Below are 72,089 nucleotides of genomic sequence, written 5' to 3'. Positions count from 1 at the left end.
CCCAAGATATTTGACGATAAAATGCATGAAATGCTACAGGCGGGCATCATTCATGAATCAAGAAGTCCAGATCAGATTCAGTGATTATTATCAAGTAAAAATGCCGTACCCAGAGATTCAGTGTCTTTTCTTACCGCATGAACTCCGTCACAAAGAAGCATGGTGATCCTCTGCCACGAACTGATGTCACGCTTAGGCTGTCTCCTGTTGAGCATCCCATTTTTCGACTATTTATATACATCAGGCTCCTGAGCAATTTGTACGCACCCAATGAACAAAGAAAAGACGGCGTTCATAACCCCGCCGGGACTGTATGAAACCAACATGACGCCTTTTGGACTGTTTCGCACGCCTTAAAAATTTGAGATATTCATGGACACCACTCTGCTTGGCCTAAAGCAGAGGCTGGGGGTGCATGGGTGCAACCCCCAGTCTGTCTGACGTCCCCCTCCTTAAACGGTATCGTCAAAGGCGCGTGCGGGAAATATTCGAGGCATTTGCTATCTACCAAAGGGGCGAGCGATGTGTAAGCGTTTCGTCGCTTGATCTGTTCGAAAAATAAATCCGCTATTTGACGTGACGCACGTGACTAACTAATATTTTTTCATTCTTTCGTTTATCACTATATTCTTGGTTTCTTCAATGAAACTTTTAGTTGGCAGCCAGCGCCCCTTCTCGTGTCATCTTCTTTCGTCCTGTATTCGCGCTGTTTTTCCAACGTTTGAGTTATGTACTAACTAGCCCGCTTTTCGCGTGTCCTCCGATATGGAATCAAGCCCGACCCAAACGAGGCCGCGGCCGAGAAAGCTTTTGAACTCCTTTTGCTCCACGAAGGAGCTCCGTATCTTCTCAGGCCTCTGCTCTTATTTTCTGCAATTAATTGCAGCCTTAGCTGACATTGCCTTCCCTTTACCTGTCTTGTGCATCATGGTGGTAGTTCTGAATGGACACGTGATTGCGAGACTTCTTCAATCAACTGAAGTCCTTGCGCCAAAGCCAATCTTCCGGCACTTGGATCCTTCTGCGGAGGATAAAGTTCATAATGACGCAAGCGGCATCGGCATACGCGCAGCTCTAGTAGAGCGCTGCAATCAAAAGGAACACGTGATACCTTATGCGAGCCGCACTTTAAGTAAGCCGGACCTCAGTTCCACGGCGACTGAGCAAGGATCTCTGGCTCTCGTCTTCGCTGAGTAGTGATTCCGCTCATACCTGTGCGGTCGCCAATACAGAATGGTCAGGGATGATCATTCCCAGTGGTGGCTCATAAAACTCCCATATCAATCCGTCCGTTATGCACACTGGGCCCTCCCGTTGCAAGTGTGAGGCTTTACGGTGCTGTACAAGAGCGGCAGCAAACACACTGACGCAGATTACCTTCCGCGAACACCGCTTAACCCGACAGTTTGCGGACACCGACATAATTACTCATCTCATAGCATCACTGGCACCCCTCAACCTGGTTAAAGCCACCTTCGAAACTGAGCAGCGAAAGGACCGCAGCTTTGATGGGTTATTTACTGCCGCATGAGCGTGCACTCAGAAGGCCGTTTTTGTGTTCGTGATGGACTATTCTACAGGAAGACCTCCTACGCCGTAAGCACGCACTTTCTGGTGGTGGTTCCGGAGAAGCAACTGTTGCTCTGTTCTGTTCGGAGAGAGCAACTGTTGCTCTGTTCACATGTTCTATACAAAATGGATGATGACACCACTTTGGGTCATCAAGGAATGACGCGTACAGTTCATAGTACAAAGAAGTGCTTTTGCTACCCGCGCATGCGCCAGTCTGTTGAGCTCCAGGTGGCCAGTTGTACATCCGGTGCCAGGCGCAGTCTGTGACGCCACCAAATGCTCCACTTCAGCAAGTTGGCAGTGACCTCATGGGCACCTTTTTCGCGCTCGTCGAAAGGCAATTCCGATGGAGGGTAGTGTGTCTGCGGATCATCTCACTCGCCACTACGAGGCGGCCGCCTTGCCGCCTGCGACTGCTACCCAAGTGTGCTCATTCCTCGTGCATTCCATCATCCTGCGTCACGAACCTCCTCGCGTCATAAGTCAATGTGAACGTCAATTTACGGCAGACGTTGTCGGGAAATTCCTCCATATTTGTGGCTTGAATTCAGCACCCGCAGATGAATGCGGCCACCGAGCGCACAAATCGCACCCTGGCTAACATCTTTTCAATGCACGTTGCATCTAACGATAACAACTGTGACGACGACTTGCCGTTCATTGCATGCACCTTTAATGCTGCCCGACATTAGACCACCGGCTGCGCAGCTCTTTACTTCTGCTTTACGTTCGGTTGTCACATTATGTACTTGATACCATCTTTTCTTCTTGTGACCATGACGATATTTCTTTAGCGGAGGCTCTCTGTCTCGCCGGTGAAGCTCGCCGTCTTGCCAAATAGTATTCGCAAAGAGATCATAAGCACCACAATAAGAAACAGTAGCATCAGAAGACAGATTAAAAGTCCGTTACGATTGAAAGCACGGGAGACCGCTCCTATAATCCGGGAGACCTCCTGTGGTTATGGATGTTTTTGCGGAATCCTGGCTTTTGCCAACTACTATTCGCCCACTACACCGGTCCATTTGTTGCCCCAGATCAACTGAGCGGAGTAGGCTGTCAAGGAGCACGCCTCCCAGCTAGTAGGAAACGCTCTGCCATTACAAAGGTCCCGCATGTGGCTCGCCTGAAACCTTTCAATCGGCGAGACACTGCATGAAAAGCGTGGTGCGCTAAGTCGGTGAAAGGGTAAATTTTACGCGGGGTATGTACCTTACCAAGAAAGCGGAGACGAAGAGTGGAGAGTGAAAGGACAACTCTCAGTAGCTTTGTTCGGTGTGCAATCGTCATGTAAGCCCTCTATAAAGAAACCCCAAACCCCTAAAGTGAACGCAACAACATCCTGAAGGCACGTTATCTAGTCAGAAGGACCTTTGGTAAATCTCGTTGAACAGTATCCATAAACGACATATGCATAAACCGACTATGACGGAAAATCGCAAACATTGAAACTCAACATACGACAATGTGAATGATAGTGGCACATTACAACAATAATTATTATAAGGGCCTTGAAATTTAAGACCATGATGCTCCATATCAATTCGCGCTGACTCTATCTTTGCTATTTCAAGGCGATCTACAAGTTTCCACACCAAGCATGTGTAATCAACAGACTTTCTCGTGAACAAGCGACGCTGTTGTACCGCATAATAACTGGCTCCGCATACACCCCGGCTTGGTCATTCAAGACTGGGCGATACGCTTCCCCGTTTTGTGCCTTCTACGGTGACATCGGGGACATTGAACATTTTATTTGGCTTTACCCGCAGTTTGATGTGGAAAGAACAGCGATGGTCCGCACCTTGCAAAAAGGTTGTCATACGCACCGGACATTTGAAGATGTCATTTTTCCTGAAGGCCCGCGGCAGCGAGGAGGAGCGTGCAACGAATTTTGTTGGTCTTCCTGCGAGACACTGGGTTGTCCAATACTTGGTTACATGCCCGTACAATTCAGGAGATGCTCAGGCGGAACAATTGCTGGCCATGCAAGCCAGGCTAAGCCTGCCTGCTGCAACATCGCCACCACCACCACGGTTTTAGACGTTTCCAATGTGAACCAGTTTTTCTTTGTTATTATGAGGAAGAAAACCATCAAGTGCAATATGAGTAAGAGGCGTGCAAGCATTACACGAAATTTGATTAATCACGGTGAACCCCCAATTACGTTATTAGATATCGACATTATCACAGTGCAATCCACATTATCATTAGGCCCTACTAGCACGGATTCTTCTTTTTGTTCCGGACCAGATTGACTGCTTAAACATTTTCATATTCTCCCCTGCAGGTCCACTAAAACCCAAGATCCCGTCTCAAAATAAAATACCTCGAGGGACATCACATACGTTGAAAAAACAGGAAGCAAGAATACATTGAGGATAAGTTATAATAAATACTTCTTTTTTCCTGAGCTGTTGCTTGACTGTCTGTTTTTCTTTGCGTCATATTCCTTGCAGTAAAAAGTAGAGAGCGTAAGTTGTGCACATGCCCTTAATTTTGCAATAGAAGATTATGTCACTTCGTTACGTGTCTTAGTCGTAGCAGGGGTAAAGACATGGACAGTTGAACAGAAACATTACGTTGAGCATGAAAAAATTGCAGAGAGTTTCTAAGCTAAAAGTGGAAACAAAACGAACTGTAAAGGAAGTAAACACTACAATGAACTAGAATACAATGAAACTTCGCATAGGAGACACAACAAGTAACTAAAATAAAGGTCACTGCAGTCATTTGACGTGGTCAAATGATAGCTGGTTCGCACATCACTGCTCATTAATTAAGAGTTAAACACTCGTGAATATGTTTTAATACTCAGCTACACCAAGAACCTCCCCTCAAAGAGCTTTCGTCGTTAATCCCGAAACGCCGCTTGTCTATACCAGTTGATGAGAGAATGCATGTCCCGCGACATCGAGTCATGTGGACCGGCGTTCGCACTTAGCCAAAAGGTATGAATAGTTGCATGTGTGTTAAAAAAATTCGCTTCCACATGTAATGCGTGTTTTTGCATGAATTTTGTTGAAAGCTTACTAGAATACTTCACTTCACAATGATTTCTCGATGTGCGTTGAATATACGTATAGTTTTTTTTTTTCATCTGTAATCACCAGTGCCTCAAGGTACTTTTCAATCATTTCTATTTTTTCCAACATAGTGTCTCGTAGGCTACTACCTCCGGAATGCATTAGATCTTTTATTTCGAAAAATAATGGGAAATAATTAGCGTCGCGCCAGTGGTGCCAAACCTGACGAAACAGCTGAGCTAGGCTCCCTTCCTTCTTGCTTTTTATTATCAGCGGAGCTCTTTAAGCCGAGCACTGGTCCATCCCGCACGAACTCCGCGCAGTAATGACGTCACCCCACATTGCCCTAACAACCGTAGGCGCAACTTTGCATAGCTTCGCGCCTGCTTTGCTAGCGCAGACATGGCTCCGCCGAGCCCCTGCCACATGAGCACGACTGCGCATGCGCCGTGACATCAGAGCGGCACACCTTCGCTTGGCTTCGCCCACTTACCTCGACACTGCGTGTAACCGTTCTGCTCCGCCAGTCGTGAGGAGACGAAGAGCCGAACTTGCCGGGCCGCATTTCACGGAGTCGGGGAAGACGAGCTTACATTGTCTTTGCTCAATGTTGTCGGAGCAACGTTACCTTCCAGTGAGCTGGAGGTCGTGAAGGATTTGCTGGCGCAACACTCTTCTTGCTTTGCGCAATCAAGTACGGATGTTGGCTCCTGCAAAGTTGAGCGACACTGCATTCCAACTGGAAACGCAAAGCCAATATCCCAACGTCCTCGCAAACTGTCTTCAGCGCAGTGTGATCTCGTCAAGAGTATTATCAAGGACCTCAATGATGCCAGTATAGTGCGATTTTCTCGGAATCATATGGCGTCCCCGCTGGTCCTTGTAGGAAATAAAGACGGGAGGACGTGCATGTGCGCCGATTATCTACCCCTCAACGCAGTCACTGAAGACATCGTTTACCCTTTTCCAAGTATTGAAGATGCGCTGCAGCCACTCACAGGAAGCAAGTACTTCTCTGTCATTGACTTCTTGTCTGCTGTTTATCAGATCGCAATGAATCCAGATGACATAACGAAGACTGACTTTCCTACGCTGTGGGGTCTTTGTGAATTCCTCCAGATGCCATTTGGACTTAAAGATGCCCCATTCACTTGTCAGCGAGCCCTGGATGCAATCACCGACGGTATTAAATACTAATACCCTTGTCTGTATGAATGACTGCGCAATCATCAGTCGAACATTTGAAGAGCACGTCGCGCACCTTGAAATCATCTTTACAAGGTTCGAAAAAAGAGCCTTGTAGTTCAAACCACAGAAGTGTTTCTTCTTTTGTACTGCCATCAATTATCTTGGGCATGTTATTACAAAAGATTGCCGTATCTCCCGCTGAAGGGGGCCATGAGGCGATGCGAAGCCGGAGCACTTGCACGATCGCGTTGCGTTTCATTGGCTTTCGTTGCGCATGCTACCGACCTCGGTCAGATTGTTATCGAACCAAAGTCGGTCGCACACGATACAGCTGTGCCCCAAGCTCCGGTCGAGAAATTCGCGCTGGAACCGGGCGTCGGCACCGTCGAAGCCTGGGCGTTGACGTTGTCCAGTGAGGCGTTCTGCACCGGCGGGACTCACGTCGTCTGTCCGCAGCCGACGCGCTTGCTCGACGCTGACGCTTGGTTTCGACGTCGGCGTTGCGTACGGTGGGGTTTGCATACCGACGCTGCCGTTGCGTTTCGGCATGTTGAGCCCGCGTTTCATCCGTAGCAGTTTCCCGTCGACATTGGCGTTTGCGCTGGGCATGGCTCCACGCGCTGGGCATGGCCTCCGAGATTAGCCGGCGGCGCGCCGCCGGCTAATCTAGGAGGCCATGCGCTGGGCATAGACTTTCTTACAATAATACCTAGAGGGGATTCTGGCACTAGTGTCTACGCGGGCTCCTTGAGCGGCGCTTCAACCACCATGGGAATGATGGGAAGTACAGGCTTCGGATTTGCTTCGGATGGATTAGGTTCTTGAGATTCGCGACGCTTGTTTGCCGAGTGTAAAACAAAGCGATATGAAGTTATTCCCAATTAAAACTTGCTTCATTCTTTTGTACGTAAGGCTTATTACAAAAAGTTTGCGTGACCGTGAGATAGAAGTGAAACCTAGACAAATTCAACCACCAGGGTACGCATTGCTCTGCAATTGTGTTCTAGATTTGGCATCACATTATAATGAACAATTTTCGTTACACTTGAAACAAACGCGCTTGTATTTCCCTCGAAAGTGCGCATTATCTATTTATGGAAATAACAGTACCATATTGAGTGAGAAACACTTAACGTATCATCTGCTGCGACGCCAGGTGTGTCTGTCCAAGTGATCTGGCCCCAACGCATCTCTCGTTTTCTTGTGAAGTGAAGTCAGAGGAGCGTGACAGTGCGTCTACTTAGCTTCGCCGTCGTTTTTCAGTCGATTTGAAAGAGTTTTCACAAGTAGAGCTTATCGTAAAATGTGAACTCTATGCGATTTCCTGCACTGACATGGGACGATACATCTATGCGCAGCGGTGAGTGCACGACGCTTTGCTAAAACTGTCATATACAACCTGCAAAGCTGCAACATCGCAGCAAACCAAGAGATCTAGCGGTCTTCATCCTCTTTGAACAACAAAGGCACTGCTTGAGTGCTTTGCAACGCACCCAACTACCAGAGGGGAAGTGGAGAGGAGACGTGGGGAGAGGGTTTGCGCATGCGCAGTAAGGGTGGTCACGCCGCACACCGTTTGAGCTCCGCCATAAGATGCTTCGCATCTAAAAGATGATTTATCTCCCGACCCATCGAAACTGGGAGCTGTTCAGATGTTCCAGACTCCTCAAAGAGCGCATGAACTATAGTCATTCATCGGGCTTACCTCGCGCTTCAGAAAGTTTATCCAGGATTACAGTATTGTCACACCCCTTCGACCAATCTTAAAGAAATCTATTTATTCTTGGGAAGACGTTCAGTGAGTGGGCTTTGAGAAATTAAAACACGCCTTGTGTCAGTCATCTTTCTTCAATCTATTGTCCGAGAAGCTAGAATTTAGTGTCCAAGTACACACAGATGCCTCTCCGCTCGGCTTGGGAGCTCTGCTGCTGCAAGAGGATAAGGAGCGACGCTACCGTCTTGTACCATACCTCAGTAGGTCACTCAAAGGAGCAGAGCTGAATTATTTGTCGACGGAACTGGAAGAACTCGCAGTGAAATGGGCATTAGAAGAACGGCGACCATACATCTGACAGGCCGAAAATTTCAAGTTGTCAGCGATCAACGCGCACTTTGCTGGCTTTTGAGCTAGAAGGAAGGAAACCAACGTCTTCTCATTTGGTCGCTGATTTTGCAGGAGTTTCATTTTGACGTCATCTATAAACCAGGAACCCAGCACAGGGCACCGGATTGTCTTTCCAGGAACCCTCCCATCGCTGCTGATACAGACCAAATTCTTGCAGTATCATATCCCTCGCTGCGATCCTGTAACAACATGGGTGGTGAACAGCGTCAGGACGCATATTGCACTAATGCCCTGGATGCACTTAGGGGTGCGCTTGGGATAAGGAAACAACATAAACGGGCTTAAAAGAAGTTTGCTACGAACAATGAATTGTTGTGTAAAAAAGACCAAGGCCCAGTCAGCAATCGATTTCTCCTCTGCCTTCCTTCCCCGCGCGCAAGCTCAGGTACTTCGCGAAATGCGTGAAGGCCGATGCGGTGGCCACATGGGCATACGGCGAACATTTGATGCCCTAAGGTCTAAGTATTTCTGGCCGAAGCTCTATGCGGATATCAGATGGTACGCGCAGCGCAGTGACCTTTGTCAGAAGATGAAGATGTGAACATCAGTGCCTTACGGTCTACTATAGCCAACACAAGTCCACAGCCCCTTCCGTACAGTTGCGATCGACATAATATGAACCTTCAAGGCTTCAAGAGGTTGCAGTACCTCATCGTAGCCATTGATTACCTCACAAAGTTTGTTCAGGCAAAACCACTCAGGAACATAGAGGCTGTAGCTGTCGAGAAGTTTGACGAGCGACTAATCATCTTGAAGCACAAACGCCAAGCCACGATTATCACAGGCCGCGGTACTCAAATGATGTCGCGCTCTACTGACGCCGACTTTAAGTATCAGACATGCTGCCACAACCGCATATCACCCCGCAGCAAACGGCTTGTGCGAAGGGGCCAATAAGACAATCAAGCCGATGATTGCCATAACTACAGCCGGGCGAGACAAGGGGGCCGATGTTCGCCCATATATTGTATTCTGTCACAACACCGGGTACCAAGACAGGGTTCGCCAAACTACATTCTTCTTCGTGTACGATAGGAATTCAGTGCTACCACTAGAAGTTGTTTACAGCCGCCGCGAACATAAAGAACTCAAAAAGTCACGCTCTCTCGCGGTAGTACGTGATTGACTGCAATACGCCAAAGCGCTCGCTGCCACGTACAGACGGGTCCACTGTTAAAGGGAACACTTGTGTGCAGTGCATGTTTCGATTTCGCTCTCTTGCCAAAACATAGTGGCTTAGATTTGCATAAGACTACTGGTGGTTGACAGTTCTGCCTCTTCTTGACCGACTCGTGCAGTGCATGAACAATATTTCCCTGTCCACTTGCTGTTAGAGGGTCAGCAAAATGAAAGGTACACATTGGAGTGTTTCATTTAACAGTGGACCGTACTGTACATCAGACTGGCTCAAGAAAAACTAAAAGAGCACTTTGACAAGCACCACAAGGACGTTGTGATTGAGAGAGGGCAACTGGTGCTCCTCAAGTATCCACCGTCCGGTGTGACATCGACCACACCGTACACTGGTCCTCACAAGATAGTAAAGCGACTGTCTCCCGGGAATTACGAGATGGAACTCGCGGATAAATTGGGAAGTGAAATCGCGCATGTGGAAAAATTAAGAGCCTATTTGAGCCCCATTGCTCAGATGGAACAACCTCATGCCTCGGACTAAAATGTGCATGTCTGTGCGGTGTGAATTATTACTAGTGTTTTTATGTACTTTTGTGCACGCGAAAGTGGAAAGACAATGCTTGGCTTTTGTAAATAGTTACAAATATAACTTTTTAAGTTAGATTACTCATGTTTCACAAATATCTTCCGTTTTAGTGTTACGTTATGTATTACGTCATGTTCAGTCGGGACGACTAGTTTCAAAACCCTGGCATGTCACGAGCGATAGCAGACGACGCTCAGTGCGTGTCTCGCGCCTTCACGCGAAGAAAACGAAGAAGATCGGAGCCGTGCCCGCGCGAGCTCGGGCAGCTTGGCCAATCCCCCGTAGTGGGTAAGAGCCAGTACAGAAGTACAAGCAAGCAGGCAAGCAAGCTTCGAAGAATAAGAAGAGGGTCAGGCACTCCCTACCTGGTCTCCAATATGTTCGGTCGTCTTAGTTACGCCACCTCAGAACTAGGGTTACCAACACTCCCGGATTTTGAGGGACCGTCCCGACTTTTCATACAGTGTCCGAAGTCCCGTGCCATCCCTGTCGGGACAGCTATATGTCCCGGATTTGTTCCGAACCGTGTAGTTAAAAATTTACATGTCAACCACGGCACGCCCAAGGACGCGCATCAACGGAACACGAAGTTCGCAGAAATCGCACGCACGATACAATGTTGCGGTGGCTAGCGGTGAATACGAGGGGCTTTAGCCACTTCAGCTAAACTTCCTCGTGAAGTGCGACAGCTTTTACGAGTAGAAAAGTGTTGCGAGCAGCACGTAACCAGCTGAAATACGACTTCAAGAGGTCGCATCAATAAAGAAACAATGGATTTGTGTGGAAGATACCGCAATAAAGAAAACTGATATCACTGTCTCCCTAAGTTATTGTCCCACGCCTCCCCCTTCCCCTTCCCGACTTTCTTCATTGAAGAGTTGGTAACCCGACTCGAAACCCATAGGAATCCGACGGCCACAACAGTGAGGTCGCTGCCGAGCCAGCTACGGACGTTAACCATGACGAACTGCCGCAGAGGGCCACGTTGATGTGCTTTACGAAGACGTGGAACAGCTTCATGGAGATCGACAATTTGTTTTATTTCGAAATCTTGCCCTTAAGCATAGTAATTCATGATATAAAAAATACAAACGAAAGTTGGCTTCGTCCTTAAAGCCTACCTGTCAACGATGGCAACGTCCCTGGATCCACTCAAAACTATTGCATAACCTCGAAGCGCCAGAACCAACTAGGTGCCGATCAGTTCCGCCGTGTCTTTAGTCTTGCTCCACTACTATAAGCTACGCTCCCCTTCTTTCTCTTTCTTTCCCTCTCTCTCTCTCTCTTACCTCTTTTTTGTCTCTCTTTATTGCGATTTCTTTCTTTCTCTCTCTCTTTCTTTATTTTCTCTCTTCGCCGCTTTCCTATTGGTTCTGTTTCGCTCTCTGTTTTTTTTTCACCTGTTATTTGTGTCGCTTTCTGTCTATCTCTTTCAATCTCTGTCTATTTCTTTCTCGGTCTTTCCATCTTTATTTCTCTCTTTATTCCCTATCTTTCTCTCTATTTCTCTCCTTTCCGTTCTTTCTATCTCTTTCTTTCTCTGTGTACTCGTTCTCTCGTCCCTCAGAGTTATTGCATCCCACGCCGGACATATAGCCGTACGTGTTCTGGGAGCAAAAAAGAAGATAAACAAGAGGACGAAGAGAGCACGTGCAGGCGGAGGTAGTGTGTTCATGATGCTGATATGATTTGTACACGACTAAAGGAGTTTCGCCGGGCTTAAAAACCTCCGCTGTTAAAATACACATGCTAACGTTATTTAACTTCGAAGAAACGTCATTGCAGCAAAAAAAATATACGCTAGGAAACCGCCCGCCGTATTTACTTCGTCATTTAGCAACAATGGCGCTAAGTAATTTGGGGCTATTCGTTTTGCCGCGAACGAATTCGTTTAAAGTCAGCGGTTCGTCGCATATTGTCGTTTTTACCGAGTGCTTCAGTTACGCAATGTCACTTTCGGAATGAAGCGAACGAAGTCGCCGAAAAAGAAACGTCGCTGAAGGCATCGTTTCGAGAAGAGGACGGGTCTTGCCGTATCTGCGCATGTCATTAAGCCATTTCGCGGTCTTTTTAAGCGAAGCTTCTACGGCTCTGAGCCTCTTTTAAGCGAAGCTTCTACGACTTACGGGCTTCGGTGGCAGCGCCACAGTTCGCGAAAAAACCGTCCCCGGAAAAGCGGCTTAGCGGAAACGAGGTCCTCGAAGGACTACCGATCACATGCGTATCTCTATGCGCAGTTTTCCAATAATTTACGCTCTCTCGAATGCGGGCTTGTCGGCAATAGGCTAATACAGATACTTCAATCCGGTCTTTTAGCGAGGTTATCAAGGTGATTGTGAGTTCAAGTTTCAGATTGCACTGTTGCCTGGATAAGGACGCATGAACGTCGTTGTCAATGTTGCACTGCTAAGCACGTGGATGAAGGCCTATTTTCCGGCTTCAAGGAGGGAAGCTGTTAAGAGGTAGCATTAATCAATGCGATAGCAAGAACGAAAAGTGGCAGGTCAGACACGCACACGCCAAGCTAGGCTTTCCCCCATTTTCTCGATAGGGCGATGGTCCCTGAATATGTCTTATTGCGACAGCAGTTATATGGACACTCTAGGCGGCTTTTGCCGTCGCAGTCGCCGTCATGTCCCAGGTATGTATATGTATTTATATAAAAACAAAAGCCACAAACAAAAATAATTCAGAAGAAAAAAATTCCGAAGCGCTCGATCGAGGTTTCGAACCTGCGACCCCTCGCTCCGCAGCTCGCTGCCTTATACAATTACGCCATGCCTCTTTTTTTTCTTGTTATTGCCTGGTGCAACAGGTACAGTAAGATCAAGATACACACGAATACATTAGTTACACTCTGGTGCAATGCTGTCTATAGTCTAACTTTTTCATATCATTCCTCATTCGTTCTGCGAGATACTAACGGGAGAATACAAACGCACGCGGCGTCGGGTGAAATGCACGGGACGCCACACGTGGCGAAATTAAAATTATGTGAGACGCGGGCCATGCTGCATGGTTGCCCGCGCTGCGTTTCCGTCGTATCGCTGGTGACCCATGCTAGTTTTCCATTTTGGGGTTGTAGCGCCACGCCACTCGTGGCCAGCTGGCCAGAGAAACAGCATATCCACGGAGTGAATGATGATGAGTGGGCGAAGCTGCGGAGGTTCATCGGTAAACCGTGAATCTTCCGTCAATTCTGCCCAGTACATCATCACCGACGTGAGATCGGGCGCGTTTATACTAAAGGTTCGATGAGTTATGACGACTTGCAGCTCACTTTAATTTTACATGTACGCTGTGAATTTTCATTGTTTAGAAAACCATTGCTTTAGAAAACACCTTGCGTCTTTCGTTAAGCAGCTGGCGTCTTTTTCGTTTTGCTTTAGAAACATCTGGCGTTCTTTCGTTTGTTTTTACAAAACATCTGGCGTCTTTCGTTGGTTTATTTCATCAATCAACGGCGTTTTGAACAAAATTTTTATTGTTTAATCACGCACAGGAGAAATCTCACCAGGCACTACCTTGGAGGTAAACAATGGCTGCTAATGGGAATGAGAGACAGAAGAAGTCGGCTTTTAGCTAACACTTACACTTCTACAGAGACAGAAGAATTCGGCTTTTAGTTAACGCGCACGCTGCGAATTTTTTATTGTTCAACAACGCACAGGAGAAATCTCCCACCGGCACCACCTTGGAGGTCAAAGGGTAAGACTTGTTACTCACTACTACGAGCACGACGAGGGACGAACGGGTGCCGCCTTAAGGAGCTTCGCCCTAAAAAAGCGTCCCGCGGCTCGTGTGGCGCGAGCTAGTGCGAACGCTTTGGCTCTAGTAGACTTCTGCCACAGGAGGCAAGAAACGAGACGGCTGAACCGGAATCACAGTATGTACGTTACAACGCGACCAGAATCTCGAGGCTAAAATTACAGCGCAAACGCACAAGACACCCACGAACACACACGACACAAGCGCTGACTAACAACAGCTTCATTCTTTCATACGCCAGTGCATATATAAGCCCAATGCAAACTTACCGCACATGCGCACACAACAATAGCTCTAAACGAAAACCTTTAACAAGGATGATAGTGTATGAGATACGCGAAGACATGAAATCATATTCAGATGGATTCAGGGACAAATAAGTAAAGAAGAAGTAAGAAGGACAAAGAAGTGTATTTGCGCCTTAATTTTAGATTCAGGAATATGTGGCAACTAGAGTCAAATGAAGTTTTATCTTAGTGACCAGAATCGACGCCCGCAGGAAATGAGAGCCGTGGCTTCACGTGCCGCTGCCAAGCGCCGTCTTTATTTTCTTGTCTTGAGGTCGCTCGCTCTGTGGTTTTCCTTGCCGCCCAAAAGAAGGCACTGCAGGGTCTTGGGACAACGCGAGCGCAAGGGTCCGAGAGTGGCTTGCATTATGCGCATACCTCCTGGTGGCCCACAAATTTCTTGGGTCACCAATTCAGAAACTGTCTAGTGTTTCGCCGCAGTTGGGATGTCCGCCTTCGACGTACTTTGACATACAGGGCATGGTCAATCGTGCTCGCGGAATTATCTCTTGAGGGTGAGTTTTGTACGTCTTGTGCTTTCACTGCAAAGTTTGCGTTGAGGCTATACACCGCACGAAGGTCACTTTGCTCGCTACAGCGGCCGCGTTTGTGAAAGGAGTTATCTGCTAGCTAGAAGAACCAAAGTAGGGGTTACTTGAAGTAATAACTGTGACAGTTCGCCCTCGTCTTATGTATACCTGTGCGTTCTTTTCGTGCCTTCTTCTTTGTGTTTGAGCATCGCACTGGAAGTGTCGAGCTGTAACAGTTGCTAGTTCGCATTCGCCTTTGTGTTTTAGGGGCGAAGCTCCTTATGCCGAGGGTCTGTCCATCCTCCCTTTGTTTTTTAGGGGCGAAGCTCCTTAAGGCGGCACCCGTTCGTCCCTCGTAGTCGTAGTCGTAGTAGTCATAGTGCGTAACCAGTCTTACGCTTCGACCTCCAAGGTGGTGCTTGTGGGAGATTTTTCCTGTGCGTTGTTGAACAATAAAAAATTCGCAGCGTGCGCGTTAACTAAAAGCCGAATTCTTCTGTCTCTCATTCCCCATTAGCAGCCATTGGCATGTTCCAGTAGGAAACGTTAGTAGAAGTAGGGGTGTATGTGTTAGCTAAAAGCCGACTTCTTCTGTCTCTCATTCCCATTAGCAGCCATTGTTTACCTCCAAGGTAGTGCCTGGTGAGATTTCTCCTGTGCGTGATTAAACAATAAAAATTTTGTTCAAAACGCCGTTGATTGATGAAATAAACCAACGAAAGACGTCAGATGTTTTGTAAAAGCAAAACGAAAGAACGCCAGATGTTTCTAAAGCAAAACGAAAAGACGCCAGCTGCTTAATGAAAGACGCCAGATGTTTTCTAAAGCAATGGTTTTCTAAACAATGAAAATTCACAGCGTACATGTAAAATTAAAGTGAGCTGCAAGTCGTCATAACTCATCGAACCTTTAGTATAAACGCGCCCGATCTCACGTCGGTGATGATGTACTGGGCAGAATTCACGGAAGATTCACGGTTTACCGATGAACCTCCGCAGCTTCGCCCACTCATCATCATTCACTCCGTGGATATGCTGTGATTTTTGTAGTAGCCACCTCTAGTTCGTGAGAAGCGCGCGTTCTGGTATGCAGTAGAAGAAGAAGACGACGTTGACGAGTGAGACTCTCGTTTGCGTGTTCGCCTATGTGGCGTTCTTTCTTCTTTACTACGTCTCGTGTTTTCAACGACGCCCGAAGACAACATTTCAGAAGTAACGCGCCATGAGGCTCCTTCTTGGCGCGCTTTCTCTTTCGCTCGGGGTCGCCGGATGGAAGACAAGGCTGCGGAACGGAGCGCATGGAAGGCGGCGGCAGCGCGCGCTCGGAGACAGAATCCTGAGGCGAGAGCCCGCGAGGCCGAAGCTGCACGCCGACGCCGCAAAGCAGGTCCCGCCGTTCGAGCCAGCGAGGCCGAAGCTGCTCGACAAGCTGCACGACTGCGGCGCGAAGACGCCGCCGTTCGAGCCCGCGAGGCCGAAGCTGGTCGACAAGCTGGACGGCTGCGGCGCGAAGACGCCGCCGTTCGAGCCCGCGAGGCCGAAGCTGCTCGACAAGCTTACGGCTGCGGCGCGAAGACCCCGCCGTTCGAGCCAGCGAGGCCGAAGCTGCACGGCTGCGGCGCGAATCGGATCTTCAAAATGTGAAGGACCGTGAAGCGGCGAGAAAGCGCGCGTACCGGCAGGCAGAGCCCGTGGCTGTGCGAGCACGTGAAGTGGCTGCAAAACGCATCAGGCGGGCTCTGCCCGAAGGCGCCGGCGCGCGCTTCCAGCGGGACTTCCTTGACAACAGTTTCGGCCATAGTTGTGATGTGTACGACAGATTGTGGTTCTCAAACAATCTAGTCACAATATCTTCCATCAAGAAGGACTAGGCTCGCGCCAATGCCATCGCCGTGCTGCAGCGCGAGTTTCCCGCCATCAGCGATCAGAGTGAGTACAAGATCTGCTCCAGCTGCAAGGATTCTTTGGTGGCGGGGAAGGTGCCTCCGATGAGCGTCACGTATGGCTACAGATACCCGGCAAACCCGAGCACTTGCCCCCGCTCAACCCGGTCGAAGAACGCCTGATCGCTCCTCGGTTACCGTTCATGAGCATCAGGCGTGTGACGGACGGCATCAAGGGGCAAGTGGTGAACTTTCCGGTAAACGTCCCCAACACTGTTCAGTGCCTACCGCGGAACGTTCTGGACGATGCGGCCATCGACGTTCATCTCAAGTGCCGGCTCGTTTGTAAACCATCGTGTAAGAAGGGACTCGTGAAGAAACGTCACGTGCACGAGTGGCTCAAACACCTGGAGCAATCTCCGGTATACAAGTACCTCAATATCAAAATGGATTGAAATCGCCTCGTGCACATGTACGATGACGGTGACGTGGATGACGACGAGATCTAGCTGGCGCCGGAGGTTACTGACCTGGAAGATCCGACGCAGCAGTGATTGCCCTCAACACCATGGCTCATTCTATGCTCTATGACGACCATTTACCGATGATTTGCTCCGGGGCTTCGCCCCACTCATCATCATTAACCACGTGGATATGCTGTGAATTTTTTCTTTTCCTGTGTCCTTTGTGCTTTAGCAGCACGCAGCAAGTTTCTAGCTGCTTGCCGTTCTTCGTGTGACATTCAAATTTCTTGCTATCGCATTCATTGCTTCGCCCTTGAGGCGAAATTGTGACTTTTTTAAATTCGGCATTGTTTTTTAGACTACTTACTACGCAGACAGATCTACCATGTATCATTTATTTATTGTGCAATGCACTTGTTGTATGAAATGTATTGTCTCACGTTGTACGGTCGCATTCGAACAATATCCCAACCTGCTATGTTCTCTAGAGACTGGCAGTATTGAAAAGAAAGGAATAAACTTAACTCCATAGCGCTCTTGCGGGGCTCTGGCACAAATCCTGTGTCAATGTTGTGCAATGTTTCGCTTTACATATATGTGGTTGCTTCATATCTTACTTTTGTGGCTGAGGGGTAGCATGGTCCTTTGTTCCAGCAAACACATTTCCAAGTATACAATGCGTCATGGTGCGGCGTCGCTCACGCTAGAAGGCGGGAGCGATTGGTTGTCTACTGCTTCTCAACTTGTAGTTGCGCAGCTTGAAATTTGGCAGCGTTTCTCCCCCCTACGTCCTCCCCTAGCTGGTCCTCGCTATTTGATAATTTTCTTGTGATTCATCACTTGTTACCCCGGGACGCTCGTCCTGGAAGACTACGAGGAGATTTATCAGAAATACTTAATTTTTTTATTGAAATACTTTCATGGGTCAAACGAATCCTCGTCGCCAGAGATGTCTGCAGAACACGCGGCCCAAGAACAACAGACAGCAAGAAAGTTCCACCCAGAACTCGAAGTAGAACAAGAAATGACGTTGAGCATTTCATATTAATGCGCGCGTGTCCTTCGCTCCGCGCGTACACTACTCCATATTCTACACTTTAAAATGAAGTAGTTGCGCATTATTAAGAAAGCCTTACAGAATTATCAAACGTGAAAACAGGCCATCGGCGTCGGCAGCGATACGTCAACACGAGTGACGCCAAAAGTCATCATGTAGTGACGGCACCATATGACAGCATCTTATATGACGTGACAGGTCACTAAAATCTGTGACGTCGTCATGACTTCACTGCGACATCCCATAAAGGGATGCCACATGATTAAGCGATCACATGACGTCATCGTTTAGTCTAAGGTGAGCCGATCACAGAAGCACTTAAAGACCACGTGAGTTGCAGGAAGCTCCCAATGTCGCCTATCCCGGAGGCAGGGCAAAACAACGTTGGTCGCTAAAAAAATTCTTGGGTGGGGACGGGGGTTGCAGTGCAACCTGCTGCGAAGAAATAGAAGGCTTTGGCCTTCCGGTGGCCTTAGGTAAATTTGTAGGGGACCGTGTGATCGTTTTGTTTCAATAATTTGGTTCAAAAGCGGATACCTGACAATAACCAGCAGTGTCAAGCACTTGCCAACATTAACCACCATTTAACAAACCTCCCAATAGCGAGTTCTAGTTTTATTATTGGAAACTCGCTCCGCTTCAGAGAGGAGGCTTTTGACAGGGTAATGCGCGTTCTATGTTTTAGTGCATAGCTCTGTTTGATTAGCGACATTTATACAAATATTTATGACATTTTTATGCGTGCTGTACATGACTAACATTTGTTTCGTTAGCCTAGCTCCAAAAATCTTTTTTTTATGTCTAACGAAATGTGGTTTCGAGGAATCCCTCTTCTGTATCTTGCAGATTGCTTCACTGTAAAATTGTATCTCGTTCTCGTGTACAGACCACCGTTACTTGCATGGGGGGGGGGGGGGAAGAAACGCAGTTTACAGTTGCAGTCAATTCCTTATCTTCCCTGTGAGTACTGGTCTGGTCTGCCATAAACATTTCCAATATTCTTGCGTCGTGCCTGAAAAAGTGGTTTCCTCTCTTCAACGAACTCTAGGCAGTATTCCTAATATGTACAGAGCACAATGCTTTCGATGAAGACAATCAGAAACGTTCACGTATGTTCCGGATTCACCCACGATTTCCATGCAGATCGATGAGCCTGTTGAAAGCTGTATTGTACGCAGTTGCAAGTTTGCAGAACTTGCGTCCGCTTATTTACGGAATTCAAACTTCTTTACATAAACGCCCATGGGATATTTTATTCCATATCTACTGAAAAAAAAATAACAGCCACGAAAATAGCTCGCGAAGCATTGAAAAATATAAGCGCCCTTCAATAACGCTGCACACTTGCACGAGAAGCGGTGCGCTTCACAATGGCGCTTGTACATAGCGTGGTTGCTCTTCTCGTGGCTGTTACCTGCGTCCACGGTAAGGTGTCAGGCCTAACACGCGTAGTTACTGAATCATACGCAATCTTTATGTCAATGTTGTTCCTTAAATAGACAGTGCTTTAACTAACCGCTGAATCTCTATGGCACAATTCCATATTTAGAAGCCTTGCGCTTAGTCGAAATGTTGACATGCGTGCTTATTTACCTTTTCGATTTCGACTGAGTTTGACCGGCTAAATCTCTTGCACCTAGCAAGCTCCGATGTATCGCAACACTCTTGGATATGTTCTGTTGGGCCTGGCAGAATGCGTACAAGATGCGAATAGTAGAGATAATTTTGACACCTTCCCGGACACTGCAGCTATCACGCTGGTATTTGAAGTGATTGAATCACACACAAATGGCCGATGCGTGCTACCAGTAGATGCAATTTGGAGGACCGAAGACCGTGTACTTTGACACTGTAATGTAACTGCATAGAACGATACCAATATCATTGTACTCAGTTAACTGTATAGGCTACTTGTTTGGATAGGCTCGAGTACACCCAATGTAGAAGTTCAATCTTCACTGTACGCCCTGCGTGCTGAAATCTTCACTGTCACAACCAGGTGACAGCATGGAACTGAGCTCACTTTATCGACTGACCAAACGGGGGTGAGCTCCTCTAAGCAGAGTGAGTACACCTATTTATTACGAGCAATCGTCGGTGGACAAGGATGATGACCAGCATTGGCGTAGATGTCGAAATTACAATTATCACGCACTCCAACATATAAAGTTACATTATTCATGAAACATGTTTAACAGATGTTGCCCTGGCAGGCATAATGAATATAGGCAATCAAGGTGCTCGCGAAGTTGATAAAAAAAGTAGGGCGACAAGCTATTTTCGGTAAACGCGGGCGCCCCTTTGAAAGCTGACATCATTAAAGGGACTGTCTAACCGCTCCAAAACCAGAAACTCCGGAAAAATGAGGAATGTACTTTTAATAAATGAGTTGTGTCCTTGTGAACGCGCATTTCTTGCACAGGGGATATTCAGACGTCGTTATTTGATTTGCTGATTGACCTTGCGAAAAATAGTTAGAAAGTAATGGCTCTGTAAAGACATATTCCACATGGGCGTTAAACCTTTTTACCGAATGTGAATTTTTGCGCGTTACTGATAGTTGCGTGCCGTGTGAGCGCAGCGCCTTTCTTGTCTCCATGTGTCCTTGTCAAAAGTGTTGTATTTTACCTTACGATATGATGATGAGCGAAGTGTACTTGTGCGCATACATGTTGGCGAGTGCACTGAGGAAGCTTCGCAGCAGTAGCGGCGCATATCCCGACATATGCTAACAGCTCACTTAAACGATGTTGGAGTTGCTAAGATGCTCGAGCACCGGTTCCCCTTTGTGTTTGATCTTTATTCGAAGCCACCTACTAGGCATAGAAACAGCACAACCGCGCGCAGTACTCAGTACGTAGATGACCTTTATCGCCATCCTTATTGTAGACTTCGTCAGGACAGATTCCATTATCCCTAACGACGCTTGGGAGAGGTTATGGTTCAAATATTAATTTTTTTCTCCTATCTGAGAGATGTTCACCGAACGTCGTCGAACTTTTTCACACTTCTCTACTTCAAGGCGCTTCTTTAGACCAGCCATCGATAGATGTATCGCGCGAATAAACGAATTATCTCTAGAAGTTTCACGCATTGTGGTCTTGGCTACCATATTATGCCGCTTTTCTTGTCTTGCTTACGCAATTCCAGCGTTTTGTTTTTTTCTTTCGTTGCATTAAGACGCATATGTTACTTATTCGCCAGATGGCATTTCATGAACAAAATTGTAAATCGCGTTTTTTTAATACGCCGCCGCACTTGAGAGTTTGCGCATTATCCCGCTATTTTTTTTTCCTTTCGAGGCTGTTTCCTTGTATATAATCCCGACTGCTTCGCCTACGTTTATTTACTTCTCCGGAAATCATCTAAATTTGTTCAGTATTTACCATATGGCAAGGTGCAGTGAGACTTCTTAGCGGAGCGTGATTCCCGGTGAACGAATGAATGAATAAAGTGAAGGAAAAGGCACTTTTGTTTTATTGAAATGATGAAATAGGAGAGGTTGGTGTCATTATGGTGGCACTGGCTACTTCTTTCCGCTTAGCAGAAAAATATGTAGTAAGAAAAATAATAAGGGCACAAAATGTAATACAGTAGAACACACGATGTGAAAATACGCACAGCCGAACATCACATGGCAGTTCAGATATTGTTACTGTTCCACCTCGACAGCGACCATTTCAGCACATTCTTCTCGTGTTAGTATATTAGATGCGAATCATCTTATGGCGGAGTTCAAACCGGTGGTGGTGGTGGTGGTGTGCGGCGTGACCACCCTTACTGCGTATGCGCGAACCCTCTGCACACACCTCCTCTCCCACTTTGCCCCTCTCCTCTCCCCCTCTGAAATGCGGGCTCTAAAGGCCCAACGCTGCTTCGCATCGCCTCATGGTCCCCTTTAGCGGGAGATCGTGGGATTTTTATTTTTTCTCCGGGGCATTTTGAAGCGGTATTTGAAACGACGCAAGGGTGCAAGTGTGTCCCAGCAAGTTGCATTTTAATCCAAAGCTATGAAACACAAAGCATGATGCTGAACTTGCCAAGATAACACAAGCACTGCACGCGATGCTACTGCTGTATGAGGATGTTTGTGAAACACTGCCTATGTATATATATATATATATATATATGTATATATATGTATATATATATATATATATATATATATATATATATATATATATATATATATATATATATATATATATATATATGTGCTACACATCTGTGTAGGGAGCGCCTACTTGGCATAATACACCTAAATTAGAATATACTGTGGTTTATTCGTGCTAGTAAACCCTAAGTGATTTTATTCCAAGAAGTTCCAGGAACAAAACAAAATTGGCCGCGTATCTGCGTGCTTCGCTGCAAATGTCGTGTGAAGACGATAGAAGAGGCGCTGTGTGAGATGGACGCCATCTGGCAATACGTCGGGAAACATGAGTGCTGTGATGCGTGCTGGTAGTCCCGGCGCAGCAGCAGGCGAAGACCTTTGCAGAGAAACGTCCGCACTCAAAGAGTACTCTCCACACACACTTTTATTTACACGTCGCCTGGGTAAAACAGGAACGCCAGAGCGGCGCCCACAACCGGCAGCCTGAAGCCCGCCCTCAACGCTGCTTTTTCATTTTTTAAATATTTTTTTTCACCTTCTTGGCCTTCTCAAAACTAAAGTTTTTCAACACCAACCCATGGCATTCGTACAGTGCAATACAGAACCGAAACCGAAACACAACAATGAGCTCGTGCGAAGGGCACGGAGGAAGGCAAATTTCAGCGCAGTCGCATTTTCAGCTTTGTTGAAACAGCGCTCACTAGACGACGAGGAAGTAAAAGAAAGCACAGGACAGGCAGCGCCTGTCCTGTGCCTTCTTTTACTTCGTCGTCGTCTAGTGAGCGCTGTTTCATCAAAGATGAACGCATACCAACTCGCTCAAGCTTCATTCATATGCATTTTCAGCGCAGCTTAAGAAACTAGGGTCCTTAAAATTACGTATGTATGCATTTTCTATTAAAGGAACACGCCACCTAATACTTACCTAGTGATGTTGCACCTCAGATATTCATGATATTTACTTTTTGATCGACAACGTTCACAAGTATGAACAGCCGTACCAGTTCAAGACGGCTGGCCCTTGGGCAAGTGGTTCAACTTTGGCCGAGTGGCTGAATCGAGGGACGTGCCGACAAACAGAAAGACAGACAGAAAGACAGACAGACCAAAATTTATGCGTTTATGTTCCCCAAGAAAGACTATCGTCTTTAAAAATGTTGATGGGCTGCATGCACTGTGGGTTATTGTATGATACTGTGTTCTCCATTAATCCTTGCTGTGCGGATCAGTGCGGCGGCAGCCAGGTCTGATGAAGCTGCTCCATATAGCTTTCTTTCTGGCCACCTCAAGTACTGCATTTGCTGTTCTTTACAATAAATATATTAAAAACTGAATGGGGGAGGTAACGTTTAAACAGTCTCGAAGGAACACATGTGATGGCATTTTATGAGGAGTTCGCCTCGGTGGTACAGTGGTTACGGTGCTCGGCTGCTGACCCGAAGGTCGCGGCCGACGGAGGCGATGGAGGCGAAACGATGGAGGCCCGTGCACTGCGTGATGTCACTTCACGTTAAAGAACACCAGATGGTCTCAATTTCCGGAACTTTCCACAACGGCCTGCTTCATAATCTCATTATGGCTTTGGCATGTAAAAGCCCAGACAATATTAAGATACGTCATGTCGAGACAAGTTGGCACTTTTAGAAGACGGGATCAGCTACGTGTAAAAAATATGTCAAAGTAGTTTTTCGTTGTGCTTGGTCAAAGCAAGGTCACAGAACGGCAGTGAGGCACAAAGAAACCACAAACGGAACCGGTTTTCCCTGCGTCTCGCTTCAGTTCTTTGTCCTAGTCTTTATGAAGCGTAGGCGCAGAGCAGTATGCAACTTCAACTATAGTCCAAGAAACGGTATTCTTGAAATATGCAAACGACGAAGCAACGAGATCGCGCAGAGAAAAAAAAATGAAGCAGTAAACAAAGACGACAAAAGTGCAAACACGCTATAGGCTGCTCTAGAATCAAGGAGACAATCTTTAAACTCACACCCTCTCCCCTCGTAATACGAGATGGACTGTACTGCCACGGCTTCCGAAGTGACCAATTTTCTATGAGCTAGACGTTTTTTAATGCGCTACGCCTAATACAAACTTATAGAAACGTGTTTTGTTTCCGTTTTTCTAAACATGCGTCTCCATGGTGATGACGATTTTCACGAGCATAGTAGAGAGTCATTTCTACATCATGTGAATCATTGCACACAGTGGATGACCTTCTCATTCGTGGCCACTGTTTTTACATGCTAAATCGTTTATTTCTTTTTAGCTGCTCGGGTACCAAAGCAGCAACTTTGCCTGGAACCACCGTTTCGAGGTCCTTGTCAGGAATTACAACAGTCGTGGTATTACAATTGCACTACACACATGTGCTACCCGCAAAGAAGTGTACTGTGCCCTAGCGGTCTGAGCTCCTTCCAGCAAAAACCGCTGTGCTTGGCTTGCGAGGGTGAGTATATGTTTATATCGATTCGTCGAAACTGGAAAAAAAAACAGCACTCTGGAACGCCCATCTTCTGAGGCCTCATTACGCTTCCGAATATAGGCTTCTCGTATTATGCGGAAGTATTTTTGTGTGTTTTACCCCCTTTCCAACATGACAACATATCTACTGTACAATATTTGCAGCCTTGTGGGAAACCAAGGCAAATAATTTGTAGGGCTAATAAAGAATTTATTTGCTTCTGTTAGCAAGTTACCAATACAAGCAGAACACTCTTTTCGGCAACAAGACACTTGCTAACCTGTAAACAGTGAAAAAAAAAAAGAAACCGCAGCTGACGATGAAAACTTGATATTCCTCCACCAACCTACCGTGACGTCATAAAGTTTAGCGGTGTGCGCCATACGCGCTTAATAATTGGTCAAAAGTGAACTACGTCTCGTAACAGGCAAACGACACACATATTAAGGCAACATTCAAAAACTCTTATGGAACGAATGCCGTAAAACTTAAAAAAGAAGGTCTGAGATCTGTGACCTCACGCTACATTCTCATACTGGGGTGTCGGCACCTAATTTCAGCATGCAAGTCTGACGTTGATTTGCTTTTTACTGTTGAACTTATTATAACAAGATCAACAACAATCGAGTTTCGAGTTTCGCCAGTCGAGAACAACGGAAAATTTGCAGAAATATTCTTCGCGTGCGCTAGTAAGATATTTTCCAACCAAATGTGCTTCTCTAGACGTTCCGCCATTTTTTAAGAAGCCATATTACCCGTAACAGATTGATGCCAATACGCTTGTTTTTTTTTATTTTTTTATCCGCTTTGATATAGCCTAACTGAATGAACAGGGGTGAAGAGCGCGCTTTCTATTCCGCGATATCGCTACATCAAGAAACGCAAGTGATTAAGCACAAGCTCAGCTAGCAACAAAGTGGTCAGATATCATCGATAACCTGGACGGTCTTCTTTTCCAACCAACTTCTGAATACTAGTTAGCTGCACGGGAAAGTAGCGCTTACTATTTTGCAAATTGTCTATTCACCAAGTCAGTGTCTTATGGACTGGTAGCGTCAAGGACTCCGAACACCCGTGATAAGTACGAGGCGCTTTTTGTTTTGTTTTGTTTCTCTTTTTCAAAAAGAGCGCAAGTGCACTTTAACTGACACTGAGTAAAAACGCACTTTTTTGCTACTGACAATATGGTGGGGCCTGCTCCTACAATTTTTTGCCGGTGTGTCCATGTCTCCTAAATACCTCAAGTCTGTACTGCGGCTTAAATCTATATAGCCCACTATCGCCGGTATTAAAGAGTAAAATTTACATTTGGCTCTTACAGATTGGAACATTTCATTTGGGCTTGAATTAGCTCGTAAAAGAAGACTAACATGATTCAAGTATACAATATAGCAATATTTTGCTATACAATTGACACCATCCTTGTGCTTCCGTCGGTGCCGTCCTTCGTCGCATGGGCGTAATGGCGATGACTAGACTTGAAGAGCGAGTGGTCCTTCCTGGTAGAAGGCGCACTATTCTGGATTGTCGGCAGCGTTTTCTTGTTCTTGGCATCTATTCAAGGCCTCTTAAAGTGTCCCAGCTCTTCTTCATCTGAGCTCGTTTTATGCCGTGCCATTTCGGATCATTTCTTCTTCTTCAATGAATAGACAGGTACCCATTATCTTCATTTCATATGTCTTTTATTTCGAATATACCACCTTCGAGCGAGAGGACTTAATACCGTAGCACTGAACTCGAAAAGTCACACTAAGAGGCAAAAATAAGTAGGAAAATTGGCCTGTTACTCTTTATATTCGAGTTTTGCCCTACAACATCATGTCCTTCAGTAAACACCAACTCGGCCTAGACAAACTTATTGTGAAACGTAAACACAATGGCAAAGCAAGTAGGACACAAATCAAGCAGATTAGATGAAACCATGTTGGTTGTTTTGATCACGATTGTCCAGACAGCTCTGTTGTAATGAATGTGTCACAGTTTGATAGAAACAGATACAGGAGGTCACGTTACAATCAGGAATTGCCTCATTTTGATTCCAACTGTTTTACAAGTTAAAGGTATTTAGGCGCACTTTATGATCCCGTGAAATTTTGCGTAGTTTCGGTTTCTGCATTTGGCTCTTATTGAAAGGGACCGACAACTAATTTTTCTCGACACAGTTTTTTACGGCGCGACATGACGCCCACCCTTCGTAGCGTTTGTAGCTGCAGTGGTTTATCCGAAAAGCACGCAGTTATTTTTTAAGCAGTATTTCTCGATCTGAAAGGTTCCAAACACGCATGGAGGCTTCCTCCAGCAACGCTGAGAATTGATAGCGATGCCGCTAGCCCTTGTGAAAACTGTCGTTGTTCTGCTTTCGCAGGAATTACTGTAACTATGTTTAATCACCTTTATTTTGAGCATTCCAACCATTTTTGAAAATAGCAAGCTGTTACAATGAGATGTGTGGCTTTGTACACCTTCCCGGTATTTGTACAGCGTTGTGTGCGCCTGCGCCCAAGGTTGCCTGCGTCTGTGTCATGAATGGCTTGTCTCGGCGTCGTTACTCTCTCGATACACGAGCCAAGCCAAGTAATCAAAAACGTAACTGTGCATATGCACGGCCGAACCGAGTAGCAGCGCGCGTCATTTCTGAGACGAAGTGTAGATTGCAAAACAATGTCGCTCCAAAATCTTAGCGACCTGGAAACTGCGTGCACGATTGCATGAGCACGCTGAAAAGTTACTCAAGACGCGCTGACGACCATGGGATCATTACGTCCGCGAAGGCAGCGCCACTTTAATGCATACTACAAACGAAGGCCTATATGTACATTTTTATGGAGGAATACCTTTTAATATAAAGAAACGAACAATATTTCAATACTAAAAAAAAATCGTCTACCGCGTATACTATTCAAAGGTCACGTGGCCGTCTTCATCGGATCATTCATGTTTTTGCCGCCAGAGGCACCACAGGTCATTTTTCGCGACTTTCAATTAAGGAATAAAAATATAAATCCATCTCACCAAAAAAAAACAGGGTTGGTTTGAGTCAGTGCGGTGGACAATCTTTACATCAGTGGAGTCAACTCATTTTATATTCTGGGCAGTTGTCGGTCCCTTTAAAAAAAGCGCCACATATAATATCGAAGTCGAAATCTACACCACTCGGACTAATTCTGTATAAAGTAAAAGCTTGCTAATTCGCCCCCGTTAATTCAGATAATCGGATAATTGGGATGTATTCTCTGAGCCCGGCCAGGATATGCGTTATTTAATGGCATCAAGCTCTCGTTAACTCGGTCACATTTGGCCGCAACCCGGTCGCTTCGGACGATCCTGCGAGCGTGAAGCGGAAACGGCGCTCGCGGACAACCGGAGCGTGGCGGTGCTGTCCGCATCGCAACCTTCATCAGGTAGCGACAGCGGTTTTGTCCATATGCGGATGCGGCACTCAGCAGCTTCGTTATAACTTGATGCAATGCACGCGCAATGTCAAAAATAAACTTAAACATGGCGCATTCCAAGGATTCGGGGACATTGGTGCACAGCGCCATCTCTCGGAGGTAGCAACGGCATCCTGCCATAACTGAATGGGAAATTGGCGAAAAAAATCATATCTCTTGAAAAAGGCAAGCTTTCAAAAGCGACTCAGGGATCCATACAGTAGAGACCTACTGGAACGTTTTGGCAACATTCAAGTATCGCACTGCAAAGCGTGTGGCTTCCCATGACAATTGAACACCGCCCATTACAAACACACATGGCCCCATTGTAAAATTTGGAACACTCTGGGAAGCCACATGGTTTGTAGCGCGAGACTAATTTTAACAGAATGTTAGAAGAAGTCTCTACTGTATACAACCGGGAGTCGTTTTTGATAACTAGCCTTTTCCGTCAGAAATTATTTTTTTTTTTCGCCTATTTCCCATTAACTTACGGCAGGCCACCGCAGTCACCGGCGAGAGATGGCGGTACGTGCCTATGTCCCCAAATCCTGGTCATGCGAGCTGTTGTAGATGAAGAGCTTTCAGCCGTGGTCGGCATGGATGGATCGATGGATGAATCAACTTTATTTTGGCCCCTCGGAACGCGCCTTGGCACGTTGCGGCCGCTCTCACGTCAGAACAGAAAGACCAAGTGTCATGCTGGCAGAAAACTCGTTTGCTGCATCGCGATGGATGAATTATTGGTTGCCGGCTATTTTACCGGTGAAAGAACTACCATCGCGCGCGTGTGTCGTAATGACGTAATAAGGGAGGGGTGCAGAGAATCCTTCGGGATAATTAAACACGAGAGTCTGGTGCCGTGGTCGCACTGAGAACGAAGTCCGAGGATAGCGAAAAGTACGGATTTTAGACTGCTTTTATGAAAAATAAGTACAGGATTTACGTATTCGTCAAGAAAATGAAACTGTGTGGATGTAACAGACATTTGTTTCTTGTTTTCTTGATACTTACGAGAATTCGGCATTGGGTTAATTCTGATATTCTTTTCCGGTCCCGTGAAATCTGAATTAACTCGCTTTCGCTGTAGTAGATTTACCGGCTTTTCGAGTCATGAAAACTCTCGAACGCTCTGATGACTGATGATAATATTAAAGGAGTTACACTTACTAACGATTCATAGATTTGAAATTATGTGCCACTTTGTCAAACATTAGCATTTTGACTTTTCAATCACGCTCACTCAGTTCTTCGTCACCTACATATTCGCACTCCAGATGCTCTGCGATAGATTGTTTCCTATCACGGACCGGAGTCTGGTGTTATCTTCTTCCTTCAGGCTTAACAATAGATAAAAAGCACGGGCTCATGCTATTCTATTATATGTGCTCTGTCTGATGCGGTTGCCCATATTAGCGAATGTAATGTAACGTCCAACTTTCCAGCGTCTTCTAATGAACTGTGCCAACAGCACCAGCTCGTTGGCAGATGCCAACCTAAATATCATCGTTGGTACTATGATATCAAGGACAGGCGCTGCACAACCTTCAGGCCCGGAGAATGCAGTGCAGGCGACAATCACTTCTCAAGTCTACAAATGTGTAAGGAAGCGTGCGTGCGTAAGTAGAAACTTTATTTCCATTTTTTGTTCAGAAGAACTTCGCAACGTTCAATATAACTTCTGCAAGCGTAGCTAAATTCACAGTGCACAGAATAAAACGATATTTACTCAGGGTACCCCGCAAAACTCACACACAAACCGCTACATCTTATTCGAAATCTCGAAACGTTAGACCGCATTTCGCTGCAGCTTTAATTTCATTGAACGATTCATTGCACTGAGTCGTACTAGAAAAAAAAAAAACTGAGCAATCCCCAATAAAAATAAATATCGACATTGTCAGCGTTCAAAGCGAATGTACTAGAATATGCATGTATTCATGGCACCATTAGGAGGCACTCAGAAGAAGAACGCCAAAAGTTAAGCGAGGACCACAACGTATCTTATACTAGAATAATATAATCAGGATTACTACACAATACGCTTTGCATAAATTGTAGGCTTTTCATGGATTGGTCGTCTCTAAAGGTACCTACTGGCATGTTGCTGATTCTATGTTTGTGTGTGTGCGTGTGAGGGGAATCGAACCTCAGAACCTTCCAGCACTGGAGGCGGACGTTCTCAGGGACTTGAGCATGACTTCGGTCCTCCTAGAAGGGGCACTTCACTACCAGAACCTACGCTCTTATCCTGCGCTTAATTAGTCCAGTGTGCACAATTATCGAATGTACCTTGTGTTCTCTCACACAGCGGAGAAGAGGTAGCATGTCGTGTTGAAGTAGCGACTCCTGCCGACTGTTTTCTTTTCCTTTTATGTTGTATTCGGGCGCGCTTGCAGTAGAGGATCTTCATCCTTGATCTCCCGTGTCACCTGTCATTGTCTCGTGTCATTGTCCCGTGTCATCGTCAGGAGCTCACGCACGCGTCAGCTACTGACGATCACGCGCGCGTGCGGGACCCCACACGGCATGTGGACACTAGTTTGTGCTTGCTACGTAGGCCTTTTGCGTATTACCTTTCGCTCCCACTAAAAGCGCGGCTCCTCCGAAACAAAGCGCGTGATGTCCTTGAGTTTTGAGAGAGACAGAGAGAGAGAAAGAGCAGAGGAAGGCAAGGAGGTTAAACAGAAGTTTGTATCCGGTATGCTACCCCGCACTGAGGTTGGGGAATAGGGGTTTGAAAGCGAAAGAGAGAAAATAATTATTAAGGAATAAAAAACAATCACACCCACACCCACACGAGAGCGCTCCGCTCAGAGGCGCTCTGACAGGCCAGTGGATCGCAGGAAGGCTAGTAGTGCTTGTAAAGCCTTCTTCTGCGACGTTATGTCCCGGACGATGGCGTAGTAGTATTTCTTCTGAGAGAGGCTGGTCGTCTAACTTGTTGAAAGCATGGCAAAGAGATTGTATCTGTGTGCTATACTCCGGACAGTCACACAGAACATGTCGAATTGTTTCTTCGTCGCCGCAGTGTTCACAGGCGGTGGCTGTCGGCCATCCCTATGCGGAATGCGTACGCATGGGTAAACGCGACGCCCAGCCATAATCTACACAGAACGGTAGCGTCACCTCGGCGAAGTCTTGATGGCAGTCGAAGGCTTAACGTGGGATCAAGGGAGTGTAGTCGTGCATGCATGAAATGTGGCTCATTCCAATTTGACATGGTGCATTGGCGTGCATGGTGCACATATTCCCTAACTTAAAAGATACAAACGTCACCGATTGATCCTATGCTGCACGCTTAAGGTGAATTCCCCATACCTGGTGACATACACTGTAAGACCGTGCTCAGAAGCCAGGGAAAACCACATTATAATAATCTTAACAAGTTCACTGCATTACCATTCCTATTGGCCACGAGATCGAGTGGAGTCGCCGCCTGTCGGCTTTTGGCCTGAACCGCGCCTAGTATGGATTGCTCCATGCGTCGTCTGCTAGCCACGTTGTGTTTGCATGTGCGCGTACATCATGCAGGTCCTCAAAAGGCGGTTTGTTTCGTTGCATTAGTGCAACTTTAACCGCTTGTAGGTATACCTAAAACGATGTAAAGAAGCATTTGGCCTTGATCGGCTGTATATGTACTGTAATAAGATCGGCGAGTGCACATGTCGAGAGTGCTGTGTGTGTTCGTCGTACCGTCCCGTTCACGAGAGTCATATCAGTATAGGTGCCACTCTGTGGTTCAAGCGCGTTGCAAAGTGCACTTGGCGTTGTCCTAAAGCTGAGAAGTATTATATCTGATGTGATTATAGCCTTTTAGCGGCTCGGTGGTAAAAAAAGCTCTCATGCACTTGCGCGTTGTGGTTAGGTGTAAACTTCAGGACTGTCGTTTATAGGTTACGCGACGAGCTTTAGTTGTGTACGGTCCTGGTCCCACTGCAGAGAAATATTTCTGTCAAGTCACGTGCGACCCTTCTTTACTTAAATTTTCCCCTAAACAGAACAGAAATTGATTGACACGGAAATCGCAAAACTGAGTTGCCTTGCGCAAATATAACTTGTGGCGAAATGTACACAAAGACACCCGTTTACTTAGATTAAGGTACGCGTTAAAAAGCCGTGATGGTGAAAATTAATCCAAACGGCGTACTTTACATTTATATCGTAGTATTTTCACGCGAAGCCACATCATTTTTTTTTTCTTTACATTATCTTGAGTGCTTGTGTTGCGCTGTTATAGTATATTGACGGAAGGCAGCGGACATTATTCGCATGAAAAAACGTACCTTGGTCCCGTGAAATAACCGGGCCAAAGTTCCATTACTGTCGTGCAAGTAATCAATCGGAGATCAATCAGTCAATCGGAGTAATCAACTGGAATAAAAACAAGCGTGTGCGTGTTAAACGTCTCCATGGCGTTAAAGCGCTGTCAGGCTTTCCTCAGTAAACCTACCAACTGTCCTCCGTTTCATGTTGAACTGAATAAGAAATGTGGATGAATATTTGATCACGCAGTGCATATAGTGCTCTTTGAACTCATCGTGCAGGAATACGGGCTTTCATTTGTTGGGGCTACCCGGACAACCAAGAAGTAAATACTTAATTCAGTCGCACGACAGCACTGCGTAGTAGGTGCAACACAAGCTAAGCACATGTGCAAATAAAACAACAAGAAAACGTCATTCACTGCGAAAACGCCGACTGTTGCCGAAGGCGAGCAACCCGTTCGTTGGCAGAATGCGCTTCTCTCGCAAATAATAGTAACGTTCAGCATGCTTCGCGCCATAATTCGGGAATGAAGAGTGCCCACATTACAAGAAAGCTGCAGTCAACGAATTTTGTTTGCCGCAAATCCGGTCAAATCGCACAACGAAGTGCTGTTGTGCGCGTTCGCGCCGACAACCGCCTATCCACACTAGCGCGGCGATGGTGCTGCCACCTGTAGCCCGATCTCGCGGCGAATAGGTCACATTGTTAATTTGCAGATCAAGATAGATGTCATTTTTTAATGATTATACTCCGGAGAGGCTAGACTGGTTCATCTCCTGACTTGCTACTCCAGGTGTTGGGTGCCATTGGTGTTTTCGAGGACTGCACACTTAAGGAAACTTTATGAATGACTATTTTATATAAATATGAGTGCGTGACTGTATGTACATATTATTGTGCAGAATATACTGTTGTGGTCACTGCTCTTACCTAACTCGCGTTATTGTTTTTCAGCTGGTATTCCAATTACGCCACCAAGATGCCTCAAACCCGTGTTCCTAGGCCTCTGTCACTCATCAAGTCAGTCCTGGCATTTTGATTTCAGTACAAGGAATTGTGTCATGTATCCCAGTGGACAGTGCAGTTCAGCCCAAACAAATTCGTTTCTCAAAACAAGTGCTTCATTGCGTGTAATCGTAAGTATTTGTTTTAAAGAAATTGCCATGAATTGTTGGGCGTGGACCGCGGCAATTGCGCGTCTTAGCGAGCACCATATCGCACATCCACAAGAAAAAGAAAGAAATCTCACGCAGCGTTTTCACGTGATGCATCAGCATTTCAAGTCCACACATGTATACCATCGTGTTCTTGCTGTTGGTTTATATGTGTGTGTGGAGGGGCGGGCATCCGTGGAGAGGGGGGGGGGGGTAAGTCCGTTGTTGGTTATTACAGCAAAGCTATTTACGCTTATCCCATGCATTCCCAGGGCTACTGGTTTGGCCGGCTCGCGTCCGTATTTAGTCGTCATATGCAGACAAAAACAGAGACAAAAAATTGGGGGACCCTTAGGCTGCACCTTTAAGAGTTGAACGCGATAGCGAAATCCGGCCCCCTAGTGCGCACTTCAACCACTAAGTGCACACTTATTAATGTGTGTTGTTACACACACGCGCACACACACGCACACAAACACGCACACGCGCGCGCGTGCGACGTGGTCAGGCCAGGAAAGCGGAGATCAAACGCCAACAAAACCATGGAGGTGCCTTGCTGAGAACCAGGGAAGCTGAAATGAAGCGTCGTCGCCATGATATGGATCCCCAACTACGAGCGCGGGAAGCCGATCACAGGCGTCAACGACGCCAAAATACACAGAACTTTCGAGCTCGAGAAGCGGAGGCCAAGCGTCAGCGTCGCCAAGACAACCCTGACGTGAGAGGGACTACTTGACATGAATGTCCCACCGGCACTCATCGATGAGCAAGACTGCGCAGTGTGGCCACTTCCCTGTGCTAGAACGGCGGAACCATACTGCGCGCGAGGCTCACCACTGCAAACGCTGGCGCCACCCTCAGCGTGACGTACTTGGCAGGATCACGTGGTCTCTGTGGCCGCGTCGGCTGCTTGTGGAGCGCTCCCGCGTGCTTTCAAGATGTGGCGTGGCTCTGTGGTAGAATATCTCACTGCCATGCAAATGTTCGGGTTCGATTCCTGCTGGGATCCTGATTTTTATTGTATGAAACTCGTCAGGTCAGCGAATGTCCGGTTTTTCTTTACGCTGTCGCATTTAAATTACCAATGTGTGTTCTCGCCATTCCTGAGAAATATAAACTGTCAATCCCCTGGCGCGCATACACCCTACCGTGGCCTGTGGTATACGGGTATGTGCCACACGTGTCTGGAGGGAATGGTGTGACGACGTACGCGACAGGATTTTCACGTTATTCTTGTCATGACCAGACAGTTATATTCGTCAAACACTCTTACCCTCCCATGCCACTTTTGATCTACGCCAGGCTAAGAAGACGATCATGAGAGAACCCAGACGTAGGCGGTTAGATAGATATACGTAGATAAAAATGCTCAAAGTGCCTTGGGTTCGCAAACAAATGCTTCGCATTTAAAAATTCCGTAGTTCCCATGCCTTGTGGGAATCGGTTTCATGCGAAGCAGTGAGCGAGTACTTCTATGCTACATTTTATTGCCTTGAGCCAAGCGTTACGAGATGGATCGGCGTGTTTTTGTAAGTGCAGTAGTTGTGTGCGCATCGTGGGCTTATCAGGCAGGTCGACAACAATGGCGGTTAAAGGGTAACTTATGGTGTGACGTAACGTCAGCACTCACGTTAGAGCACATACGTCAGTATTATCGAAACGAAGTCAGTATTATCGAAACGAAATATCATACGTAACTTTCGTTACTCTGGTCCTCCGGCGTCACGCAACGCTTCAGTATAGCTTGCTGAATCATAGGAATGGAAATTTTGTGTTTATTACACTGCTATAAAAGCGGAAGCAACACTGGAACCACAGACATTAACCTGATATGACGATTGTATCGTACGAGTACGTATGTAGTGTTTATTGCTTCCTTATAAAATTAGACAGCCAGCTCCACAACCACAATTGACGTTGCACCTACATTACGCTTGCATATGGTGTTTTTCCAAACCAGTTTCTAGACTTGGCGTGGCTCTGGGGTAGTATAGCTGACTGCCACGCAGAATGCTTGGGTTTGATTCCTGCTGGCATCCTAATTTTAATTCTTTGAATTAGTCTGGTCAACGCTGCCGATGTCAGTTTTTCTTAACGCTCTTGCATTTAAATTACCAACGTCTGTTCTCGCCGTTCCTCACCTGTGGCACAAACCAGTACACCGCAGCCCGTGGTAAAGGGGTATGTGCCACGAGTGTCTGGAGGAAAGGATTGACGATGTACGCGACAGGAATTTCACGCTATTCATGTCATATTCGTCAAATTCCTCTTATCCTTCCATGCCAATTTCGGTCTACACCAAGTTAAGGAGGCGATCATGAGAGCACCAAGACGTAATCTACAAGATAGATAGATAGATACACAGATAGATGGATAGGTAGATACGTAGATAGAAAAATCTCAAAGTGCCTTCTGTCCGCTAAGAAATGCTTCGCATTTAAAACGTGAATGCAGCTTCACTAGCATTCCGTCTTCACATAAATGTTGCTACCCCAGGACATTTTACAGCGTCATTGCGTGGTTGTGCGAAAAAATAATGCTGGCACGCTTTACTATTACTTCAGCAAACGTTATCGATCAACGCGCCATTGGCTGTTCTTTTTTAACACGAAAGCGTTTATTCAAGGGTCCACCAAGACTTCACTGACGTATTTCCGTCACGGAAATGACGTTGAAAAAATGCACATCAGAGGGCAAAGAAAAGAAGATCAGTCAACGGGAGTCGAACCATGACCTCTGGTCCGCGACGACAGATGGCAGGCACGCTATTCTCTGCGCCGCGGTCACACACCCTTGAGGCTTTACAAACGCGCGTCTTATATCTCAGACTTTCCTCTCACAGTGCTCTTCATCGGCGGGGTGGTGTCGCCGTCTGGGAGCGACAAAGTGAAGTAATCCATTATTACCCTGGCCTCCGCGATTAGCTCCTGCAAAGCTTCGTTGCTACGCGTGCACCCCATTCGGCGCGTTTTCAAAAGGTGAAGTGCAATTTTTGTCAACGCCTTAACACACCGCAAGTTGGCGACCTTAGCCCAAGCCTCGGCCTCGCCCATAGCATTCATCCACATTTAAAAAAAAATCACGCCTTATCCTCGAAATGAATGATCATTGAGGAGCTGGCTCGGAGATAATCGGGTGAACCGTGAATGCTCCATACAATTCCTCTGCTGTCATATAAAGACGTCACACGTGTTTATAGTAGCGATTGTGGTCAGGTTGTTGTCGAACCACAAGCGGTCGCAGACCTTGCAGCCGTGGCCGACGTGTGGTCGAGGAAATGTGGTTTTGCCTGCGTTAATGTCATCATCAAGGTGCTCGAAGAACAAGAGGAAGAAGACCTTTATTTCGCGCGAGCGTGCGCATGCCGCATTTGGCTGTTCTGTTTGTGGTTTTGCCTGCGTTAATATTATCAACAAGGCGCTCGAATAAGAAGAGGAAGAAGACTTCTCTTTCGCGCGAGCTGCGCCTGTAGCGGTCGCCTATGGAACTAAGGTTACGCTTACGACGCGGGACATTGCCCCAGCTTAAGAACCTGGCGAGCCAGCTCCTAAAATAGCTCTGCGTCGCGTGCCTGTGTCGCGTGTCTGTAAAAGTGCGTTTCCCGCTTACGCTCGGCCCGAGAAAAATCGGGCTAGAGGGTAGACACGACGCGCGTTGCGTTTCCCTTTAGTCCTGCTGTGCTGTTACTAATCTTTAGCATGCGGCGGGATACCGCATGCCCAAGTTCTGCGTCCAGTCAGCGACGCTCTTCTGGCTGTCACACCGCCTTCTGTGATTACGCTCTCACCTTTTAATACAGCTACCACAAAGCCATTGATCTTGGACGTTAGTCGTCGAGATGGAGATGGCTACTAAGCGTCAACGTGGGCGCATCCACGTTAAACGGTACTATAGCTGCTAAACACCAATAGAAATCGTGAAACCTCTCTTATATCAATGTACTGGAAACGTTCAACTACTTCTGTAAAGAGACGTTTTACTTTGCTGTTATACCGATTCCTATGACGGAGGGATAAACAATGTTTTTGTTGTAGTTCTTGATCAGCTTTGCTTGACGTGGCTCGCTTCATATTGCTTGCGCACTTTAGCGCCCTGATATTTAATCGCCGAACCCGTGTTATCTATACATTGCGCCTCTCAGGTATTGGGCCTACCTTCGCTGTGACAGACACATTTTTCTCGGTGTCAAATCTCCACATCATGCTTAAGTACAAAAAAATCCGATCGCTTTCCGTTAAGCTTTTTCAGCTTTTTGTATCGCGTCATAAGAGGTTTACTCTAAGGCGTTTGTATCGGTGTATGAAACCACCAAGAAAAGATTAAAACTGTCTTCGAAAGCACGCAATATATCAAATGCATTAGTAATATGGCAAACGAGCAATTTTGGGCGTCTGTTAGAACACACCAAAGAGTACGCAAATGCCTTAGAAACAATGACGCGTTGCGAAAGCTGACTGGTGCAGTGGCGTAGCCCTGGCCCGAGCACACCCCCCCCCCCCCCCCCGGCCTACCCGAAACGTTTTTATTTTTTTCTGCCGTGAGATAGAGTGCACAAAACAACACTCCACCACACTTACCTGCCTGGACCCTACGTCTGATCAAGGACCTAGTAGATCTCGCGGCCTAGTAGATGCTTTGATTATTGAATATATCAGGCTATATAATACGCAGAGCGGACACAGTCGTAGAAAGTGATCATCTGAGAGCACAGCCCTAGAGCCCACATCGGTGCAATCCGAACCAATATATCTTCAACATATACAGTGTTTCCAGCCTAACTTCAACAAAGTTAACTACGAAGCAAACTCCTATACTTTACTAGAGATGGTAAGAAATGGTTTTCACCGTGGGAAGACAAAACGTATTCAGTTTTTCTTTACATTTTCACGTAAGTGTGGCAGTGAAGAAGGCTGCAAGAAGACTGGTAAATAAGGAACTCTTTTAAGGTGAAGGCCTCAGATGCCTCATCAAACATAGTCACATATATAAATACGTGACAATATATGTGACATAAATAGTCACATATATAACATTTCTATACATACATACATACACACACATACTTACATACATATGTAATAATATATGGTGCGCGCATGTTTCAAATAGCCAAAAACAAAACAGTGCGCCGTGCGGTGGCGACTTGTGTTACGACTTTTGTGGCCCTTTGAATGTGTGCGCCGTGCAGGGGCGACCCGCGTATGTGCCGTGCGGTGGCGAAGAGGACGGCGATCGTGTGCGCGGCGTGCCTCGAGACAGCGTGACCAGTGCGTGGGCCGTGCGCGAAAGTCAAATTCCAAGGCTGGGATCTCCTTCGCTGGGCGTCCGGTCCATGGGAGAAACCACAGCCGTACCTCCTGGTGCCTCGACGTAACGGAGCGTTCCCGCCACGGGAAGATCGAGCCAGGGACCGTGTACGAGGCCGGGCCAAGCCTCGACGCCGTGTGCAGACGGGCACACTCAGGGTTCGGCCCACGAGCCGAGGCCGTCAACCGTGGAGCGGGTCCCTCGGGCGCAGAGTTCCGGCATCAACGGCCGCGGAGTAGACCCCGTGACTTCACGCGGCCAGACCAGCACCGAGCTACGGCACCGACACGGTCTACGCACGACGCCGTCAACTCGGCAACCTCATCGGCTCCGACGGCAAACTGTACGCCACTGCTTGACTATTTCGCGTAGCAGCCATCACGTCGCATATGTAACTGTTTTCTATATTCGTTGAGTCATTTCGTGTGTGTAAAAATGTCTTACGTGTGCTTTTCCACCTGCGTGCTGCGTCATTCTTTCTGGAGCGAATCCTGAACCCAAACACAACATCACAACATACATACATACATACATACATACATACATACATACATACATACATACATACATACATACATACATACATACATACATACATACATACATACATACATACATACATACATACATACATACATACATACATACATACATACATACATACATACATACATACATGGTAAATAACATAACTAAGTACATTCAACGCTTCAAGCTATATAAACGAAATATGGCAAATTAAATAACTATGGGCATTCAACTAAGTGCATATAAGAGATAGCCTACGTCTGGATCCGTAATTTGCAGTAAGCAGCTATCACAACCAATACTGCGTGTAGCACTACGCCTGTCCCAATCGCTCTCTTAGGGAATGCAATGGGACTTGATTCTAAAAAGACAAGGCGTGCAAACACGGACACAAGAAAGAAGTCAGGACACCACAAACGCCGACTAACAGCTTGATACTCCTTTCAGAGCCTAATGGCAAACAGCTGCAGCAGTGCCTAATTCCACCGCATATTGTGGCCTGCCAAGCAACACAGCCGGCATGGATGTTCGACAGGAAAGAGAGGACCTGCAAAATGTTCTTGAGTGGAGCATGTGGTCAAGGAGAGAACCATTTCCAAACCGAATTGGAGTGCAGACGAACATGTTTGCGTAAGTAGAAATATTCTATTCTTATTGTATCCTTGACCACAAGCGAATCATATTCAAAAACATAGGTCGGCAAACTGACTCATGAGTCGACTCACTCAGACTCAATCGAGCCGTGAGTCTGGGTGACTCCGCCTGATGCAAATTTTAGCCACTCGGAGTACAGTGAGTCCGGGTGAGAAAAATCTTGATTAATCGGAGTCTGAGTGAGCCCTAAGCACCAAATATATTTCTGAAGTGAGGTTCAGTTTCTTTTTGCCCACATATGTTCAATAGACATTCCGTAATTAACAGTCAAGGTTTCGTATGAAGTTCGTGTGGTCAAGTAACATTAGGATGAGGAAGTGTTTTGTCACTGGCCCATCAAGGCGAAGAACACGCAGATACTTATCGGTACCCATACGTGCTCTTTATTCGCAAGACAAGAGTTGTAAATAGTTTTTGATTGCATGGTTTCATAAGAGTTACACTGTGAAACACTATTCTTCGATCTATTTCCAAACAATCTCACAAGGATCAAACAAGGACATGTGCATATACAGTGTTATGCAGACTGTTTTCAATGAACAGAAAGTCATGATTTGCAATGTAACTGCAGGAACTTGTTAGCGCTATGAATTATTGTGAGCGAACTCGGTCTCTCATTGGGCATATAGTATCTGTTCAATATTACAGCAGAGCTGCTATTGTCACGGTTTCTCATGTGTCACAGATATAAAATATCATCATCATCAACCGACACGCGCTCTCTTCATAATCTTCTGCTTCGCTCCCAGAAGACGTGCGCCGATTGCTCCGGCGTGGGATGCAATAACTCTGACGGGCGAGAGAACGAATACAGATAGAGAGAGTGAAGGAGAGAAAGAGAGAGAAAGAAAGATAGAGACAGAGGGAAATTCTTGGCGAAAAATATTTCTGGGTGAGGCGAGATTCGAACCCTCGTCCCCATGATCCGAAGGCGATCGTCGTAACCACTCGGCTATCCAGGCCCGCTAGAAGCACATAGCATAGCCTTGTATAGTATAGTATCGCAAGGGGGTTGGGAATGGATGTGAGGGTGATCAGGGCACACTTCAGGACGAGGGGGCAATGGAAGAGGGGACAACGAGTACAGGATGAGAGAAAGAAACAGCTAGAAAATAAATTTCACCATCTCCCATTAAAGGGAACCATGTGGGGATGCGAAGGAGCGCATGGGTTGACTTAAAGTTCAGTTCATCACGGGCATCTTGCCCGATGTTAACGCGTCCTTGCATGTCGAGCACACCATAAATTCACTGTAGTTGCTGTTGCTGTTACTCGTGCCGAACTCTGTTGGAGCACGCCGCGCGGGTTCATCGCGCGTCTGCAGAATCTCGTTCGCCGACGCCATCACGTGATTGCTGATAGAGTGTAAGGGGGAGAGGCCACAGCGTCTTACCCAGCTCCTTACACAGGCCCGAACGCGCTAGCGCGTGCCAGCACACGTGGTTTTGGCTGCGTTACGCCAAGCTAGGACAGCATACGGCAGTCCAGGCGCCTAAAGTGCTCTGCACGTATCATCATCAAGGCGGTCGAAGAACAGACGAAGAAGACTTCTCCTTGGCCCGAGCGCGCGCTCTATACGTCACAGATGGCTATAGTAGGTTTCAGAAAGCGGGTGGTCGCCAATAGACCTCTCCCTGTTTGCAAACAGTGTGACGTCACTGGCAGTGTCCCGCCCCCAAGTCCCGCCTTCGGAGCAGGTGCTGGTTGGCAAGAAAGTTCCGCCGGCGGGATCTCTCTGCATAGCAGCGCTGCGTGTGTCTGCTTTACTTCGATAGAAGTTTTTGCAAATTCCTATTTTCTGAACTCACAGCTGTTAGAAGGAAGAGTTACTGCCTGTAATGAACGATTCCGTTAGGTAAACATATGATTTGCTCGTCGTGCATGACAGCCATAAAAAAGTCTTACGTTCCTCGAAAGCGAACGTTGTACATTTTCACGACGACTGGTGTTTGGAGAAATATTAGCATGGAATGGATGTGAACGTACTCAATTTCCGTCGCGAAATCTGCACTGCAGTTTTAAACGATGTACAGCATTGGCGGCTACTGTGCGCGAGGCCACGGATTAGATTCTCACTCGCGGCGCAAAATTCTGATGATTGAAAGAAAAAAAAAACGAAGGAAACACTCGTTAGCCTGCGTTCGGTTAACAAATCCCAGTGAAAATTGAAGCGAAGTTTTCCCCTACGGCATTCCTCATAATCCGCTGAGCAGTTTTGAGATGTTAAATTTAGTTATAAATAATCTCTTGCGCGGTTACTTCGCTGTATCTGATGCCTACAACGTGTTTCTATACTTGCTCCCCTCCTTTAGACTTGGTACACAAACTCGGAATGTCACTTCATAAATATCGAGCCGTAAAGATAAGCTAACTAGAATATGACAAACAAGAATCTCCACTGCTTCCATTATGACGTATATCTCCAATAAAGGCGATACGCGTATGGTTCTGGATATTCGCCGTGGTAAACCATACGTGCATGTTCCGCAATGCTAAACACGCTGGTAGCTCATGCGTAGTCTCACCTTTCAGCACGGACACCATGCCCTTTCTTTTGTTTTTTTTTTTGTGCACGCAGCACAAGCACTGAGATGTACGCACTCGCAGATCATCGCGTCAAATAAAATGTCCAATCCTGATGTTCCGTCGACAACCGGTCACTGCGAATTTCCCTGTTAGATACAACGCGTGCCGATGTTTTCGCAAACAAGATGCATCGTTATTCACACAGCACACACCACACAATATTGTCACTTTCAACGTCCGCAAATGTGAACCGATATCATCGCTGCCTTTCAACGCACACTACACGCCACAGTAAACGCGGCACATTTTCGAAGACGATGCCGCTGTTCCTTGCACAAACCACCACGTGGGTTCACTTCTCCAAGTTAAACAGCCAGCAGCGTGGCAAATTTTTCGTCACACAGTCCACGACACATTTATATGTTCTTTGAGACATACCACAAATAATCTTGGAACCGAAAGATTCAGAAAAAGTTTCCAAAGCAAAAAAAAAAAAACGTGCGCCAAACACCGTGCGACTGTACCACGCTGAGCCGGCAGCGGGAATGTTTTGCCAACCACCCGCGGTTGCACGTGCGCCGAGAGGTCACGTGACCTGACGCACGGGGAGTGAGTGACGTAGGCTGGTAGAGGTCTATAGAACTACGGGCAGAGCCCAGCGCAAAAGCTCTTTTGCATCTAAAAGAGAAAGACAAATAAAAAAGGAACAAATAGAGAAAAGGTAGAAGTCGAGAGAACGACTATAGAGAAACAAAGATAAATACGTAGAAATAAAGAAAAAAGAGAGAATGAATGGGAAGAAAGACGGAAAAATATAGATAGACACAGAAATAAACAGACATAGACAAAAAGAGCTAGAAATACACAGACACACAAAAAAAGAGAGCAAGCATAGCCATGAATAGGGGGGGGGGGGAAGAGAGGTGAGAGGGTAAAAGCCTAGCCAAGCCAGGAACAGCTTGATGCCCACCAGCTCTTCTGTGACCCAGCCTCGCGCGACTTTGTGCAAGCTGCGCCAATTTTCTGTCAACCATTTAACGTGGTGTAGTGCTCAGTGAATCAAGTCTACGTCACAAGGTTCAAGGGAGTCAGGTTACACTGCAGCTTTGCTGGCCAACCGCCTCCACAGCATTGATTGCAGACCTGTTCTGTTCTGTTATAACTGGCTTGCTGTGGATAGTTTGAAGTTTATAACACATCGGCTACTCTATTTCTACAAGTCCCGCAGCGGAAAAAAAAAGCGGTTGCCCCAAAAACAAATAGGAAGAAGTAAAGAAAGAAATGCTCGCTGGTGCTGGTAAAGAAACGCTCGCATCATTAGAAACAAAACGGATGACGTCAGCCTGTTCCTCAATCGTTTTGAGAGTAAATTTCATGTTTTGCGTTTTACGGAATCTTGGCTGACTCTGAAAGATAGCCCACCGCAGTTCGCGAGTTATGTTCATAATGTCATTGTTCTTTTTCAAATCGGGGTGGTGAGATCAGTATGTTTGTTAAAGATACCCTCACTCATGACGTTATCGACGACTTGACCTGTATGACGCCTCATATAGAGTGTCTTACAATGTGTGTGCAAAATGTAATAGTTGCTGCTGTTTACCGACCTCCCACTTGGTATATGTCTGAATTTTTTTAGTTTTATAGAAAAGCTTCTGCGCAAACTTCATGTTATGCGTAGTCCATTCCTTATCATGGGTGATGTAAATGTTGACATGCTCAATGGGGATGCATCTTGTGAGCAGCTGAAAGCTATTCTAGACTCGTTTGCTTGTTCCAATGTCATCACACAACCTACTCGTCTTACCACCCACAGTGCCACTTTGCTCGATGTAAGTATCACAAACGCCCCCAGTCAAACTTGCACCAGTGGTATATAATCACTTGATGTAAGCGATCACCTGCCTATCTTCACATTTTTTGCCGCTTGACAGTGACAGGCGCGACACCAACGAAAAGCCGTGTTATCGTAGAATGAACTCGAATCAGCTTAACGAATTTTATCATGCGCTGGAAACCACACAGTGGAACTTTGTTTACGCAGAAAAAGACCCTGATAAAGCATACAGTCTTTTTAATAAGGCACTTAAGGCTATCTATGACCGACACTTCCCACTTGTTCCATTCCACAGGAGGAAAAAAATTCGCAAGCCTTGGGTTAGTCGATGTTTGTACAAAAGAATAAAACATAAAAACAGAATTTATCATGCATTTGTACAGACACGTGATGCTGCTCTACTGAGCGATTTTAAAAAATACCGTAATAGGTTAAATGCCGATTTGAAAAAGGCTAAGACCTGCTACTATCAAACGCTTTTTGCTAGTATACTTAATGAACCCATAAAGCTGTGGAACGAAGTAAATAATTTATCAAACAACTCGAAAGTAAAACGTCGTATTAACATTGCCGTTTTTGACAATGGCAAAACGGAATTGGAAGCACTTAGAGAAATGAACGAATACTTTACGAATGTGGGCGAATTTCAAACAAATCTCAGTTCTGAAACCTGTCATGTTACTACACATAAACGCGAAAGGTTGCTACACTCAATTAGTTTATTCCGTACAAGTCCACAAGAGGTAAAAAATTTATTGGGCAAAATTAGAAACAATGTTTAGGCAGGAATTGATGAGTTAACTGCCTTAGCCATTAAATACGTTGCGGCTTTTATATATTCACCATTGACACACATTATTAACAGAATGCTTGAAACTCGAATCTTCCCCTTAGATCTGAAGCTTGCTCGCATATGCCCAATGTATAAGGGAGGTGCTGTTGGTGATATAAGTAATTACAGACCCATTTCGGTGCTACCCGTGTTATTGAAAGTATTTAAAAATGTAATCAATACGCGTCTTCTTAATTTTGATAAATAAGCACCAAATTATAAACGATGCACAGTACGGTTTCCAGAAAACGAACACCACTGAGCTAGCTCTCTTACATGCGAAGGATAAAATACTACATGACATTGAAAACAAACTCTACAGTGTAGGTCTTTTCATTGATCTAAGGAAAGCGTTCGATTGCGTTAATCACGACATTTTGCTACTGAAACTTAATGATTATGGCATTCGCGGCGTCGCGCTGTATCTTTTAAAGAATTACCTTTCTTGTAGAAAGCAGTGTGTCAAAATTGGTGATGTTACCTCCCCTACAACCATGATAAAACAAGGAGTGCCCCAGGAGTCGATTCTGGGACCCTTGTTATTTATATTGTATGTTAACGACTTAGTTAATATTCCTAACTCTCCCAAGTTAGTAATGTACGCTGACGACACTAACGTGTTTTTTTCAGCGCGCACATTTACTCAGCTTCAGAAAGCGATAAACGAATATCTTGTTCAGCTGGATGGTTGGCTTCACGCAAATAAATTATCCGTAAATAAAAAGAAATTTAATTACGTCCTCTGTAAGCCCGTTAATGAGCCCTGTGACACTGACCTTACGCTAACGTATCAGGGCACCGTCCTAGAGCGCGTAAAATGTCAGAAATTTTTAGGCGTATGGTTTGAAAAAAGCATGTCGTGCAATACAGACATCAATAAACTCACTTCAGAGCTAAGCAGAGCCGTCGGTATAATATTTAAACTATCCGATTTAATTCCTGTACATCTAAAAGAGGCGATATATTACGCGCATTTGTACAACCACTTAACTTATTGCACACTTGTTTGGGATACCACGACAACTACAAATTACAAAAAACTCGAAACAATGCAAAAGAAAGTGCTCAGACTATTCGAGAACTATTCTGGTGAACCAAAAGACTTACCAACAAATCCTTTATTTCTTAAGTATAATTTGCTTAAAGCAAACAAATTATACGACTATAAACTCCTCCTGCACATACGGAAACACGATCTGACAGACATGTCACATGCAACATCAGGACGTTATTCACTACGTAATACACATACACCAATACACCAGATACACCACGAATTATGGAAGGTCAGCCCTCACTTATCAGATACCTGCACCAATAAATGGTGTATCTTCACAAATAAATTTTGATATCCCACCCCATAGATTTAAAAAACAAACAATACTTTTCCTATTAAACGACTGTACAGCCGTTACAGCATAATCTCATTCATTGTCACTGTACCATTGTTCATGCATTGCATTTTTTATATGTTCCAACGTTTGCATTTTCGGTATGTGGAATTTTCCTAATTATATGGGTACATTTTAATATCTTGTGCATTTCCCTGTAACATTCATTTCGCTGTATCTGCATTTTTGTTGTATCTTCTTATGTTTTATTTTTTCCAGTGTAACGATGCTATTATATCTTATCAAGTTGTATTAGTTGTATAAGTTTGTATCAAGTAGTATTAGTTACACTTTTTATTCGCTGCTGCCTGTACGGTCCCCCCGGTCCCTTCAAGCTGTTTTTCAACAGCTTTTTTGCATGGGGAACCCCCAACTTTTTGTGTTGGAAATAAAGTTCATTTCATTCCAGAACATATAGCAAACAGAAAGAAATAAACAAATCACAGGCAATGAATATTTCTCACTTATTGTAGGTCACTCACTATCTGAGCACTATCTATCTCTTAAATGCGCTATAAAAATATTGCTATTCGTAGCATATGGCTACATAAAAGACACTATCCTACTATGGGATCAGCTTCTATAAATGCCTAGTTTTTTCGTATTCCAAAGAACGGTTACGGGTGAATTATGCATCGAAATTTGGCACTGCGGTCAACTTGCTTTGTTCATTGCCGAACTAACCGAGTGAAGCACATTTCACTCATTACATTAATGTGTGTCAATTTGGTATCGATAAAAAAAATGCTTTTGGTTGGAGACTTGTCGTTCAGTCGAGATATTGATTTTGCTAATTACGATATGCTTTGCTAACGTCTCTGTCGCATTTGTTGTACTTATAGAAATGCCGAATGCAACACCATTTTGCACTGCCGAACCAAAATCAGCATATTGTATGGGCTACAAGACGCACTGGTACTTTGACGTAACCACAAACGACTGCTTCGCTACAAAGGCAGCTGGTGTGGTAAATATGCCAACGGATTTACATCTTACGCAATCTGCCGGCATGCTTGCACCTGTAAGTTCTATTTTCGCATTTATTTCTGAAACAAACGACGCGAGTTCTTTACATTCGCGACGCAGATAAAAGCTTATCTAGCCGATTATGAAGTCCCCATGCAGCTTCTGCAGCGTGACTCATGCGATACTCGGTCAGGTTGGCAGGGGCCGTATTCTCAAAAGGCGACAACCGCAAAAGTATCGCCTTTGGTGCGCGCTGATTGGCTATGGACCAAAACAGGACAAGTGAGGGCGCCATCTAGTACTTCCGTCGACGTGACGGCGCTCTACGGCGCTATTGCAATGCCTGGAATAAACGAACACAACTTATCACCGTCGGTTGGTGGTGAAGACTAGCATTTCAGTGACGTAGGCGGTAGCTTCTAGTATTCAATCCTCGGTGGATGTACGCAGCATTTTTTGCGCTGAAGCTTTCAGCGAGCATTACCTTGGGGTGTTATCAGTACTCGTTCTTTGCCAGCGCCTGTTTTTCTGTTTTTTCGTGGTTTGAACATCCCAGGAACATGAACCCCTGCGTTGCTCGCGTGGCTCATCGCGAGCCGGCAACATGCTGAGATGTTGAGACGATATCGCTGCGGCGGCACACTACAGCCGAACTCTCCGAGTATGCCGTGTTAAACTCTCAACGAAAATACATTTCACGCAAAGTTGCATTCTTTAAATATTATACTGTGCATTAAACAATTGCACAGAAAAACGTTGAAAGCACTGTCCACACGTCCAATATTTCAAATAGCCACAGCCAAGCCTGGCCACTGCGTAGAAGCCAGCATACGCTCGAAAATGCTGCACTCTGGTCGCTCTGCGCTCGTACGGTACATTCACTCCTGTGTTTTGAGACATTTGTAACACCAACGGCCAGTGCAACAATGACGTCACAGGCAAGTGTTTCTTCAGTTATTGAAGGCATCAGATTCTACGTCAACAAACGCGATACTATCGCCTTTTGCGATCGTTTGAGAATACGGGCCCAGCATGATGCTGGCAAGCTATAAGCAAACGAGCGATGAGTAAGTCGATATAACAAAGAACACAGTTAATTACTTTCGCGTCATATTGCTTTGTTTTGTCCAACCAATGGAATATACTCGAAGAATCGGAGATTTCACCTAAGTTTTCGAAGATGTCGCTCATGTGTCTCTTATTACGAATAGAAAGAACTACATCAATTTTAACATCAGTTTGTGCTGTGCACTGTCAAGTGCATAGCGTTTGTTTCTGTTTTCGCAATACCGCTAGCGTTCGTCTGGTGGTGGTATACTTTGACCTGTTCAATATAACAAAGTGTATACGTAGGTTACACCCCCCCCCCCCTTCACCGCCCTGTTGTTTTATGCATTTTTTAAAATTTGCTGCTCCATAATTATTTATAATTATCTAAATAGGTGTAACGTATCACGCTAATAGCTATTTGTTAAGGTTTCTTCCACGAATTTGGATTAGGCAGACTTGATGACAGTCAAGTTGTCGTTACCAGAAGGACGTGATAATCCCGTTTTGTCGTTGCTGTTTTCACCATGCGCTAACTCTGAAAATATTTCATTCTCTCCGCTCCAGATTCACCGAACTACTTGCCTCCACCGAATCAAGGCAACCCACCTCGGCGCCGCCCTCTTCCACCTATGCAAAACGAGCTACCTCAGTACGTTCGTCCACCTCAACAAGGCAATCTACCTGAGCCGTGGCCTTCAACGAATCAAGGCAATCCATATGGGCAGCTAACACCGCAGCTCAACAGACCCTAATAAAAGGCATTATTTGTGGTCATGCCTCGAGACACCTCGGAAATAGGTTCTCAAGCAGATGTACGAATTATTCCTGAGCCACCCCATAACCGCTCTCTGTATTTTCCGCGTCTTGGAGCACCCTGTCGAAATGTACAACGTTCCAGCGTTGTATTATGGTCTGCATTGTCCACATTCTCCATTAGAGTATGCCTTCCCAATTGGCCATGATAAATTAGCTTCTAGCAATCACTACGGCAGCTACGAAACTGCTGAGCATGTTCTTTGCCGCTGTCCTCGATACAGCGCGCACATGTTTGTCGCTAGCGGCATATGTTAGCCCGCTATGAGGACAAGCAGCGGTCAGAAAAAAAAGAACAACTTAAAATGCTGACCTCAACTGTGGTCCTACCGGACGTCTATCAAGGAATTATTGCATTTTTGCGAGATAATGATCTACTAAACACATAATACTTTCGTACCTCACCTAAATTTTTGTTTCTTTGCATGCCTCCTTTTGTATCCGCTCTTCCTTTCACATTTCTTTGAGCCATCGCGGTGTTACAGTGGTTAAGGTGCGCGGCTGCTGATCCGAACGGCGCAGATTCGATCCCGGCCGCGGTGGTCGCATCTGCGATGGAGGCGAAACGCTATAGTCCCGTGTACTTAGATACAAGGTCCCGGTGAAGAGCCCCTGGCGCTATAAACGTCCAAAACCCCGCACTCCGGCCCGCCTCATAATCATATCGTAATCTTGGCATGTAAAACCCCACAAATTATTATCGTTACTCCTTCTTTATTTCCCATTTCCCTTGCCCCTAAAGTAAAGCAGCAAACAAGTTGTTTCTGTTCCGATTAACCTCTTAGCATTTACCTCATTTATACCTCGCCCTATCACTTAACATCGGCAGCGATACTGGCGTGATTGACAGCAAAACTGAACACGGAGAAGCATTGACAGCAAATTGATACGGCATTCGAGAGAAGCTCCTACAGAAAGGTATGTCGATTCCAGATCTACTGTAGGATTAAGCTGCTACGGTTCCAAAGCAGTGGCGATCTAGACTAGACCGATCCTGGAGACAATTTAACGTAACCCTGGACCGTTCGATTATGAAAGCGGAGCTCGTGATTTAGCTGATCAATGTATACATCAGAGGAATGGGTAGCTGTCCCCGCAAAGGGCTTCAATGTGGCTTAACGAGAAAATCAGAATGGATGAAGGGCTCGTTTCTTTGTTAGACGCAGCCTAATGAAACCAACAGACAATGAAGCCAAGGAAGGCATTGGGGAGAGTTGTAATTTGTATGTGTAGTGTCTTAATTAACACATTAATGGAAATGAATTAAAGCGTACGAAACAAGAGCTCGCCTTCGTTAGGGACCAAACCTACGACCCTTGAATAAGGCGTTCAATTGAGCTACAACGGCGGTCCTTCCCTCGTCTACTTCGTTGTGTATTTATGCGCATGTAATCATAGGGATGTTAGCCAGCGCCACTGGTGACCATGTGGCTTGCGGCTTGTCGCATGAGATGGATGTGCAAGCCATGCTTCCATGATGTTGCTGGCAACAATAATGCATTGATTTTCAAAGTGATTCTGAGCACATCCAATGCTATTTTTAAGGCGAAAGCCTTGCGTTAGCAAACGCCAAAGTTTACAAGCCGTCCCGCGTCGGCGGCGTCAACACGAGTGATGCAAAAAAATCTATATATCACTATATGACGTCATCATGACGTCACGGATAGCCAAAATTCATGACGCTGTCATGACGTCAACGTGCCGTACATAACGTGACGTCACATGGTGACGTCCTTACACAACAGCATTGCTTGGTCAAAGGTGGGCCGATCCCGGAAGCGGCGCAAAACAAGATGAGGTGCAGAAAGCTTACAATGCCTCCGACCACGGAGTCATTGCAAAACCACATTAGTTGCAGAAAGCTTTCAGAGGGGACGCGGGAGGTTTAATACATCGGACGAGAAGAAAAAGAAGATGGCTTTCGCCTTCGAGTCGTCTTAGGCGAATGTACAAGGAACCCCCGGGAGTTTTCTTTCTTTTTTTTCGTCACTGCCTCGTGAACGTAATAAAGAGTCCAACGCCGAAAGGATGCTGGGTAAAATAGTCGATAAAACCCTTTACAGGACATAAGATATTTACGTAGAACGGCATACATCTCCTTGGGCAAGGTACACTGAGTACAATGTTAGAGAAATTTAGTACTGTGTCTAGTTGACTGATTCCGTTTCTATCATAACTGCTGAAGCGTTGACTATCCCTCCCCCCCCCTCCCTTTCTGGCCCAGCTTAAGCAGTGCTATTTTTGAACCTGTGGAAACGTTTGAGGCGTCACATGGAACAACGGGCAGAATTCTCGGGAGAGGTAAAGAAGCTTAATAAAAATAGGGCGTCTTGGTTACTGTGGTTGGAGACACTCATCACCATCATTTATTAAACCCTTAAAGGCCTTAAACAAGGCATTACATAAGTGGCGTAGCAAATAAATATCATAAAGACCTGTCATGACTCGAATGCGGTGCTTAAAGTATAACAATGAGGCAAATTACATTGCACAGTGTTGAACGCAAAGATAAAGCAAATTATGAAAGTGTAAGAACTAATAACTATTACACGCGGTAGGTTGCAAGACGCGAACACAAATGAATACCGGAAGGTTAAAGAAAAATAAATTTAAAAAACACTTTGTTGAAAAGCAGAAGCTTAGTTAAAGAACAGGTATGTGCGAGGGTCAGCTGAAAAGAGAAGACAGCAACACTCTGAATTTGACTGGGTCGCAGTCTTGAACAACATATTCAGTAAGACTGTTCCAATGTTCAATGACTGACGGCAAGAAGATTTGTTAATGCTTGACTTGAGCCATGAAGAGGTTGTACACTTCTAGAGTTGAACAGTCGACGGCCAGTGGGAGTTGTAAGAAGGAGCAGAGTGCCATGCAGGTGAGAAAAGTTGTGATATAATTTGTGAAACAGGCTGAACTCTGCGGTTTTTCTGCGAACAGCTAGAGGAGTTAGGTAAAGAGACGATTTGATATGAGTAACGCTTGCATGTTTACTGTACTGAGATGATATAAACTGGGCTGCACGATTTTGCACCGCCTCGCGGGAGCTGATAGGTAATCTTGATGAGGGCTCCAAATGGCGGAAGCAAATTCTAGTTTAGATCTGACGAACGTTTCGAACGCAAGTTTCCTGACAGCGGGAGGGGAGGGACGCAGAGATCTTTTTATGAATCCAAGTGTCCTGGAGGAGTCTGCTGCGAGTTTGACAATGTGGTCTGACCAGGTCAAGGTGCTGTTTATGAGGACACCCAGGTAGCGGTAGGAATCTGCTTGAGATATCTCAGCGGAGTTTAGTGAATGCTGCAAGACAAGGTTGGATTTTTTGCGAGAGATGATCATGTATTTGTACTTTGAAACATTTGGTTCCATGAGCCAAGGCGAGCACCATGCCTCGATAATGTTAAGGTCTTGCTGCAGTAATGTTTGATCCGTACTACTGGCGATTCTGCGATACACAACCCAGTCGTTGGCAAAAAGACGGATGGACGATGTAATTCCGAACGGCAAGTCGTTGACGAATATGAGGAACAAAAGAGGGCCAAGGACAGATCCTTGAGGAACCCTGGAAAGCGCATCTGTTATAGTGGACGACTCTCCACCAATGGAAGTGAACTCTCCACCAATGGAAGGCTTTAGAAAAGTCGATGAAGTTGGCGTCAATCTGATAGGAGGAATCAAGGTTTAAGTGCAGGTCAGTAGTGAATTCAGCCAATTGCGTTTCACATAATAAGCCGGGGCGGAAACCGTGCTGCTTGTGATAAAAGAAAGTTATTTTCGAGATGACGGGCAATGCGCGAGAAAATGACGTGTTCTAATATTTTGCAAGACACGCATGTGAACGATATGGGGCGGTAATTGGACGGATCAGAGCGGTTACCTTTTTTGAAGACCGGTGTAACTTTCGCCATCTTCCAGTCATCGGGAATTTGACCTTCCAAGAGGGACTGAGTGAAAATACCTTGCAAAAAGTTGCTCGAGACAAGTTTTGTAATTTTTAGACATTTGGACGGTATGTTGTCGGGTTCTGGGAGCGCTTGAAGTGTTTAGGTTGTCGATGAGTTTTGAAATACCCCGAGCTGAGATGACAATCGGTGCCATACTGCTGAAACTTTGACGAGGTAGTACTGGCACGCTCTGGACGGCCTCGACCGTGAAGACAGAGGAGAAGTACGAATTCATCACGTTAGCTCGCTGAGAAAGTGGTACGTCAGTGCCGTCAGGGAAGACGAGGGTGATGTTGCGCGATTGGTTTTTAGGTTTCAGAATTTTCCCAATTTTTTTAGGATTATAGTGGAGGATGTTCTTTAGGTCTTCGTGGTGGAACTTTCTTTTTGATTTAAACATAAGATCGGTGTATTCACGTAAGCAGATTAAATATTTGTTCCACTTTACTGCTGAAGGCGAATTGCGAGCAGAGCGAACATTTCTTACGGGATAGTCTTTAATGGTTTGGAAAACCACGGTTTGTCCGCATCACGACGAATTCGTACCAAGGGGACGTACTTAGCGATTCGATTATGAATTACAGTGGGTGGACACTCTCGTCCAGGCCTCCACTTGCTATTGCGGCTCGCCGTGCCTGGTCAAGCGTCTCCGGTTGGCTTCCCAAGTTCAGTTTGGAGAGTGGCGTTACCTACGACCAATTTACGAGTCCTTCATCAATAAGTGGTAAGTGGTGATGTTTTGGAGTTTCGGATGGAGTCGCACCACGGACCTATGCCGCTATGTGTGTGGTGTCTGTGCGTTTGGTAAATAATTTTGAAGTTTATGTAAATGTGGCTAGGTGCTTGTTTTTATTTGGCACCTGTCTATCACCTGTTGTCTGTTGAGTTTAGGAAGAGGTGGTGCTTTGGTTCGCCTACCCAGTCTTCGTGGCGCGGGACGCGGTGAGGTACGCGCCTAGAAAAAAACTGCAGCAGTCACACCTTCAAGAACTTCGTCAAACATCACCTCACCCGAAAAAAGTGTGTTGTGGTTTTTTGAGTGCCAAAACCCCAATACTATTACAAAGTGCGGCTTAGTAGAAGAGCATGGATAAGTTTACAAAGGGGGTTGCTTAACGTGCACCTACATCTAAGTAAAAAAACCGGCAGATCCCACGCATTGTGGGAATCGATGTAATGCGAAGCAGCCAGCAAAGAGCTGCATACATCGTCTTGTATGTCTTTGAGGAAAATGCGTGTCATGGTTTTCATGTTAACTCCCATTATTTATGTTCGTCACACAGTAACGTCGCGCAATACCAACTTCGGGGTCGATCAAGCTAGAGAAACGGCCGCCAGCGCCCCATGAGCGTGGCACGCAAGTCATGTTGTACATGACATACGTGTCATGACTTTCATGTTAATTCGTGTTATTTGTGTTCCTCACACGGTCACGTCGCAAGATACCAATTTTGGTGTATATCAAGCTAGCGAAACTGCCGCCAGCGCCCCATGAGAGTGCCACGTAAGTCATGCTGTACATGACATGCGTGTCATGATTTTCATGTTATCTCGTGTTATTTATGTTCGCTACACGGTCACGTCGCAAGATACCAATTTTGGTGTATATCAAACGAACGAAACGGCCGCCAGCGCACCATGAGCGTAGCATGTAAATCATGCTGTACATGACATGCGTGTCATGATTTTCATTTTATGACTTGTCATTTATGTTCGTCATACAGTCATGTTACGCCATACCAATTTTGGTGCACATTCGATGAAGCAAGCGAACCAGGACAGCACAAAATCGTAGGCGGCTAGATAGATAGATAGATAGATAGATAGATAGATAGATAGATAGATAGATAGATAGATAGATAGATAGATAGATAGATAGATAGATAGATAGATAGATAGATAGATAGATAGATAGATAGATAGATAGATAGATAGATAGATAGATACGCTCAAAGTCGCAGAAGTTCGCTAAGAAATGCTTCGCATTTAATAGCATTTCAATTCGCCTTTAATGCTCAATTCTTTGTGGTCACCCTACGTAGCCGGGAATCGTACCGGCGACCTCTAACTTAGCAACGCAGCACATTAGCCGCTAAGATAGAAGGGATGGTTTACGCTCGCGGGGGTGAGGGGCATAAGCAGTAGTTTCTGCGGCGTAACTGGTAGTGGCGTCAGCAATTAGCGCCAGCTCTTTCGCTGTTTACCAACACTCGAGCACTCGTGTTTCGACAGGTCTTTCGAATGTTTTAAGTCGATACAGTGAGACAGAAGCAGTATTTCGCTGCCTTTCTATTTCTTAAGTGCAGATCACTTCAGGGGACCGTATTGTCGTCCATCCATACCCCAATGTGGCGTGATCACGCTCAGAGTAAAGCACTCAATACAGGCCATAACAAGGTTAGCAATGCTCAAAACGGGGTTAAAATGAACGAACATGGTCTAAAACAATATAATTGGCGGATATAACCAAGACGTAGTCACAGATATTAATTTAAAATCACCAGAAGTGTTTCGGAAAAATTACCGTGCTCTCTGCCCGCGCTCGCTACAGCTTGCACCGTCACGCGCGCCAACTGGCTGATGCGGGCCAAGATACCACCGCCAACTTATCGGCCCACCGCTGCAACGGAGCCGGCGAGTAGCGGCCGCACCTGATTTCGTTCGCTCAAGCCACGGCTGAGAGCAGCATGTTCGCTGCGCGCTAATGCGGTAGTCCTGTGCTTCTTTTTGTACTTCGCGGGCTTTCTTTGCAGCTTGGAAAAAATTGTATACGTGAGACTTTCTTTATCGCAAATAATGCAATGAGGGCTTCTGAAGACGTTCTCGAACTTTGCGAGTCGCATTTCTTGCCTTTAATCAATATTTATCAATTTAATAAATAATCCTGATTGACAAATTAATTAAACAGAAAACAAAAAATACTGTAGTGCGCAAGGTGACTGCCAGCAATCTGCAACTGATTTGATTTCACTCGCCTGCCTCTAAAATTGTATTTTTTAACCCTTGGCTAAACATAGCTGGGACACCCGGTATATGAATTTACGTACATATACGGAACGGCACGGCGACGGCGACGGCAATAACTCGTCGAGAGTGCCCATATCATTGCAGTCGCAATAAAATGACCAAGCGGACCGGCAGAAGATTTCACTCGTACATACAGTGATTAAATTGCGTCACCTTCATTATTTCTGCCAACAATATTCCGTCGCTACTCTGCACAATCTGGAGTGCATACGAAATTGGGTATAATACGACGTCATCAGGCACACTACTTTTTGCCCGCGTTGCCATGCGGCATATTGTCAGAGTCAAAGCAAAAGCGCAGGAGTTCTTTTCGTGCAGCCTTTCATGCAGATACTGCAACAATGTGTTCTAAAGCTCCATTGTCAATAAGCCATCATTCGTGAACAGCAGGTTCATCATTCTAGAAAGTAATGGCCGCAGATGCACTTCTTCGAACTGTCTTTCTCTTAATGCACCCCTAAAGTAGATGACTAGCATGAGAATATATGCTGAACAGGCAACAGTGGAGACTTCCCGACCCTTACCATTGTGTTAGGGCCTTAGCAACCACATCTCCACATCGTTCCAAGGTTGTTTTATTTCTTTCGGGGGAGCGCCCTTCGATTCGGCCAATAAACTTGAGAGTGAAGTGTTTGAAAGGCTACATGAACAAATATTTGTCATGAAATCGCAGTCTAGATATATTTCATATGCTCGATACTTACTTGTGCAAATATACTTTTCTGGAAAAATTTCTTTCCAGAGAGTTCACAAAAGGATAAAGATCCGTTTATTATTGCGTTCGACGACTTCATCTCAAGCATGCCTTTATGCATGAAATAGGTGCGCTGAAATAGGTTCCAGTAAGATTGTCACAGCTTCGACGTCATCGATGCCATGAAGAATGCCTAGAAATAATTCTGTTCATCGCAAGAGATCTCATTTTTCTCGAAGGCAGCCGTATGAAGTTGGAGCCGACGTACGGCAATGAAGCAGCTAGTGGGACTGCTTCTTCTCGGTGCTGTGGTCTACCTTAACGGTACGGTAATGTGGTACTTACAATTATTACTTTGATGCTGCTTATTATCGTTGTCCGCCTAGCAAAGCCCCCGTGTATGTATTGGCTACCAGTTCATGCGCACCATACACACCATGGTAACTACAAATTTACTTCGGCCAGGCGTCTAACGTTAATCATGTCAGCTGCTTGTTTATAGTGGTGACGAGAAAAGGCGCTCCCCTTCAAATGTGAGGTTTATGGAGGGGAATCATGTTCCGGCACATTGTGTTCCCATGTGCTCCTAATATTCTTCAATCAATTATTGCAAGAAAAAGCCGAACCGGTTATATGCCCCACAGAAGTCTTTCACATATCGCTAACCCTTGGTATGAGAAATCGAAGATCGATGCTCTGCATTTTAACTACGAATCTGTTCCGCAAATCGTTCCTTGTCCGACGAGCCAAAAAACTATCATCACCATCAACGGTTATGTGCCAAAGAAATTGGGCTAAACCCACTACTCACCGCTGGTCCACTAAAAATGAAGAAGGCAAAAACCATCATCATCGTAAACTTGTATGTGCCACAGAAATTGGGTAAATTCCACTACTCGTCACTGGTCCACTAAATATAAGGAAGGCAACGCATAGCCCAACAACAAATGGCTGCGACGCGACGGCGGCGAGCCGAAGACCCTCAGTACGTACAATGAGAGAATACAATGTAATGGTAAAGGCAAGCTGCGAGAAGACCCCGAAGCGATGGAAGGCCTACGCCAACGACGACGTGGCCGTACATCTATGAGAGGTGCGAACGCTTGGTTTTGAGCGCCAGTTTCTGTCTCTGGAGTTCGGACATCTGTGTCATGTCTCTGTGATTGCCTGTGGTTTAACACGAACTCCTCTGCGCTGAGAATCAACGTAAACACAACCTAGCATCACCTAGCTAAAGCGTAGCAACGACCTAGAAACAACCTAGAAACAACCTGCATCCCCCATCTAAGGCCTAGAAACAAGCTAGAAGCAACCAGATTAGTCTTCAGAATCGTCCAGTTTCGCTGTTTCAAGCCTTGCGCGCTTAGTGCAAGCGTCGCCATTTTTTTTTTTACAGCTATGCCGGAATCGACGCCAGCAATGTGCTCGAAACCACCGGTTCTTGGCCACTGCAAACCATTAAAGAACACGTGGAGTTATTGTTCACTTCGAAACATCTGTGTCCAGTTCAAGGACAACGAGTGCGGTGTTGGAGACAACCAGTTCATATCGAGACAAAAGTGTGAAGAAGCCTGTGTGGGTAAGTACCGTTCGCGGTCACATGCAAATCTCAGTAGAAAATGTACGTTGTTTGCAACCAATCTCTCTCTCATGACTCGACCAGTAGGTGTCACGAAAATGTGCTGCTCTAAAGTGTACAAAATGTTTTCTTGAAGCTTCCAAACGTTGTCCGGAAATTTACGTCATGCCGGCTGAAGATGCTTCTGAGTTGTTTTACTGCGCTACACATAAAAACGATTGTACTTGCATTAACTACCGCTAACATACAGTACCTAGCGCAGCCGCTATTCCCAAAAGGCAATCGTGTGGTTAATTTATACTCCCATATTACCGCGAACTTCCCCACGCCTTGATAGCATCATGAATTTCACGCCGTGCTTTTCGGTGATTGTATTTCGTTGCAGAAGAGTTTATGACAAGGATGGTAAGATATTTTACGTTGATGTCCAAGAACATTACGCTAACTTCCGTCCCAGCAATTATTGCGTAGCTATATGTCAATGAATTTTCAAGAATAAAAACCATCTCGTGACAGCCTCCCCAGCGACACGATTATAAAACAGCCGAGGATATTTTGAACAGTGTACAATTACCGCGTTATCTTAACATTAAGAACCCCAAAGGCAATTTTAATACAGGTACCAACAGCTGTTTATAAAAAACGTCAATAATTTAGCCATTATAGGGGCGTCAGTTAGGTATTATACGCTACATGTAGTATGATGTGCTTTTACGAAGTTGTCATTATTGGGTGATGTGGCTGCTCTCCTTTGTCACGCCTCTTTTTACAAGCATGACGATTGCCAGTACTGGTTTTATATTACTTCTGAGGCACTGCCAGTGGCGTAAAGCAGGTAAATTCTGGGCCGTGGATGTAGTTAATTTTAATAGATCGGTGGAAGCATAATTAGTTCCTCCTTATGTTAATTCCTATTCTCCTCGTTCATTCTTTTACAAGGATCTAGATTTCAACAGAAATGATGCCCGTTGGTGCCCTACGAGAATTTATTGGTCAGTTGCCTGCTCGTAAAATTACTGTGCCACATGCTTTCATCAAAAAAAAAAAGATTGCTTCACCTTTGCCGTCATCGCCACAAGTTGCGCTGCCTAAAACTTTCAGCGTTCTATCTTGATATACATAAATGCAAAAGAAGTGTATATGAAGCAGCCGTCAATGCAGTACAAGTGGTAGAGATGCGCACGCTTAATGCGGGGGCTTTAGGTTCGAATGCCAGCATTGGCAAGAATTTTCTGCGTCCACCTTCACTTAACACTGATAATTAGAATACCTTAAGTAGAAACTGGAAACATTTTATCTATGCCGGGCTTTTTTATATGTTGCCTTCGTATGATCCTGTTTAACAAAAAGAGGCCTCACGGCAAACTTCCAGTTTTTTGTTAAAAGTGATTGTATGTTGAAACAAGTGAACCTTAATATATCTGACGTTACAGAACCTTTAGGCCCAAAGAACCCAATGTGCTTCAGAATTACTACCACTGGTAGCTGTAAAATAAAGGATTTGGCATGGTATTATGACACTTCTGATGGATTCTGCAAAATGTTCAATCACGGTGATTGCGGCAGAGGTGGGAATCACTTCACAACGGAGCAGAAGTGCCTGGAGGTTTGTCAGCGTGAGTATTATTGAGCTAGCAGCACAACATCGCTAACTTCATGCGCTACAAATTTTCCTTTTCTAATATGGTTGCCTACATTTCGAGCCAACACGTCTAATGGTTACTCTAGCTTGACCAACATTTAAATAATTGCATTAAAAGTAATTAACCACACCTTCTCGCAAAAACATTATCCCGTTATGTTTAAAGCAATGGTCCGAGCTTAATAACACAAGTGTTATCTTACAATAGGGCCGCGTTATTTTTGTTCCTGTGCGCAATTTCGTACTAAGAAATAAGTCATTATATCGAACACAATTACAGGTTACCAATCCAGGCAATTTTTACAAGAAGCGCATTCTCGATAGGCGTTGTACGAAGCATGTTACATCATTGGTCTTGTGTTCTTTCCGAGAGGAGTTAGTTAAGATAGTTGTAATTTCCCTAATAACTTACTACTGTTTGTACATTACCGGCACACTGCAGTCCTATCCCGCCATGGTGGTCTAGTGATTATGGCGCTCGACTGCTGACCCGAAGGTCGCGGGATCGAGTCCCGGCCACGGCGGCTACGTTTTCGATGGAGGCGAAAACGTTTGAGGCCCTTGTACTTATTTTGGTGCACGCTAAAGAACCCCAGGTGGCCGAAATTTCCGGAGCCCTCTACTACGGCGTCGCTCATAATCATATCGTGGTTTTGGAACGTTAAACCCCAGATATCAACACTGCAGTCCTAAGCGTGAGCGGATAAATGGGAGCGCCACCTGGTGCTTCCAAGCTGGACAAGCCAGGCACAGAGTAATTGTTTTTCCAAGTGCATTCTTCACCGCGCTGCCAGCGTAACTTTAGGAAAGATGGGAGCAATGTTTACAAGCGTGCCTGTCGAGATCTTACGGCGAAAGCCTCAGATGTCTCATCAAACGCGAAAATTGACCGTCGGCATCGGCGGCGTCAACACAAGTGATGCGAAAAACCATCATCACGTGATAACGTCACCATACGGCGTCGTCATGTCGGCGCAAATCGCCAGAATTTGCGACGTCAACGTGACGTCACTATGATGTAACATAACTTTATATCACATGACAATGTCATCGCGTGAAATCATCGCATCGTGATGGGCTGATCACGGATGCTGTGCATAACCAGACGAGGGGCAGGAAGCTTCCAATGCCTCTGATCTTGGAGGCAGTACAACACCACACTAGATGCAGAAGGCTTTCGAGGGTGGGTGCGGGCCGGGGTTGATCACTAAATTAACCGAGAAGAAAAAGCACAAGATTCCTTTCGCACTCGAGTAGTCTTGAGCAACTCCTCAAGGGACTCTGAGTTTTTGAGTCGACGAGTCCATTGACGGCGCATCAAAACACGTCAAAATTTTAGACACGCGTGGCTTCCACGATTAGCTCCGGCAACGCGCCGTAGCAACGGCGCGTTGCCGGAGCTAATCGCAGAGGCCATGGTCGTAGCACGGTGCTTAAAATAAAAATTCCTAAATGTCGCTACAAGCGCAAGACGAAACCCGTTGTGACGCGAACGCCATCGCTTGCTGGAGGCCTCCAGTACTTTCCAGAGGTCAACACTGTCGAACATAGGAGCTTCCAAAAGTGCGCGTCGCCTTGTTCTGCAATACTTTTGTTGTGTCCCATTCGTTCTCCTGAAGCCATGTATGTATTTGCCAATATTGTTATTGATGTCATTCATTTTACAGCACGAGACCAGAAGAAACTTGTGTGCAGCTTGCCACAAAGTCCAGGAATATGCTGGTTCAAGTTGTATCGTTTTTACTTCGTAGCTTCGAAGAATACCTGTCTTCTAATAAAGGGGAAAAGTTGCGGCAAGAACGATAACGCCTTCCTTTCCCACGGAGACTGCATGAAGAGGTGTAGCCGTGAGTGACGCTTTTGTGTTCTTTGGGTGATTAAGTTATGGAGATCTGCAAACGCAGGGAACACGAATCAGCCTGTATTTTTTTACGTTAGCCAGCCTTACCTAGAACGTACTGTACAGGTGCGTTAGATAGGCGTTAGGTAGTAACTACACAAGAGTGTCTTATTTCTGTAGTATAACCGAAATGGCGACTTCCCATGTAATATATGACGTGCAATTAATGAGTAACAATTTCGTTTTTACAGCGTTGAGTAACAAAGCAATGAGGTGAACTGCACAGATTGAACCATTTATATAATGGTGCATTCTAAGCAACAAAACTAGTTTATGCAGATAGTCAAACTGAAATGGTACCGAAAAATTTAGTATAAATACAAGAAGGAGTAGCTAAGGTGATGAAGTGAGCGATATTTTTGTGTATAATAATAACCTTGCTATTAAAAGGTAATAATTGAAGTTTTCACAAACTAGCAGGGGAATGTAAATATGCACCAATAACAACAAAGATTCCTCTTCTTCTGCTACGCTTTTGAGATAGGAGAAGGATGGTTCTGGTGTATGTGAATACGCTGCTAATAAAGGCAGTTATTGCTGTGAAGGCAAGGCCTCTTATCGAAATGGTGTGTTCAGCCATATCCTTTCTTCAACAATTTTTCATCACTTGAAGCCTCAATCTACCCCGAAACTTTTGCCGTCCCCAGAGCATGAGCACTTATGTAAAGAGAAAACATTAAACCCTCGAGTACGATGTTGTTTATTATGATTGTATTGATATTTCTGGAATTTATGTATACATTCGAACCTGACTATATTGAATCCGGGTAAACCGAATAATCCTTTATATCGAACGCTTTTCCAACATGACTATGCTTTAACATCACTGCAGAGGAAAATATACGGCTACACCGAACAAAATAGACAGAACATCTGATATATCGAACACCGGGCAACGCCAAACGCCCCAGGAAGTTCGTTTCTCTCACAAATTTTTTACATTTCTTCTCGGAAGAGGACTTTTCCACATGAATTTTAAAGAGCGAGCGGTGGGATTTGGAGGGCGCCGCGAGAAGCAAGTATAAACTACCATTTGCCATCACGTGCTTTTCCCAATGATTCCTCGTCTTTGCGCCACCGGTCCGTCGTGCGGGATCGCAGCGGCTTCTCCGCCCGTTTTATTGTAATAGCAGCTATATAGACACTGTCGATGGGTTCTTGCCGTCGGTGTCGCCCTCGCCGTCATGTTCTTTATAAAGTCCTAGTTGATGACATTCCCACGCGCATTGTATGCTTTACCCGCGGGTAAAAGCGCGCGAGCGTGGGCGATGCACGCAGCTCAAGCAGAGATGAAACGAGCCGTCGGCCCATCTCCATCGCACGAATGGCGCATGTGATAACATCCCCCCCGCCTCCGAGCCTGCCGTCGATTACTACTCAAGCAGTGAAGAAACGCCTCACCAGTCTTGAAGGATCATGAAGGAAAAGGGGGGGGGGGGAGGGAAGAGTCGCTCGAGCAGCAACTGTGAACTTTGATTTGAGTGGCCTGGGCGCGCGCTATCTCGGCAGCCTATAGCAGACGGCTCGTATGCGCTTCTACATGTTGTGCTCTCAACGCGAAGAAAATGTGCGAGAAGTGTTTCTCTCTCTGGAGCTGCCGTATTCTCTTACACCAGCGTTTTGCAGATTTACGCGAAATCGGATCCAAAAGGGTTAGCTGCCAGCCCTCCTTCGTATATTCTTACAATTTGTTGCTGTCGAGTTCATTGCTTCTATATGTTCTGAGAATTTGACTAAAAATGCTACCCTTTCCTTTTATCCACCTCAGATCCCAATACGCCGAGACCCTGTTACAGGTGCGTGTTCAAAAAGGAAAGACCAAAAAATCAAGGAGAGAAAATTCAGGGTAAGGAAACTAAGAGCCCTCCGAATCAGCTCCCTCGTGCAGTTACAGCTGGATAATGTCTACACCACAGGACAATCTCTTTATCAGCTTAACCATCACACTGACGTGGCACCACTTAATACCTTATCGGTAAATGCACGACCCAGCAGTTCTTTGGCGTGTAGTGAAAGGCATGTTTCTGGCTGCAATAAATTTACCGACAAACCTAGTGTGTTCTGTTGCAATCATTTACCCTAACACTCATACTACCTTGATGTTTATTTGCACTGGAAAAGGGTGCACTTCTGGAAATATGCACAAGAAGTGGTTAAAAAAACATGGCTGATCCCGCCGTCATAGGAATCGCTATAACACGAAAGTGAAACATGTCTTTACAGAAGTGGTTGACTGTTCATGGCGCATTGATATATGAGGACTCGTACAACGTCTCTTTGTGTTTAGCAACTATAGCACCGTTTGACATGGATGCACCCACGTTGATGCACCTAGTGGCACATCTCCATGCCAACGACTAAAGCCGTGTTCAGACAACTGTGCGCTACGTACGACTCGTCGGTACGGATTGTGAGCGTAAACGCAAACAACATATTCAGGTTGTTCAGACGTTGTTGTAATTACCGTAAAGTACGTAACGTTTGGCGTCGTGAATATTGGCGGGTCCTGCGACTTTTACGACAACTAGTGAGGCGACCATTATGGCACGAGAAATGGCACAAAGCAGTTTCGGTTTTCAACTTTCCAAAGAGTGTTCGACACTCGCCGCCATGGCTGCGATCGGCGCTGACTAACACTCCTAGGTTTAAATGCACATATATGCCCTATAAAGTGCTCTACCCCATCGCCGTAGCTCAGAGGTAGAGCATCGGACGCGCTATTCGAAGGTCACAGGTTCGGTCCCCGCCGGCGGCAAGTTATCTTTTTGTCCACTTAACTTTCTTCAAATTTATATCCCAATTATTACAAATAACATCCCTTATATTTTCCTTGGCAATATTGTCTGTTAGTTCTCATTATAAGAACAAACAGTTACACAGGGATGTCCTGACTAAGGTGGCCAACACGAGCGCAAGCGACATGGGTAGCCTGCTGGCCTCAATTTACCTCAGCATCGGCAAGCCGTACATGATCACGGCCAACATCGGCGTAAGCGACGGCATCGTTAATAAAACATGGACACCTTGTGGTACATCGAGCGTGATGAACACGGCAGCCTCTTGCGACTGTGGCATGAATTTCGAAAGTCCACGGTGGGCATTGTCATCCCTGCCAGGACGAAGCATATCATTACGTCACACCCTCAATAAAATTGAAATGAGTGCCAGTGGCACATCGGAATCCCCACATCCATGACATACGCCAGAAAAATATCTCGTGTAAGAGGGCACAGTTTCCCCTTGCGCAAGCTAAACGCCATAACTGTAGTAAGTCACAAAGAGCCACCCAGGCCCAGTTAGTCTTCGGATACGATAAGCGTCATCCACTGAAGTTGGCCTACGTAGCACTTTCCAGGGCTACCAACCTCGGCCGCCTATACTTCACCAACGCAAAAGGTGGCTTCAGGTTACGACATGTCGCCTGCTCTATCGACACAGTCTGTTGACGACATGACCCGGCTAGCAAACATGCCTCCAGACATTGTCTTGGAACGGGGTACCACTTTCATTCGATGCCGCAACTACAACAATCACCTCACGCTCGCCGCTCTCAACGTACAGTCTACGCACGCGTCACGCGCACGACCTCGGCAAATACTCTCGGCTCACAGAAATTGGCGTGTTAGCAATTTCTGAAGCCTGGAGCGACCATCCCACTAAAATCACGGGATTCCATGTGTCGTCCACAGCAAGCGGCTCCATTGTAGGTGCGGCGGCGTGGACACAATACGAACACGGCGATGAGCAACTTCCTAGTATAGGCCGCATCCCACTTCGCCGGCCGCCAGACACCGAACACAAACATACAGGCAGTGGAATCGGCGAGGTCTGCGTTGCGCACATCACTCACAATAACAAAGACATTGCGCTCGCCGCCATCTACGTGAGAACTGTCAAGAGCCCCTTCCACACAAGAACACGGGTTCGTGAGACGTGCGTGCGTTCTCCATGATAACAGACAAGCTCAAGCACTACATATCCGCTTAACGCGTCTGGTGTTGGTAATACCTATGGTGCTGTTGGTACCACCACGCAACTGTAACAAATGGTCATATAACACGTGTGCGACTCTTCAACATATGTGTGTGCGTATATCATTTGCGCCTATTTTAGCGTCATTTCGTAACGTCTCCCTGAATGTAAAGAATGACGCCACAGACGCCTTCCCGCGGCATTATTCGCATTGCATCGATTCCAACGGTACGTGGGATCTGCCGATTTTTTCTTTGCTTCCTTGGCATTCACAATACAGCATTGGAGCTCGTAGAAAAAATAACGTCATAACTCATCTAAAATTTCGGGCGCGTCATTTAGGTTGCCTCGAGAGCACGGTTACACTTAATTGCGACTTACACCGAGATAGCTATCCCACAAAATGTATTCATATCAGGTTCACTTGCACATTTCATATTTTTTATATTATTTCTTTTTATTATTATTTTGTTCTCTCTTTTCTGGAATCTTTTAATGTCATTACCCATTCCTATGCAAAGTAGAATTGACAGCGTTATACAGGCAGAAATCTGTGTTTTTCCTATGAAGAGCCTCTCTCTCGCTTCATAGAGGAAAATAGCTCTTGCTGTTGCAGTTTTTGTATATTTAAAGTGTAGATAGCACGCGCATGCGTTTTGTACATATGTACAATTAAGCTCGCCATTTCTTTGTTTTCTTTTTACGCTGTAGCAGCTCAGCGGCTAAATTGTTGCGGTGCCAAGTCCGAGGGCGTGGGTTCGTCCCAGTCGTGGTGGCGTCCTTTCGATTGGGGCTAAAAGAAAAAATGCCCGCGTACCTCAATTTATAACTTGGTTATAGAAAGCGAAACAGGCCGGGCTCAAGGCAGGGTTCACTAGAGAAGAAAATGCACGCTTCATGTGGACCCGGAATATTGCACATAGCGTCTCTCATAATCATATCGTGGTTTTGGGACGTTAAACCCCTGATATTATTATTAATATTGCACATAACCGAGCATTGTCGACCTCCCTTCTCAAAATGCATAAAACGCGTATTTACGCTAAAAATCATCGTCTCTAAACTGAGCTCTTTTGCCGAACCGTTATTGCGGTCTAACGTCACATGCGCCAACCTGAAGAAGGGCCTATGTGGAAATAAAGCTAGCCCACAATGTAACCCGTGACGGCATTCAACAGAAAGGCAATGCCCTTGCAATGTTTTAAGCAGGTGCAGGTGTGCTCGAAGCTCTGAAGAAACAAAGAAGTCGATTGTTGTGTAAGGTCCTCATGGAAACACAATCGCTGTAAAAGGCGTCGCTTTATTTCTGGTCGTACCTGTTCATCTTCGTAAAAATGAAACACCTGCAGTAGCATCGTTAGGAAATGCTTACAGATGGAGCCGCTGGCAATAATAATAAACAAAAACCTTACGTCTTTCTACATTGAACCAGCTTCCGTTGGTTGCATGGTCACTGGTGCGGGAGATTAGAAAAATGAAAGTCATTTTAGGCAGCTCTCTTTTGCTTCTTCTCTGGGTGACGTACGGTAAGGTATTGTATTTCCCATGTTAACTCTTGGAACTCGTGAACGTGAGGCTGGGCTTAGCGGTGTAATAGGATTCAGTAGTTATTTTATCATTTGATTTTCGCTTCTTGTTCAGCATCTAAAGTGGAATTTTCAACTCATTTTGAGGTGAACCTGTTCTGAACTTAAGCGCGTTGGCACTCAAAATGGAATGCAGTTCTTTTACACATGACATCAGGGTCTAGATGCCGGTATATGACAAACATGTGATCAGTTATGAAATTTAAGAACCAGTATATTGTGTTAAATCGTCTGTCTTAGTACGACTAATAAGCATATTTTTTTTATTAAAGCATTACCGTCCTTATAATAGCTGCAGCTCTCCGTATTAAACAAATGTGATTTTGATGTTTATTTACTCTATTTTTCCCTCTGCTGTCAAAATCAGGCTTATATTTTAATTATCCCATTTTTATCGTTGAAATATAATGCAATTAAATGTAGGCACTGTCCTTTCACCTTTGGCCCGTATTTAACACTTCGGTTCTGCTGCCATTCATCTCAGATGAATTTGCATAGACCCTAAAAAGCGGCTTGGTTTGACTCACAATCAAACAGAAACAAAAAAAAGGCAGTGAAGAAGATTTTTTAGATAGAGAACAATTCCTAGTATCCTGTCCCAAAGCAGTAGCTTGTGTACGAAAATGTCCTCACCTCTCTGCCATTTGTGCTTTTCCGAATAAAAAATCGTTACTCTCGGTAACTGTCTTTCCTGAGGTCACGCACATCTGATCCTCTTAGCTCTAAAGTCGGCTTTCTAGCAAACGGAGGAAAAAAACAGCACCAACGAAACAAACATCAGATGAAAAAAATGAAATAAAAATTAGCGCAAATTGCACTAAAGCTCGCAAGGAGGGGTCACAGCAGAGCGATCGTGGGCACGTAGCAGGTCCAGGCTTGGCTACGCTTCTACCCTCTCACCTGTCTCTTTCCCACCGCTTGCTATATTGTACCCTACATGGCTATGCTTGCTCTCCTTTTATGGTTCTTTTTTTTGCCAGTGCCTTTCTACCTTTTTCTCTCTATGCTTTTTTTTCTCTGTCTTTCATCTTGTCCGGTCTTTCTTCCCTTTCTTTCTCTCATGTTGTCTCCTTCTTTCAATGTATTTCTCTCTCTCTCTCTCTCTGTAGTCGCTCTCTCGCCTTCTATATTTTCCGGTCTTTCTTAGCATTCGTTCTATCTATTTCTCTACTCCTCTTTCTTTCTATATCGTTTATCTACGACACACGCAAGCCTCGACCATAGCAGCTGTGCTGTAAAATTTCAATAGCGCGTATGTGCAACAGAAATTTGGCAAATATACTTCTCACCACACTAGTCTATCAAAAATTAACTAGCGAACACACGGGCGGCAAACACCGATTAGGGGCTGGTCTTGCAGCTTGTCTTGTTAATCATCTGTGCCGAGTGCTTGGGCGATGACTGACGCCTGCCACACGGCAAACGTCGACCATAACAGCTCTGCTGTAAAAATAAATAAAAACAAATAAAGAAGTGCGCCTCGAAAACACATTCCGTGCCTGCGCCTAACTAGACACCTAAGTCAAACATTAGGGCTGCCTGGAATATTCATATGACCTGTTTATGGTTTTGTAATAAATTTGAGTTGATAAGAAAAGTGCCCATGGCACTACGCGAGCCAACTAGCTTTAAGCGTACTGTCGACTGATTGTAGGTAACTTGTGTTAGTAACCGTACTGACAAGACAGTGAATGTCAGGGTAGTAACGCTACTTCCTTTGTATTTCTATTTTTCTCAAGGTAGAATTCTAGGTAATAAACTTACTAAATTATAAGTTACTACCCGCACTTACTACGTAGGTAGTGAATGTTGTGACATGCGTTAACTGCCTAAAGTTAGTAACTGCTGCTATTTCTACTAAATAGTGCATCACGCAAGTCAGGAGAAGAATAGAGCCATACGTAGGCACCAACCTCCCCGTAAATGCATGTATTAAAAATACAAAGCCGACAATGACGCTGGTGTAAAAGCAGAAAACACTACAGAAAAAGAATCGTTTCGTCCTTGTTACATTCAACTGGCCTACATTGACTACGCCACCGCAGTGACGTAGGAAAACATTCTATATACGTAGTTTATCCAGGCTCATGTTCTCGAGAGCCTGGCATACAAACGCACGGCATCAGGATACTGATGTATTTTTTTTTCTCCCCAGAGTGCAGTTACACCTTCGGTGCAAATATTGCAACACTAAAGAAAAATAATGTTACGAAAATAAAGAAGAAAGGACACTAGACTTACTCATTGTATGAGAGCTAGCGTCGTTAAAGGCACCTCTCCAAGAGCTCCGCGCGACGTTGCAGTATTCATTTGCTATGTAAAGTGAACAGTTATTCATAGCCATTTAGAGGCTCAAGCCAGCCTCAGTAACCAGTAGAGGGGAATTAGATAAGCTAAGCTGTAAAAGCAGCAATATGTGAGACCGGTCTGCCTGCTGTTTCTAGGGGGAAGATTGAAATAGATATCTCCACAGTATGTGAGTGGGTTAAAACACCCACACGCACACATATACCGGCTGTCCCAGCTAACTTGGACCAAGATATAAAAAAAAATCCATGCACTCTAGGAAAGTTCTACCTGTTGTTCATTAGTGGTAGTCGTGCGTGAATACAACCTGTATTTTGTTTCATGACTAAGCGCTAATTGTTTAATTAATTTTAATTAACCTACTTTTTTGTTCTTGCTCGAATTGATAAAATAATAGCATGATGTTAACGTCGCCTCAAATGACTCCAGAATCAAGCATTTATTTTTTTTTCTGAAATCTGCCTGGCTGCAATTGCCGAGAAAAAAAAGAAAAGACAAAAGCGCGGGAAACACGGCAAATATGAAATCGACGCACGCTCGCGCGCGCACACACAAGGTAGTCCAATTCTTTAGTCAAAAAGGCAGCTCACGATTTAACACTACCACCCTTGACAATGACTACGGCCTGACTTAGAAGCATGGTCTAACGGTTGCATTTTTTTTACCATGGCTACGGTATGACAAGACAAGGATGCAGCCACGATTAAGGACAGAGCTATTTCTTTTTGCCCACAATATTAGATTCGGTGGTTCAATTTTTTTTACTTTGTTTATATTTTAGCTCTGCAGGCGACCTACAGGATTGTTTTTGCTGACATTTTAAACTATGCGAATGCATATGTGATTCCACTTATTCATTGCGAAAACTGGAATACTGGGACTATAGGCAGCGCCACTAATTCGAGAAATTCACTACAGACGGTTCGTGGAACGAGCGGAAACTGAGACTGCGTATGTACCGGCAAAGTTTAGTGTCAAAGGTCATCGTCCATTGTCATATACAAGGTGTTTGTTTTTAGAAGATATAGAATTTTTCATTTCAAAATCTATGATAGTGAGGCTCCTGTCGTTTCCACATACGAACTCTATGTCGAGGCGGAAATACTTTGCCCCAGATGAAACGACACTGTTGCGGCTAAATAACAAAAACCGGCTAATTAACATTTTAATTATTGACTTGAGGGCAGCTATTTGTGTAAGAAAGTTGTATATGATTTTTTATAAAAAATGGGTATGCCATAAATGATGATGTACTACAACTTTCTAATAAAACAGTTTCCTCAAGTGAATAAATAAAAAGTTAATTTGCTAGCTTTTGTTAATTGGTCGCAACAGTGCCATTTCATCTGGGGCAAAGTGCTTCCGCTTCGACATAGAGTTCGTGTGTAAAAGCAACAGGAGCCTCACTGTCATACAATATTTTTATAAAAAATCTGTATTGTCTCAACCAACTAACACCCTGTATAAAAATTGTAGGGGGATTTACGTCCCAAAACCACGATATGGTCACAGGAGACGCCGCAGAAAAGGGCTCCGGAAATTTCGGACACCTGGGATTCCTCAACATGCACATAAATCTAAGCACACGATCCTCTAATAGTTCGCCTCCATCGAAATGCAGCCACAGCAGCAGGCATTCAATCTTGCTACATTCGGGTCAGCAGTCAACCAACACAGTCACATGATGCTTCTCAGGAGAACTGGAAACTCACATTGTTTATACACCGGCAAAGGACAGAGTCAAAGGCCGTTGTCCGCTGTAGTGCGGTGTTTTTTTTTCTTTGCCCTAAAGCATAACAGCCAAATAGTTCCTATTAACTCAGCCCCCTGATTACAGATGAGTTAAACAAATTGTTCATTTCCGTAAGAGCTGTCATTACAGTAGCCAATTATTATCTATAAAATCTCTGACAGACTTGCACTATAGCAGATCGATTCTTATTTACGGAATTTATGTTTGTCAGCCTCGCATCGGAACAGTGCCGCCCAGATGCCTCAAACCACCGGCTATTGGCATCTGCCGACCGTTCAACAAGGTTTTCTATTTCAATTACACGGAATACAAGTGCAGGAAGCTAAAAAAGGGTCTCTGCATTGGAGGCAACAACCACTTCGCATCGCAAATGAAATGCCAAAATACATGTATACGTGAGTACAGATAATCCACTTTTGTAATCGCAAGTCTTCCGGCGCGGGACGAAACACCGGATAAATACTGTTCTTACCTGTCGTGTGAAATGTTTCGCGAAAAATTCCGCATGCGCAAATTTCGTTCTTAACGTGAGCGCATTTCTTGCAGCCGTAGGGGACGTGTACTTTGTGAGCGTCCCGAAAACTTACTTGCAGTGCTGACGAAGCTGCTCACAGACTCGGTCATTATGCACATGCCACCGGTACACGAAGAAACCGGACAACTTGTTGTTTTTTATGCCGTCAAATGACAGTTATTTCTGTTTTGTCTTTCAATACAGTGCAGACACCGGGTGTTCTTGATT

The 72,089-nt window shown here is 45.4% G+C and overlaps 3 protein-coding genes and 1 long non-coding RNA gene across 4 annotated transcripts in view; all 4 read left to right on the top strand.

Annotated features, from left to right (window-relative positions):
• The window catches only part of LOC119373396 (protein AMBP), a 19,590-nt gene extending 15,608 nt beyond the window's left edge, over positions 1-3,982 (top strand). Inside the window, exon 4 of the mRNA XM_037643423.2 lies at positions 3,863-3,982. Within this exon, the coding sequence (XP_037499351.1) occupies positions 3,863-3,951 (89 nt within the window). The 3' untranslated portion in view covers positions 3,952-3,982. The remainder of the gene's footprint in view (positions 1-3,862) is intronic.
• A 14,959-nt stretch (positions 3,983-18,941) lies between these two features.
• Positions 18,942-48,961, top strand: LOC119373382 (uncharacterized). The gene is made up of 7 exons (XR_005179845.2): positions 18,942-19,044; positions 23,997-24,176; positions 29,068-29,241; positions 32,846-33,027; positions 39,328-39,510; positions 46,960-47,138; positions 48,698-48,961. It is a non-coding gene; the product is annotated as an uncharacterized LOC119373382 (long non-coding RNA).
• Positions 48,962-58,006: 9,045 nt separating this feature from the next.
• LOC119375072 (papilin-like) lies at positions 58,007-66,934 on the top strand. The gene is made up of 6 exons (XM_037645269.1): positions 58,007-58,187; positions 59,621-59,803; positions 61,497-61,676; positions 63,498-63,525; positions 64,580-64,718; positions 66,911-66,934. Exons 1-6 carry the CDS (start codon positions 58,007-58,009, stop codon positions 66,932-66,934), a joined length of 735 nt encoding a protein of 244 aa, XP_037501197.1.
• A 4,639-nt stretch (positions 66,935-71,573) lies between these two features.
• Positions 71,574-72,089, top strand: part of LOC119373381 (papilin) — a 3,925-nt gene continuing 3,409 nt past the window's right edge. The window contains exon 1 of the mRNA XM_037643404.2: positions 71,574-71,742. Within this exon, the coding sequence (XP_037499332.2) occupies positions 71,585-71,742 (158 nt within the window). The 5' untranslated portion in view covers positions 71,574-71,584. The remainder of the gene's footprint in view (positions 71,743-72,089) is intronic.

The sequence above is a fragment of the Rhipicephalus sanguineus genome, chromosome 11 (assembly GCF_013339695.2).
Source record: "Rhipicephalus sanguineus isolate Rsan-2018 chromosome 11, BIME_Rsan_1.4, whole genome shotgun sequence".
Taxonomy (NCBI): Eukaryota; Metazoa; Arthropoda; class Arachnida; order Ixodida; family Ixodidae; genus Rhipicephalus; species Rhipicephalus sanguineus.
The sequence above is the reverse complement of the archived record's forward strand: the minus strand, read 5'-3'. Positions and strand labels throughout refer to the sequence as shown.

Coding starts and splice junctions, on each gene's coding strand:
- LOC119375072 (XM_037645269.1), top strand. CDS start 58,007: ATGCCGGAATCGACGCCAGCAATGTGCTCGAAACCACCGGTTCTTGGC. Junction 58,188..59,620: donor GTGTGAAGAAGCCTGTGTGG/GTAAGTACCGTT, acceptor CTGACGTTACAG/AACCTTTAGGCCCAAAGAAC. Junction 61,677..63,497: donor CTGCATGAAGAGGTGTAGCC/GTGAGTGACGCT, acceptor TATCCACCTCAG/ATCCCAATACGCCGAGACCC.